Source organism: Staurois parvus, unplaced genomic scaffold (genome assembly GCF_062004578.1).
Source record: "Staurois parvus isolate SC_StPar_1 unplaced genomic scaffold, SC_StPar_1.0 ptg003199l, whole genome shotgun sequence".
Lineage (NCBI taxonomy): Eukaryota > Metazoa > Chordata > Amphibia > Anura > Ranidae > Staurois > Staurois parvus.
In genome coordinates, this window is record NW_028320995.1 from 6983 (window position 1) to 73076 (window position 66094).

Sequence of the window (66094 nt, forward strand, 5' to 3'; positions counted from 1 at the left end):
ATAGATAGATAGATAGATAGATAGATAGATAGATAGATAGATAATAGATAGATATATAGATAGATAGATAGATAGATAATAGATAGATAGATAGATAGATAGATAGATAGATAGATAGATAGATAGATAATAGATAGATAGATAGATAGATAGATAGATAGATAGATAATAGATAGATAGATAGATAGATAGATAGATAGATAGATAGATAGATAGATAATAGATAGATAGATAGATAGATAGATAGATAGATAGATAATAGATAGATAGATAGATAGATAGATAGATAGATAGATAATAGATAGATAATAGATAGATAGATAGATAGATAGATAGATAGATAATAGATAGATAGATAGATAGATAGATAGATAGATAGATAGATAGATAATAGATAGATAGATAGATAGATAGATAGATAGATAGATAGATAGATAATAGATAGATAGATAGATAGATAGATAAGATAGATAATAGATAGATAGATAGATAGATAGATAGATAGATAGATAATAGATAGATAGATAATAGATAGATAGATAGATAGATAGATAGATAGATAGATAATAGATAGATAGATAGATAGATAGATAGATAGATAGATAGATAGATAAATAGATAGATAGATAGATAGATAGATAGATAGATAGATAATAGATAGATAGATAGATAGATAGAGAATTAGGAGGAGGAGAAGAGGAGGAGAAAAGAGAAGGAATGGAGAGGAGAGGAGGCGGAGGAAAAGGGGAGGAGGAGAGGGGAAAAGTGAAGTGGGGGAAGAAAGGATAGGAGAGAATTAGGAGAAGGAGAAAAGAGAAGGAATGGAGAGGAGGAGGAGGAGAGGAGAGGAGGAGGAAAAGGAAGAGAGGGAGGAGAAGGAGTGTACAGAAGGAAGGAGAGCAGGGGAGGAGGAGACGGAGAGGAGAGGGAAGAGGAGGAGAAGAAGTGGACAGGAGAGGAGGAGAGGAGAGGATTAGGAGGAAAAGGAGAGAAGAGGATGAGGAGGAGAAGGAGAGGAGGAGGAGAAGGAGTGGAGAGGAGGAAAAGAAGGTGAGGAGAGGAAGAGAGGTAGGAGGTGGAGGAGAAGGAGTGGACAGAAGAGGGGAAGGAGAGGAAGAGAGGGAGGAGGAGGAGAAGGAGGAGAAAGAGAGGGGAAAAGTGAAGTGGGGGAAGAGATGAGAGGAGAGAATTAGGAGTAGGAGAGGAGAAGGAGAAAAGAGAAGGAATGGAGAGGAGGAGAGGAGAAGAGAGGAGAGGAGAGGAGGAGAGGGAGGAGAAAGAGTGGACAGAAGGAGGAGGAGAAGGAGAGGAGAGGAGGAGGAGACTGAGAGGAGATGGAGGAGAAGGAGAAGTAGTGGACAGGAGAGGAGGAGGAGAAGGAGAGGAGAGGATGAGGAGGAGAAGGAGAGGAGGAGGAGAAGGAGTGGAGAGGAGAGGAGGAGAAGAAGGAGAGTGGAGGAAGAGAGGTCGGAGGATGAGAAGGAGTGGAGAGGAGAGGATATGAGGAGAAGGAGAGGAGAGGAGGAGGAGGAGAAGGAGAGGAGGAGGAAGAGAGGGAGGAGGAGAAGAAGTGGATAGGAGAGGAGGAGGAAAAGGAGAGGAGGAGGAGAGGGAATAAGTGAAGTGGGGGAAGAGAGGAGAGGAGAGAATTAGGAGGGGGAGAGGAGAAGGAGAAAGAGAAGGAATGGAAAGGAGCAGGAGGAGAGGAAAAGAGAGGAGAAGGAGAAGGAGAGGAAAGGAAAGGAAGAGATGAAGGAGGAGGAGGAGGAGAAGGAGAGTAGAAGGAGGAGGAGGAAAAGGAGTAGACAGGAGAGGAGGAGGAGAAGGAGAGGAGAGGATGAGGAGGAGAAGGAAAGGAGAGGATGAGGAGGAGAAGGAGAGGGAGGAGGAGGAGAAGGAGTGGACAGGAGAGGAGGAGGAGAAGGAGAGGAGAGGAGGAGAAAGAGTAGAAGGAGAGGAGAGGAGAGGGAGGAGGAGAAGGAGTGGCAGGAGAGGAGGAGAGAAGAGGAGAGGAAAGAACTAAACACTACATACATACTTGCTGACAGTCTGTTTAAACTGACTAATGCAGACACTCCTGTCTCTGTTAGGAGAGGGCCATAATCTTTCTTTTCTCTAAGCCATGCAGTGGCCTGTATAATCTGATCTCTCCCGCTACTTATGTCCAAATTTAGCACAACAGCTGTGTAACCACTTGCCTACCGGGCACTTTCACCCCCTTCCTGCCCAGGCCAATTTTCAGCTTTGAGCGCTGTCATACTTTGAATGACAATAGCGCAGTATAATAGCTGCTTCCCTGTCCGGATGACCCTTCCCCCCTCCCTGCTGTCTCTCGTCCTGCCACGGCTCTTTGAAACCAAGCCACACAGGATGAGAGGCGCGGCCCCTCTCACCTCTGCCACTATCTTGTCCCTATCTGGCGAGGCCGGAGGAGACAGGATAGCGAGGTTCACACCTCTCTGCGGAGAGGTGCGAACCTGCTGTGGAGATGAGAGGGATCACGGTGTCAGGCTGACACCGCATGATCCCTGTCATCCCCAGCACAGGCATGGGAAGTTCCCGCGCTTGCGGATGTCCCTGGACAAAGGTCGCGCTCACGAGAAGCGCAGCCCGTGTCCAGGGGGTGTGCCTTGTTGCCAGGCGACAAGGCTAGCCAGCTCCGGCCCGCCCCGGTTGCCAGGACGGCCGGCAAGCGTCCTGCATCAGCTTAAGAAGCTGGTGCCGGGCGCTCTGGTCATTCTCTCTTCCGCTGTGCAGCCATCAAGGGAGCCCATCAAGGGAGCCCAGCTGCGGTGGGACCCTCGTGGCTAACTCTGCATCAGACTCCCAAGGATATGGGGGGCCCCCGCACACCAGCTGCCTGAGACCCCAGCTAAGGGGAGATATCCTGCCAGCCGCCTGAGACCCCAGCTAGGTGGGAGATTGCCTGCCAGCCGTCTGAGATCCCAGCTAGGGGGGAGATTGCCTGCCAGCTGCCTGAGACCCCAAGCCTAGGGGGAGATTGCCTGCCAGCTGCCTGAGACCCCAAGCCCAGGGGGAGATTGCCTGCCAGCTGCCTGAGACCTCCAAGCTAAAGGAAGAGACCACTCGCCTACTCCGGACCCCCACAGGTACCTGTGTCCTACAATCTAATCCCTGTCTGATCCGTGAGCGTATGCTTTCCCCTGTTTTACCTGAACTGTTCCTGTGATGACCCCCTGCCCCCCTTGTTGGATTACAATCTGCTACAGAGACTTTTCCTTTGCCCTTGGTGCTGGACTACCAGTATTTTTGCCCCCTCCTTGCTGCACCCCTATTGACAAGGTCACCCTCCATGCAATCCCCCCATTGAGTGACCGTCATGTTTTGTCTCAATAAAGCTTTGTGCGTTTGCCATCTGCTCTTTGTGTTTAACACAAAGAGAGATTTATTTTGGTGGTAGTAAATCACCACTGGGTTTTTTTATTTTTGCACTATAAACAAAAAAAAGGCTAAATATTTTGAAAAAAAAAGTTTTTCTTTGTTTCTATTATAAAATTTTGCAAACAGGTAATTTTTCTCCTTCACTGATGTGCCTTGTTGAGGCTGCACTGATAGGAACTGATAGTTAGCACTGATGGGCACTGACAAGCAGAACTGATAGCCTGCACTGATGAGGCAGCACTTATGAGGCACTGGTGGGCACTGACTAGCAGCACTGACAGGCATAGATTGGCAGCACTGCTGGGCACTGATGTGTAGCACTATTGGGCACTGATGTGAAGCACTATTGGGCACTGATGGGCACTGTTGTGCACTGATGGGCAGCACTATTAGCCACTGATGGGCACTTCTGGAGCTGCACTTGTAATCAGTGCCCTGATTATCAGTGTAGATGTCTCCTTTCACAGTTGCCGGTTATCGGCAGTACTTTCCTCACACAGTGATAATGTGAGGAAAGTACTGCCAATAATCGACAGGTGTATGTACATGGTAATCAGCTGTGATCGGCTACAGCTGATCACGTGGTAAAAGGCCACTGTAATCGGCCCCTTACCATGTCAAGTGATCAGCTATGTCTAAAGGACACATCGATCACAGAGAACACCGAGTGCGCATCACTGGGAACACGTGGGGGGTGCGTTTTGGGAGGACGTCATGTGGCCCCCTCCCAGAACTGGACAATCGCACTGTAGCCGTCATTCGACTATAGCACGGTCCAGAAGTATTTAAAGGAAACCAGTTTTGGGAAAAACTCCAAAGATCTCTATCCTTTAGAAAGCCTTCAGAGCGCTAGTACTCTTGGAAGTTCACGTGTATACAGTATGTCTTGTCCTTCTGCCACTCTTCTCCTCACACTCCCCAGCAATTCTCAACCATCAAAACCACAGCTAGCACTTGCTGTGCACATATAGTAGGGTAGTAGCTGCTACAGCCACAAAATGGACTGTCTGACAAACTGTTTATAAACTTTCTTCACACAGGAGATACAAAGAAACATTTATAAACATTGTTCAGACATGAGATAGAGAGCTACAAAGTAACATTTATAAACATTGTTCAGACAGGAGATAGAGAGATACAAAGCAACATTGTTTACAAACATCGATCAGACAGGAGATAGAGAGATACAAAGTAATTTTGTTGCACTTGTAAAAAAAAAAGCAAAATATACCTGGTAACCTACCCTGTAAAAATAATTACATAGAATTCATGGAATTCATGGAAAAGGTCGCTTATGAGTGACAGTCCATGCAATCGCCAAGGGTCGGATACGACTGAATGGATATATATATATATATATATATATATATATATACAGTTATATATATATATATATATACAGTATACAGTTGTAAGAAAAAGTATGTGAACCCCTTGGGATTACGTGGAGTTTTGCATGAATTGGGCATAAAATGTGCTCTGAACCTCATCTAAGTCACAACAATAGAAGAACACAGTCTGCTGAACATAATACTACACAAACATTAGATGTTGCCATGGTTTAATTGCACATAACATGTAAACATTCACAGTGCAGGGAGGAAAAAGTATGTGAACCTTTGGACTTAATAACTGGTTGACCCTCCTTTGGCAGCAATAACCTCAACCAAACGTTTCCTGTAGTTGCAGATCAGACCTGCACAACGATCTGGAGTCATTTTGGACCACTCCTCTTCACAAAACTGTTTCAGTGTAGCAATATTCTTGGGATGTCTGGTGTGAATCGCTCTCTTAAGGTCATGCCACAGCATTTCTAACGGGTTGAGGTCAGGACTCTGACTGGGCCACTCCAGAAGGCGTATTCTGTGCTGTTGCAGCCATTGTTTTGTTGAATTACTTGTATGCTTTGGGTCATTGTCCTGTTGCATCACCCATCCTCTTTCTTGCAACTGTATATATATAAAATTGTGTTATCTTAATTAATGACAAGGCTATTGCCGACTCAATAAACCCATAGAAGAAGTGTGAGTGTACACATTGCTCTGGTCCATAGGCAGTGTACAGTTGTGAGAGCTGAACTGGTTAAAGAATTTGACTCTTTTGCACTGAATGTTAGAAAAAAAAAAAGTAAAACTTTTGCTTATCTGTATTTCAGACTACCTTCAGATTACCTTTTGAATCCATTTGACATTCATCATGTGCACTCAGTAAAACCTCCTCCAATATCCCTTTAAATGAAAATGCTCAGTGATAGAAGTGCCTGCAGACACAGCGTACAGCTCGTCATCTGCTGACAAAGAGACTAATAGGACAAGTCCAGGCACAGGGGACGCCGCTGCTATACATAGCCCCCGATTCAGCGACAGAAACACAACGATAAAGCAATATTCAAAATAAAATAGTTGATTTCCAAATGGGATAGGAGGGGCCTGATCAGTACAACTGATAGAAAAATTCTACTGGATCGTTTCATATCTGAAAACATTCATCTCCCCACAAAGACCAGACGGATGGCCCTTCTTCGCTGGATGGACATGGCCGTCAGGACTGAGCTCAGCCAGTAAGGGAAAAAAGGTGAATCAAAACTTTCTTTATCTTCCTATAACATAACTTTATTGTGTTACATTATAATTTACTAATCTGAAACTTAAAGGAGCACTACACCCAAACTAAAAGAGGTACCAAAGCTGCTGCATGTGAAATAACAACTTATAACATTCACAGCTGGTAAGGAACGAGCTCTCATTAGTTAGTACTGTTGTTAGCTACCATGTTAGACTACAGGAGGCCAAAAAAGAGGATGGCTGATGGATTCCATCCTTAGGATTATCAGAGAGGACTTCAGATGCTTTCTAACAAATACTGTCCAGAGAACTGGAAGAGTGTGCAAGCAAGTCAACATATTGGAGGGTTAATGTAAAGGACAGACTTAGTGTGAGAGGGTGATGCTTGGGGATGGAGAAGAGACATAGGAAAGGTGAACTTAAGGATGGAGTAGAGATATAGGGAAGGTGAACTTAGGGATGGAGTAGAGACATAGGGAAGGTGAACTTAAGGATGGAGTAGAGACACAGAGAAGGTGAACTTAGGGATGGAGTAGAGACACAGGGAAGGTGAACTTAAGGATGGAGTAGAGACACAGAGAAGGTGAACTTAGGGATGGAGTAGAGACACAGGGAAGGTGAACTTAGGGATGGAGTAGAGATATAGGGAAGGTGAACCTAGGGATGGAGTAGAGACACAGAGAAGGTGAACTTAGGGATGGAGTAGAGATATAGGGAAGGTGAACTTAGGGATGGAGTAGAGACACAGGGAAGGTGAACTTAAGGATGGAGTAGAGACACAGAGAAGGTGAACTTAGGGATGGAGTAGAGACACAGGGAAGGTGAACTTAGGGATGGAGTAGAGATATAGGGAAGGTGAACTTAGGGATGGAGTAGAGACACAGAGAAGGTGAACTTAGGGATGGAGTAGAGATATAGGGAAGGTGAACTTAGGGATGGAGTAGAGACACAGAGAAGGTGAACTTAGGGATGGAGTAGAGACACAGGGAAGGTGAACTTAGGGATGGAGTAGAGACACAGGGAAGGTTAACTTAGGGATGGAGTAGAGACACAGGGAAGGTGAACTTAAGGATGGAGTAGAGACACAGGGAAGGTGAACTTAGGGATGGAGTAGAGACACAGGGAAGGTGAACTTAAGTGAACCTAGGGATAGAGTTAGAGATGTAGAGAAGGTGAACTTGGGGATGGAGTAGAGACATAGGGCAGGTGAACTTAGGGACAGAGTTAGAGATGTAGAAAAGGTGAACTTGGGGATGGAGTAGAGGCATTGGGAAGGCAAACTTAGGGATGGAGTTAGAGATAAATAGAAGATTAACGTCTTCCTCCATAAGGACTAGAATCTAGATAACATCACACTATCATTTTATTGAGGACATATACTACATTTTCATTCTAACATTTAGCTGAAGCGATTTTGGATACAATTTCATATCCTTGTTGTTCATATTTTGATCATAATATTCCTAATAGATGTGATCCTTATTCTATTGGCTGGCTAATGCGTATCACTTGTGGTTTCCTGCAACCTCAATGAGCGATTAGCAACATAGTTTTGTGAATGAAATGCATTGCAGATATAATGTACAAACAGAGAGACTTAGGACCTTTTTTTGTTTCAGTGATCATTTTAAAGTGGAACTCTAGGTATAATTACAGTCATGGCCGAAATTGTTGGCACCCTTGATATTTCTCCAGGAAATCATGTATTTCTCACGAAACGTATTGCATTAACACATGTTTTGCTATACACATGTTTATTCCCTTTGTGTGTATTGGGACAAAACAAAAAAAGGGAGGAAAGAAAGCAAATTCGACATAATGTCACACAAACCTCCAAAAATGGGCTGGACAAAAGTATTGGCACCCTTTCACAACTGCGGATAAATAAGAATGTTACAAGCATGTGATGCTCCTGTAAACTCACCTGGGGCAAGTAACAGGTGTGGGCAATATAGAAATCACACCTGAAAGCAGATAAAAAGGAGAGACGTTCACTTAACCTTTGCATTGTGTGTCTGTCTGTGCCACACTAAGCATGGACAACAGAAAGAGGAGACGAGAACTGTCTGAGGACCTGAGAACCAAAATTGTGGCAAAATATCAACAATCTCAAGGTTACAAGTCCATCTCCAGAGAACTAGATTTGCCTTTGTCCACAGTGCGCAACATTATCAAGAAGTTTGCAACCCATGGCACTGTAGCTAATCTCCCTGGTCGTGGACGGATGAGGAAAATTGATGAAAGATTGCAACGCAGAATAGTCCGGATGGTGGATAAGCAGCCCCAAACATGTTCCAAAGACATTCAAGCTGTCCTGCAGGCTCAGGGAGCATCAGTGTCAGCGCGAACTATCCGTCGACATTTAAATGAAATGAAACGCTATGGCAGGAGACCCAGGAGGACCCCACTGCTGACACAGAGACATAAAAAAGCAAGACTACAGTTTGCCAAAATGTACTTGAGTAAGCCAAAAGCCTTCTGGGAAAACGTCTTGTGGACAGATGAGACCAAGATAGAGCTTTTCGGTAAAGCACATCATTCTACTGTTTACCGAAAACGGAATGAGGCCTACAAAGAACAAAACACAGTACCTACGGTAAAATATGGTGGAGGTTCAATGATGTTTTGGGGTTGTTTTGCTGCCTCTGGCACTGGGTGCCTTGACTGTGTGCAAGGCATCATGAAATCTGAGGATTACCAAAGGATTTTGGGTCGCACTGTAGGGCCCAGTGTCAGAAAGCTGGGTTTGCGTCCAAGATCCTGGGTCTTCCAGCAGGACAATGACCCCAAACATACGTCAAAAAGCACTCAGAAATGGATGGCAAAGAAGCGCTGGAGAGTTCTGAAGTGGCCAGCAATGAGCCCAGATCTAAATCCCATTGAACACCTGTGGAGAGATCTTAAAATTGCTGTTGGGAAAAGGTGTCCTTCCAATAAGAGAGACCTGGAGCTGTTTGCAAAGGAAGAGTGGTCCAAAATTCCGGGTGAGAGGTGTCAGAAGCTTATTGATGGTTATAGGAAGCGACTGATTTCAGTTATGTTTTCCAAAGGGTGTGCAACCAAATATTAAGTTAAGGGTGCCAATACTTTTGTCCAGCCCATTTTTGGGGTTTTGTGTGACATTATGTCATATTTGCTTTTCTGCCTCTGTTTTATATTTGTTCCAATACATACAAAGGGAATAAACATGTGTATAGCAAAACATGTGTTAATGCAATACCTTTTTTGTGTGAAATACTTGATTTTCAGGAAAAATATCAAGGGTGCCAACAATTTCGGCCATGACTGTATATATATATGCTGTATATATAAGCAGTTACATTATTGGGCCAAGCTGGCCAGGAAAAGTGCCCGTTTAATAGTTGAGCTACACCAAATTAGGGGCCAGGGGTGTTTTTATTCACATAGTTCAAACCTTCTTTTACAAAATAAAAACATGAGCTTGTAATTGCTCAAATATGTTAGCTGGGGTTGGGATTTAATTTGTTTGTCTTTTGCTTAAAGTGTATCCATATCCATTCTATTCTAGTTTTAGATGTGTGGAGGGATTAGAACCTTTGTAGGGTTTTACTGCTATCCAGGGCTCTGTTAGAGAGATTTCCCCTCACTTCCTGTTCCGATGCTACACTTTATCCAGACAGAAAGTGAGGGAAACTCTCCAGCAGCAACAAAGGCAGAATTTAAAATAGTTTTTTTTTTAATTCAGTAGGTGAATGCAAGAACCCCTGTCGGCTTTTTATTGTTGATGGTTTCCCTGTTGCAATTTTTCTGTCACTTCCTGTCTGGTAAAAAAATAAGGTGTCACAAAGACAGGAAGTGGGGGTAAATGTCTATAATGGAGCTTCAGAGAGCAGTAAGGCTCCGTTCACACTAGTAAGATTTCAAATGTGACTTGAGTCTCACAGACTCGCATGACAATGGAAATCACATTAGTTTCAATGGCGCCCGTTCGCATCAATGAAACTCAGTATGATGCTTTATTGGAAAAGGTTCCGTTGGTGCAATTCCAGCATGATTTTGGACCCATAAAATAAACCTTAGAGAATTTGCATCCAAGTTGCACTACAATTGCACTGAAATGGCTACAGATATTATTTAAAGGCAATTTTAATCTATTCGTCCATCTAAGACTACCCTGTCCATAGAGTCCACAATTTCCCTACACAGGAAATAGAAAGTGGAAAAATAACAGATCAACCGAGAGGCTTAATAACCCATATGGAAGAAAAATATATTTGAAATGTAAAAATATTCTTCCCAAATATATTGACATATATTTGAAATGCTACAATTTTCACCATATTCAATATATTTATATTCAATATATTTATATACATATATATATATATATATATATATATATATACTGCATGTTGAAATGCATTTTTTACATATTACAATATGTGAAAAATATTTTTAAAAATATATTTTTAAATATATTCTTCAGATTTTTTTTTACATGTGAAAATGTAATTTTAACATATATTTTTACATATATTTGTAAATGCATTCAAAAAATGTAGATTTGTATTTTTAAAGACATACAGTACATTTGAAATGTATTTTAAGAAATACTTTTCAAATATTTTGTAATAAAAATGCATTTCAACATGCAGTATATATAAATATATATATATATATATATATATATATATGTATTTATTGAAAAATATTTTGAAATATATTGAATACGGCCAAAATTGTAGCATATCAAATATATGTCAATATATTTGGAAATAATATTTTTAAAATATATTTCAAATATATTTCTCTTCCATGTGGGAAGTAATACAACTATGTTATAGGGGGACTAAGGAAATTTGAATTTAATAAAAAAATGGATATCATTTTTTATTTTGCCCAGAGTTCCACTTTACGTAAACCAGTCATGAGGAGAATACAGAGGCTGTGCTCAGTATTTTGAGTCAATGAGCTGAAACAAGAATGCAAAACAGGAAAGGAAAGGGAACTCAGAAATGCTTCCATACTGCCTCTTTGCCGGTGACTCAAAGTATGGAAGCCAACATAGCATTCAGCATTCACAGAAGGAGAGGTCAGCAATTACAGTCCACCATATTCCTCTGAATATGGCTTTAAAAGCCATAAAAACTCATCCTCCTGCCGGCAGGTGTGTGTTCAGCAGCAGGAAAAATGACAATTAATCTTCCTGGCAGGGACTGAGCTGTCTGTGCAGATCTCCCGGCTTACACCAGAGATAGACAATGCAGAATAACCAGTAACAGGAGACTCCAGGCAGTTTCAAGCCATGAAATACTTCTCTAGGTAAAGAATATATTCGTGGTATACTGACGTCACATGTGCTTTGGGTGTAGAATGCTAATTTAAAGGTTGGTCCACCCAAACGTGATATTTTATGTGAAGGTAGATTTTGTTTAAGTCACCTGGGGCAACTCTTTTTTGAAAATAAACATTTACCCAGGAGTTTGTCTTTAAGGCATATGTAGGTGTATGTGCAAAATCAATTTATCCTCAACTGCTTCATTGGGTCGTGGCTGACTTATGGAAACAGCATTCTATGTGGTTTAGGTTTCATTTTAGTGGGTTTAGTGGGTTTTATTCCTGGATGGGGGGGATTCTCGGTAAAAAAACAGTTGGCCACTAAAGGGGAAATCTTTATTCAATTTAATGTGTAATATGGTACTAATAAAATGCACTGTAGCACTGTAAATTGCATATTAAAGTAGAACTATACGCAATTTTTTTTCCATTTTGGATAGAGTAAGAGAGGGTTATAACACCGGTGAGATTTTTTTTTGCCATCTGTGCTCCATTGGGGAGATTTACCTTCACATCATCTTCCATAGCCAAAGCAGGAAATGAGAGGAAATTCCTGCAAATGAAGGGAATCCCTTGGGGTCCCCTAAGTTACTAGAACTAGTGTCCCCATTAGAAGATTTCTGCTCTATTACTTTTCTGGTGACAACTCAAAATTTGTGATTTTCTTTTACTCACTTTTGATGGTAAACAGGACAATGGCACCAACAGCAAAAAACCTAATAGATGATCTAATCAATCTCCACTCTATCCAAAACTAGAAAAAAAAGTTTTGCCTTTAGTTATACTTTAACCCCTTGGCGCCGGTTTTCAGAAGCCGGGAGGCAGGGCGGGGTTTTAGGGTCATGTGACCGCCGTGATTCGCCGTCACGGTGGTCACATGATCAGAAAAGGAAACAATCGAAAGAGGAGATCAGGACCTTTCAGTGAGTACCAGACATGAGTGTTGGGAGCACGCAGGGCGCACGCTCTCAGCACATATGTTTTTCTTAATTGCACACAAATGTGCAGCCGCTTGGCGTCAAGGCCCAGACGCCGGGAGGCCACACATTTGCGTGCAGCAGGCACCAAGAGGTTAAATAACAAAAAAATCTTCAAAGAAAGTATTAAAATAATTGTTTCAAATATGTGCTAATAACACAGGCTCCATTTACATTATAGGGGGGGGGGGGTAGTTGACTCATTCTGTTATGAAGACAAGAAGGAATATTCTGGAAATGACCATTAACATGCAGATTTATATCTAGTACTAATAATTTAGAACACGTCCATTGGAGTCCAATGGATATTAATACAAATTCTTGTTTTCCAGGTTGAGTGACAATCCAGATAAACATTATGGATCCAGACCAAGAAGACTTTCATCAAAACTATCTTCTTCAGGAAGACATCCATAGCAAGGGGGAAATCAGTCAGGAAGAGAACATGAAGGAAGGCTTAAAGAATAGTAAACAGAAGAAAGAAGACGCCAATATGAAAGCCTTTAGTCAAGATGAGAATACCCAGCAAGATGAAGAGAACACCACTGAGATAAATGGCATTGATCAAGAGGATAAGAATGCCAAGCAAGAAAACCCTCATCATGAAAACATCAACCTAGAGGAGGAAAACTTTAGTCTAATGGAGCACACTGATAAAGAGGAAGAGGACATCAAACAAGAAGAGCAGCTCAAAAATAATGAGAACATCATGAATCAGGAAAGAGAAGTCAGCAATAAAGAGGAGTTGATTATCAATCAAGAAGAGTTGCTCAACAATAAAGAGGAGGAGATCATCAATCAAGAAACAAAGGCCAACAATAAAGAGGAAAAAATCATCAGCCAAGGGGAGGAGGTTAATAATAAAGAGAAGGGGATCATTAATCAAGAAGAGGAGGTCAACAACGAAGAGGGAAAGGTCATCAATCAAGAAGAGGAGGTCAACAATAAAGAGGAGGAGTCTGTCAACCAAGAAATATATGTCAACAATAAGGAGGAGGAAATAATCAATCAAGAAGAGGAGGGTAGCTATAAGAAGGAGGAGCTCGTTAATCAAGAGGAGGAGGTCAATAATAAAGAGGAAAAGATTGTCAATCAAGAAATAGAGCTCAACAATAAAGAGGAGGAAATCATCAACCAAGAAATAATTAATGTGAACAATAAAGAAGAGGAGATCATCAATCAAGAAAAGAAGATTAACAATAAAGAGGAGGAGCTTATTAATCAAGAAGAGGAGGTCAACAGTAAAGAGGAAGAAACAATCAATCAGGAAAAGAGGACTGACAATAAAGAGGAAGATATTATAAATCAGGAAAAGGAGGTCAACAATAAAGAGGAGATGAACATCTATCAAGAAAGTTTGGTTAACGATAAAGAGAAGGAGATTTTGAAAGAAGAGCTCAATAATAAAGAGAAAGAAAACGCTGAAGAAGAGGAGCTCAACAATAAAAATCAGAAGATAGTTCATAAGGATGAGGGAAATGTCAATCTAGAGGAAAATATATTCAGTTATGAGAAAGGAAAAAGTCAGCAGGACCTCAACCAAGAGAGGAAGACCAATGATGAAGCAAAGATTATTCACGAAGAAGATATAACCACTCATGAAGAACAGGACATCACCCAACAAAATATCAGTCTAGAAGCAGAAAGCATAAGTCAAGAGGAGGAGAACACTGCCAAGAACAACAATGCAGAACATGACATTAACTTAGGAAAAGAAGATCAAGAGAAGGAAAACCTCAATCAAGAGAACATCAATCAAGAGGGGGAAATCATCCATAACAAGGAGGAGGGCATTAATGAACAGAATGCAGAACCATCAATATTAAATCAAGAAAATATTTATCCAGAGCAGGAGAAGATCAGCCATGAACAGCTGATAACCAATCATGAAGTGGATAAAGAATTTGATCAACAGAACATCAATCAAGAGGAGGAGAACCTAATTCAAGAAGAGAAGAACACCAGTCATGAGGAAGAGGTAGCCAATCACAAGGAAGAAAGCATTGGTGAACAAAACATTAGTCAAGAAGATGACTCCACAGTTCAGGAGGAGGTGAACATTAAACAAGAGGAAAGCTTTAGTGAAGCGAAGGAGAACATTACTAACATAAACAAAAACTTCAACCAAGAGGACAATACAAGTCAAAAAAAGGAGACCGTTATTCAGGAAGAGAACTTTAAAGATGAAATTGATAATATAATTCAAGAAGAGAACATAAAGAACAAGACACAGAACCTCATTCAAGAGAATGGGAGCTTCAATAAGGACCACACCAGTCAAAAAGATGAAAGTACAAGTATGCAAAATGGGAATGCCAATAAGGAGGATGCTGAGCCAGAGGCAGTCACCCCTCATGAAAAAGAGTACACCATTCAAGAGAAGGAGAACACCAATGAAGATGAGAGAATCAATCAAGAAAAGGAGAACAGCAGCCCAGAAAAAGAGGACATCATTGAAGAAGAAAATACCAGAGAAGAGGAGAACATTAGTAAAGAAACCCTCAATCAAGAGGAGAATATCATCCAAGATAAAGTGGAGAAAATCACTGAAGGTGAAATGGATAAACTAGAAGATGAAATAACAAAAAACATGCAAAGCACAGATATTCCAGCATTGGAATCTGCTTCTGAAGGCTTCCAGGACCAACATCAGGAGACAAAGTTGGACATTTCACAATCATCAGACCTAGAAGAATATTTCTGGGGTCGTAAGTATAATATAATATTCTCTTTCTGAGCTGTCTTAATGATTTTTTCTATGCTGTATATTTTCTGATGATAGAATATAATACATTTCCTGTATCCTCTCTTCTGATGATGTCAGATAGGACGGTAGCAAGTGGCATTGGTGACTTTTAATACACAAATGCATTTCCTACAGATAATGGGACCAGTTACAGGAGCTCTTTCTGAAATGGAGACAGCGTTAGTAGGAACAAGGGGTGGGGTGAGACCGTCTCCATATTAGTGGATCTTGTGTAACTGAAAGTACTGTATATCTAAAGCCTGTCTGTTTTCCCTTGCTTTTTGTGTCCCCACTAGAGAGATTCACCCTCTATGTGCTCTGGTGACTCTTGTCATTGGGACACAAAGTAATCAGAGATCCAAGGTTTTATAGTTGTCACTAGAACAAGAAAGGGTTAGAAATCTTCCAATGGGCAGGGCTGATGCTACCATTAGTCAAACTAGGCAGCTGCCTAGGGCACCACGGCTGCTGGTTTCCCTACTCTCCACCATGGCTGGATCTAGGGGAGTGTTGGGGTAGGCTATGCCCCCCAAGACCAGTCTTTCCATGGATGCTGTTCCTGGTCCCTGGGTCCCTTCCCCCATCCCTGCACTTATGGCTGGGACAAGGGGAGAACAGCCTGGAGCAGTGAATCCTGTAAAGGAGAAATGACAGAAAGAGGTGGGAGGTGCAGGCTGTGCTCTCCTCTCCTGTTTGTGGAGTAGATGACACAGAACTGTACACAATGAAGGGGAGGCATAACAATCATTTGTGCTGGGATGAGAGATTTGTGCAGGAGGGGGGATGAGGACTCTTTGCTGGGAAGGGTAATGGGGATGATGATGGGGGGATTTGGGGATTTGTGCTAGGAAAATGAATCTGGAGACATGTGCTAGGAGTAGGAGAGAGGTTTGGGGGGGAGGGGGGGTTGCGAGGGATTTGTGCTAAAAGGAGGGAGGGGGAATATGGGGATTTGTGCTAATAGGAGGGGGGATTTGGGTAAGGTGGAAGGATTATATGATGGAAAGGGTAATTTGGAAAGGTTTTAGCTAGAGGAGGGGTTTGGGGGAATTTGACCTAGATGGGGTGATTGAAGGGGGGATTTGTGTAAGGAGAGGGGAATGGGGGGAGGGGATTGAGGGAATTTGTGTTAGGAGAGAGGACTGGGGGGGAAGTTGTGTTAGGAGGAAGGATTTTGGGGGGATTTCTGCTTTGAAGAAGGGATTGGGGGAACCTGCTCTAGGAGGAGGGATTGTGGGGGGGTTGTGTTAGGAGAGGGGATTGGGGGGTTGTGCTAGAAAGGAGGATTTTTTATGTCTTTCGAGTGTGGGAGGAAACCAGAGTACCCAGAGGAAACCCACGCAGGCACAGGGAGAACACACAAACTCCAGAAAGGTAGTGCCGTGGTTCAGATTCAAACCAACGACCCTAGTACTGCCAAGCAGAAGTGTTGACCATTTAGCCACTGTTTATGAGCTTTTGTTCATTATGGGCTTTTGAGAAGATAGATGACGGAGGTTGTAATGTGTGGTATTGATTCTTTTTGATGTTTTACCTTTGATAAATGTCATTTGTAGTTACTTATATTGTTACGTGGTTTATTGATGAACTCATCAGCACTGCACAATATTTTTGAATATATGATAACACATTGCTGCTCACCATGAAAGATAATAATTCAAACAAGGTTGTGTAGAGACTTAGGCCATTCACTGTGTGAATTTCGACCGGTTCCAGAGAAAACAAATGAAAATTGCTTCCCTCCTGCACCACATCCTTGGGTTTTTTTCTTTGAGATTGCAACCTGAGCAAAAAAAATTATCAGTGTCTGGCCGGCCTTAGGAAGTGAGCTGGTGGAAATGTCTTTACATTTCTTTAAATAGACAGCATAGCGATTTACTTTCTGGAAATTAAAGCATTTCTCAAGGCTCTGCTTTTTTAATGTAAAATATCAAATGTTATATTTACCTGCTCTGTGCTAGGTGTGATTTTGCACAGAGTGGCCTCAAACCTCTTCTTCTGGGGACCCCCGCCAGCTCTCTAGGCTCCTCATCTTCTGTATTTGTCCCATAGCAAGTGCTTACTATGTAGGTTGATGTGCAGGATCGATCCCAAGCCAGGTTGTGTGCATCTATTGACACACAAAGAGCAGCTCAGCTCCGCCCCCCCCCCACCCCATTCCGTCCTCACAGGATTTAATTGACAGTAGTAGGAGCGATGCTGCTGTTGGGCACAGTGCTGGATCGAAGGAGGAGGAAGGGGGGGGGGCTGATTCTGGAAGGTTTTTTACCTTAATGCTTAGAATGCATTATGGTATAAAACCCTTAGCCTTTAGCAGGGGCGGACTGACCATTTGGAAACTTGGGCACTGCCCGAGGGCCTGGGGTCCGTAGGGGGCCCCATGAGATGCCCCTGGTACCTTTTTCATAGGCTTTTTTGAGTTTGGGCAAGGACACAGGGGCCCCATGATCCCCTATTGCCCGGGTGCCCCATGAGTTGTCAGTCCGCCCCTGGCCTTTAGAACCACTTTAAGTAAATTTGGATATAATGTGGAATACTGATTTATATAATACATATTTTTCTCTTTTATAGCTAAAATTAAAAGTTATGACGACAAACTAAGGGAATTAAACCTGGTGAGGTTCCGAACATCAAAGCTCAGTCTTATGGAAGTTCTGGAGATTAGCCAAGAGGATCTACGGAACACTGTCCCTCAGAAGACAGAGGATGTACCCTGGCAATTCCTACAGAGCCTCATGGCCCTAAATAGTACTGCAAGAAACACACGGCTTAATCAGCCACTATGTACAAAATCAAACACAATGCAAGATGAAGATATGGATTTCATGGATGATATAGACATATCAACTTCTATTCATCCTCTGGATGTTATCTGCCTTCTTCTGAATTGTTCAGATAGTTTTCTGCAACAAGAGATTGTGACTAAAATGTCCATGTGCCAGTTCGCACTCCCTCTTCTGATCCCTGCTGGGGAAGGATTTCATATAACTTTAATGTTGTGGGCAATGAGAGATATAGTGAAGAGATGGAGACCCCAATCATTAGCAAACGTTAAAGGATGCAAGGAAGACAACTTGGTCAATATACCCATGCCTGTTTTCTCCTTTGCTAGACTGGGAAGGTGTAATCTTTCAAAATCCAGAATTCTAAATCATATCCTAAGTCCAGTCCAACAACACCATGATTTTTTTGTCCATCAGAACATGGAAGGGGCAAATATTGTAAGGGAAGTCTCTGATGGTTTGGTGGAAATCTCGTGGTTCTTTCCCGGAGGAAGCGAACTCTTGGACCTGTTTCCAGATCCAGTCGCGGTGACAAATCTCCGGGGTGATCTGGAATCTAACTGGACTCAATTCAATTTTCTAACAAAAGTATCCTCAGCTGTGTTCATATTTATTGAGACTATGGATGATCAAAACTATAGCATTTTATCCAACATTGAAGAATCAGACACAAACTACTTCATAATTCTTGCTCCTTCTTCTAGATGTATAAGCGTGGAGACCCAGAACCACATAAAGATGTTATACCCCATCTTGAAAATCAACAGAAAAAATGTTCTGGTGAAGAACAACTCGGTTAATGATGCAGAACTGGTAAAGAAACTGCAGCTAATTATCTTAGATTCAATTAAGTCTTCCCCTTATTACATCACCCTGGAGGAGATGTCTCACATAGCCGCAGATCTAGGCATATGCATTGATGAAGGTTCAGAAGAACATCAAAATACAAGGACACTTGCACTGGAAATTACTAAGAGTGTGAAAGATGTTGTGCAGTACAAGAATGAAACAATGGTACTACAAGGAGAACATTGGAAACAGCTGGCCAAAATTGAAAAGGAAATGTGTCGAATGAAAGGACTTGGCAGTGACAATGCAGAGGATTACAGAGCAAAGCTAGTAAAGAAGTGTGCTGGCTTTAGGAGGCAACAAAGTGAGTGCAGTATGCCTGATGGAATACTCACATTTATAGCTGCACTCAACAACCTATCACGTATTGAGAAACGTTATTTTTTGAAGTGGATGAAGCTCTACCTTGATTCAGTCACTAGAAATCATCTTTCAGCCCTCCAAGCTGAGTACAAGGAGCAATACTATAAAGTGAACCCCAATGTGGACAGGCTGAAAGAACTTGATCAAATCATTATGAACAGCTCACTAGGAGTGGAACATTTCATTCGAGAAGTTGGCCAGTTTTATGAAGCTGAACACTTCCTAGCAAATGATTGTACAAGTGATCAAAAGCTACATAATCTTCCAAGTATTGCTGCTGATCTGTTGTTGGATGGGTTCCCATTGGAGCTAATTGATGGAGATGGGTCAAACATCCCCATGCAGTGGATAACTGATGTCCTAGCTGAGTTGGACACCAAGACAGGGGGGCAATGCAGAATGAAAGTGATAACTGTACTGGGAGTGCAAAGTACGGGGAAATCCACCCTTCTCAACACCATGTTTGGTCTGCAGTTCCCGGTGGCCAGTGGACGATGCACACGAGGGGCCTTCATGACTCTTCTAAAAGTGAAAAACAATTTACTAGATGGGCTCGGGTGTGAGTTCATTCTGGTAATTGACACCGAGGGGCTGAAAGCTCCTGAGTTGGCTTCTGTTGAAGAAAGTTACGAGCATGACAACGAGTTAGCAACCTTTGTAGTTGGGTTGAGTGACATTACTATAATTAACCTGGCCATGGAAAATACAGGAGAAATTAAAGATATTTTGCAGATAGTGGTCCATGCATTTCTGAGGATGAAAGAATTAGGTAAGAAGCCCAACTGCCAGTTTGTTCACCAAAACGTTAGCGATGTGTCTGCCCATGAGAAGAACATGAGAGACAGGCAGAAACTTCTGGAACAGTTAGATGAAATGACCAAAGTAGCTTCTAGAATGGAAGAAAAAAGTAGCATGACCAAGTTTTCAGATGTTATGGACTATGATCTTGAGAAGCACAGCTGGTATATTCCAGGATTTTGGCACGGAGTTCCACCAATGGCTTCGGTAAATACAGGGTACAGCGAAAACATTATTGAACTAAAGAGGCAGCTGTTTGAAACTATGAAAAAACAGCTCGAGTCCAGAAATCCTCAGAGCATATCTGATTTTATCAAATGGATAAAAAGTTTGTGGAACGCGGTGAAGTATGAAAATTTTATTTTTAGCTTCAGAAACAGCCTGGTGGCCGATGCCTACAATCAACTATCAATAAAATATTCAGAACTGGAGTGGAATTTCCGTAAGAGAATGCACACATGGATTAATGAGGCAGAAAATGAGATCCTCAATCAGCCAGCTTCAGAACTTGAAAGTGAAATTTGGGCTGGCATAAAAGAGGACATGCATCAAGTATTACAAGAAGAAGAGAAAGTCATGCTGGAAGCTCTAGAAGAATATTTTGAGAGTGGGAACAAATATGTGCACCTTGTAGAGAGATACAGGGAAGACTTCTTTAGGAGTGCAGCAACACTTAAGAATGAAGTTGAAGACAATTTACCCATCAAATGTGAAGAAGCTATCCGCATACAGAAAGGGAAGCATGAGATACAGTTTGTTCAGAACAGCTATTTGAGGACCATTGAAGAGAAAGCCACAAGCCTCTTGGACAACTGCAAGAACGTAAAGCATCAGCTTAGCGATGAGGAACTAAAATCTGAGTTTGAGGTTATGTGGAATAAAACAATATCTGGATTACAGTTTGGCAGCTTAAAAAATCACAACGTCAGCCAAGAAATGATTGACCAACTCAGGAAAGACATGAGGCACAAAGCAGGTTACATCAATGAGAAGTTGAATGAAGTCAAAAGTCTAGACGGTTACGGGCAAAATGGACTGGACTTGGATAAGAAATATACTCAAAGCAGATGGTATGAGAACATGCCAGAAGTGAATAATGAGGACTACTGGAATAAGGTGAGCAGCCTTGTAACTTCTTTGAAAGAGCAGTGCAATTGCTACGTAACAGAGCAAGTCAACACAATGAAAGATTACGACCAAACATACTGCCAAGAACTTCTAAATTTTGTTAACGAAAGACTCAATGAGGAGGATGTCAGGAGTCTTCATCTCACGCCATTGTTCGAGCTGGATCTGAAGCTTCTACTACTGGGTCAAGCTGCCCCAGTCTTCCAGAAGAAGCACAATATTTTTTTTCAGGAAAATAATATGAAGTCCTACCTTGATAAAATAAAACCTCAGTACTTCTCCACATTTAAGAACGTCTACCAAGAAAAGGATGAGTCTAAAGCCAGAGCCCAGAAATTTTATGAGGCGTGCCTAAAGCCAGCTCTTTCGGACTATGTGTACAAACATTTGGGTGGTGAAATTGTGAACGACATACTGACCAGCAAAGATTCAATCAGGTACAGCAGTAGAACCTTCTTCCAATACACTTTGCTCAAAGAGCTTTTGGAAGACCACGATTTCACTCGTTACATAAAATACAACAACCAATACGAGACCTTTGTAAAAAACTGGATTGTCAAATTTATCACCAATAAATACAAGGATTCCACCTCCCTGGAAACATTAAAGTCAAATATTCTTGCAAGAATCTTGAGAAAGGTAAGACAAGCCCTCAAAGATCCAAGAGTACGAGAAACCTCTAATGTTTCCCAGTGTTTAAAAACATTTTGCACAATATTAAAGAAAGATTTGGTCATTGTGCAGAACGAGATGAAAGTGATTACATTTCAAAACAACGCAAGTCCTGTCCAGTTTTCAGCTGACATTGAAGAGTTCCTGGAAGGTGTTGAGAAAGAAATGATCACCGAAATCAAACATTTTACTATTGAATACGTGATGAACAAGAAAACCTTTAAACCACAAGATGTATTGTTTAGGAAGATCTTTGGGTGCGGTAATCAGTGTCCATTCTGTAAAGCCCCCTGTGAGGCCGGAGCCGCTAATCACAAGGAGCACTTTGCATCAGTCCATCGGCCTCAAGGTTTAGGAACGTACCGCTATACAGAATCCAAAACGCTCTCACATTCAATATGTACCACCGACGTGGTTGGAAATACAACGTTTCTAAATTCAGACACTGACTGGAAGCCATGCCTTTACAAAGAATACCGCAAAATTTATCCCGACTGGACAATACAGCCCGATGCCACCATTGGATCCTCCAATTACTGGAAATATGTCTTCAAGGAGTTTAATAAACAGTTTTCAGATTACTACAATGCTAAACCAGCTGGCCTACCAGAGGACTGGTATGTTATCACCAAAGAACAGGCTCTTCAAAATCTAAAGGAATCTTTCAACATGAACTAAATGGCAAGGTATTATCTGATTGTACATTCCAATCAAACAGGACGAATAACAAGGGAATTAGTAAAAAGATAGAGCCTACCAGGACATTTCTTTTTCATCCTGGCAATTCTTGAGTGCACAGGTCAATCTGGACTGTAAGATTTTGTGGTTGCTGGTGGCCTGGTACTCTGGGAACACCTAATGTAAAATATATGCTTGTGCAGGCGAAAAATTCCAAGCTCTTCCATCAGTCTCACTACAAGCTAATTACCAGTCAATCAAAGAGAAATAATTCATACCCTACCAATACCCAACCACACTCTACAGTAGAAGAATGACGTATTTAGGAGAAAGTGGCAAGAGGCTGCAGTCCCTGACTCTGGAAGCCGTGAAAGCCTTGCTTAGACCAGCTGGATAAAACTACATACAATTCAAATTTATTGAGCACATGGGCAGAAAATGTGAAGTGTGTGGAAAAATGCCTACAACCACCATGAACACCATGAAAAATGCCTACAACCACCATGAACACCATGAAAAATGCCTACAACCACCATGAGCACCATGAAAAATTCCTACAACCACCATGAACACCATGAAAAATGCCTACAACCACCATGAGCACCATGAAAAATGCCTACAACTACCATGAACACTGTGAACAATTCCAAGATGTTTTAAATTCTTTGTATGTGACATACTAAAAGTAGTGGTTGCACACTGCTCAAACCCATCGCTCATTGTGCGACCACAAATAAATTCCCTGTTTTTTGTAGGCTTAAACATACAAAAGTGAGTGGGAAAATCCAAAACTTTGAGGAGCAAAGGAGTTCAGAGACAAGGCAGGAGGATCTTGCTGTTGGGTTTTCTGAGACATAATGGAAGCCTAAATTTAAAAAAAAATCACTTTTGGGTGGACTGATCCACCGGATTATTTCATTTATCAAACTCTATTAAATATCATGCTGTGTAACACTGTGAGTGAGGTCGGACAATGGCAGCTTCCGGCAGATAGGGATTTAGCTATTGAGGGCCCACTTGAAGGACATTTAGTTCTTTTCTCATTATGAGCTACAGCAATGCCTACAATCAACGATGCAGCTGAGAGACCGAAGAAGAGAGCAACTGGAGGATAGAAAGGTGGACAAAACTGCATCATACATAACGGCTGTTATTACTGTAACCAATGAAAGCAGGACAATGTCTAGAATGATGTTTTCTGAAGACTTTGTAGAGTCATATCCCCTTTAATGACAATCCATTCCAAAAAGGCGTATTTAAGTTGTTGGATACATTCACCTTCTTCCAGTCTAAGCTGCACGGGGCCCGTAAGATGCCGATACCAAGTCAAATTCTGGTACTTGAAGTGTTTGAAAAAGAAAAAAATGAATGATGTATTTATGAATACAGAGCTGCATTAATTTGTCTTTTCTACCTAGCTGGAGTTCAGATTTATGGTGGATTCAACCCATTCAGGTACTTAAAGTGCTTGAATTAAAATAAATACATTTTAATGATGTTTATAGGAATACAAGTCGTGTATTTTATGTCTGGAGTCCAGCTTTAAGGTGAATTCAACACATTTGGCACCCATATTCTTGAACCTTATACTTTTTTTTAAATCCAAGTAGCTTTTATTGAAGTATTTTTGCAAGTCAAACAGCTTAGCATCAAATAGAAGAGCCTTATACTTAATTAAAGGGAGAATTCACCAAATGTGGAAGGAAGACTGAGGGTTGGTCCTGCCACTTTAACCACTTCCCATCTGGCCAATGTACATAAATGTCTAGAAGGGAGAAGTGCAGGAGTCGGTGGCCATTTATAAACGTCCTCCTCCGTCCCAGCTTGTGTGTGCTCCCTCGGACACAGCAGAACACCGATCACTGTACTGGACCTCTGTGTGAGGTCCCGATCATGTGATTACTGATTGGCCAATCAGTGATCACATGCAGAGTAGTAAGCAAGATGTCACTTCTGACATCATTGCTTACTACGTGTGAAATCTGTGAATGATCACAGAGGTCACATGGTACAGAGCCATTCACAACAGCCTTGTATTATGTGACAAGCTGTGACCAATCACAGCTCACACAGTATTTCTCAATGGCTGCAAGAATGCAGCCAGAGAGGAGAAAGTATTGCTTTTATAGCCTTTATGGGTGTAAATGCAATCAGTGTAAAAAAAAAAAAAAATCTTCATCACCCCCCACAAGTAGTACAGTGTCACTATGGTGACACTGTACTGCTACGGTGACAGTATATTAAAAAAATAATAATAATATAAAAAAATAAAATAAAAATGTAAAAAACATTTTGAAAAATTATAATTTGGGTTATATTTTTTTTTACTAAAAAGATAGATTGATAAATTTTGTCCAAGATGTATGAAGAAAGATTATTTATTTGCAAAATTTTATAAAAAAACACTTTTTTTCAAAATTTTTGGACTTTTTCATTTATATAGCAAAAAAAAATCCCAGTGGTGAATAAATACCACCAAAATAAAGTTTTATCTGTCGCAAAAAAATGCTAAAAAATCCATATGGGTACAGTGTTGCATGACCGCGTAATTGTCATTCAAAGTGTGACAGCGCTGCAAGCTGAAAATTGGCCTGGGCAGGAAGGGGATGAAAGTGTCCGGACATGAAGGGGGGGAAAGTGTCCGGACTGGAAGGGGGGGAAAGTGTCCGGACATGAAGGGGGGGAAAGTGTCCGGACTGGAAGGGGGTAAAAGTGTCCGGACTGGAAGGGGGGAAAGTGTCCGGACTGGAGGTGGTTAAAGTGATATTAAAGGTTCCATTTTTTTTTCTCATTAAAATAACAAACATGTCATACTTGCTCTGTGTAATGGTTTGCACAGAGCAGTCTTGATTCTCTTTTCGGGTCCCCTGCAGGTGCGCCTAGCCCCCCCCCTCCCCGGCAAGTGTCCCCATAGAAAGCCACTTCTTATGGGGGCATTGGTACAGGCTCGTTCCTGAGCCGGGTTGTTTGCATCTATTCAAAAAGAACACAGCCTGGCTCAGCCCCCTGCTCACAGGTGTTGACAACCAATGGCTCCTGCTGGTCTCAGCCGAGCAGATGAGAGCTGGGAAGGGGGAGAAGAGCTGCTTTAGAAGTGTCCAGCGCTAGACCGAGATTGGGCTCAGGTAAGTAGGTAGGGGGGCTGCGAGGTTGGTAGGAAACTCTCCATTTGTATTTAACCTACAGGTAAGCATATAATAAAGTGTACATGTAGGTTAAATGAATATCTTCCAAACTCGCCCCATTTAGGAGATATTCTAGTAAGCAGAAGCTTGACGGCTTGTGAAGTGACATCACCAGCACATGCGTGTTAAAGGAAAGGCATACCCATGCCGTTCCTTCAGGGCTCTGTGCTGCAGTCTGCAAGACCGGAAAGAAGACGGGTAGAGATGGAAGCCTCTGCAGTAGTGACAGCGCACCACTGGGGGGCTTCGTTTTAAGGTATTTCATGGTGTGCCAGTTTGCTGTGCATACTGGATGGGCGCCAAGAAAGAAAAATTACCGTAAGTAGTCGATACCATTTTGCCGGTGCCAACACGGCCCATAATACCACACGTATGCTACCATGGGCTGGCATCATGAAAGAAAAATTACTTATTAATATATTACTTATTATTTGATACAATTTTTAATACAATTTTCAATTTTAAGAGCATCCATGGTTTGCGGGAGGTGACCAGCTTCAAGGCTGCAGATTCCAAAAAAAAAGGTCTAGGGGGTATAATGTGTATATTGTATCTCTTCTCACTATACACACATATATACACACACACAGTTATGGCCAAAAATCTTGCCCCCCCCCCCTGCATTTCTGTCAGATAACGCACCGCTTCACCCAGAAAATTGCTGCGATGATAAATGTTTCAGCATTCTTGTGTCTATTGCTTTTGTTTGTATTGGTATGACACGAAAAAGTGGATAAACAAAAAAGCCAAATCTGACACATTCCACGCAAAACCCCAAAAATGGACTGGACAAAATTATTGACACCCTCTTTAATATTTGGTAGCACGCTTCTTGAAAAAAATAACTGAAATCAATGGTTTACTGTAACCATTAATTTCTTCCACCTCTCTACTGGAATTTTGGATCGCTCTTCTTTCTCCAACGGCTCCAGGTCTCTCAGATTGGAAGGGTTCCTTTTCCCAAGTGCTGTTCTGAGATCTCTCCACAGGAGCTCTATGGGATGGAGATCTGGACTCATTGCTGGCCAGTTCAGTCCTCTCCAGCGCTTTCTCTGAAACCATTTCTGGGGGCTTTTTGATGTGTGTTTTGGGTCATTGTCCTGCTGGAAGACCCATGACCTCTGATGGAGACCCAACTATCTGACACCGGGCCCTACATTGCACCCCAGAATTCTTTGGTAGTCTTCAGATTTCATAATGCCATGCACACGGCCAAGACATCTAGTGCTTGAAGCAGCAAAGCAACCCCAAACCATCAGTGACCCCCCAAGGCCTTATTGCTTTTTCTGAAAACAGTAAAATGATGAGCTTTACCAGAAAGTTGGAATTTTGTTTTGTCTGTACACAGCACATTCTCCCAAAAGGATTTCGGCTTCCTTGGGTAAGATTTGTCAAACTCCAATCTGACTTTTTGATGTTTCTGTGTCAGCAGTGGGGTCCTCCTGGGTCTCCTCCCATATTTTTGTGTCAGCAGTGGGGTCCTCCTGGGTCTCCTCCCATATTTCTGTGTCAGCAGTGAGGTCCTCCTGGGTCTCCTCCCATATTTCTGTGTCAACAGTGGGGTCCTCCTGGGTCTGCTACCATATTTCTGTGTCAGCGGTGGGGTCCTCCTGGGTCTTTCACCATATTTCTGTGTCAGCAGTGGGGTCCTCCTGGGTCTCCTCCCATATTTCTGTGTCAGCAGTGAGGTCCTCCTGGGTCTCCTCCCATATTTCTGTGTCAGCAGTGGGGTCCTCCTGGGTCTGCTACCATATTTCTGTGTCAGCGGTGGGGTCCTCCTGGGTCTTTCACCATATTTCTGTGTCAGCAGTGAGGTCCTCCTGGGTCTCCTCCCATATTTCTGTGTCAGCAGTGGGGTCCTCCTGGGTCTCCCACCATATTTCTGTGTCAGCAGTGGGGCCCTCCTGGGTCTCCCACCATATTTTTGTGTCAGCAGTGGGGTCCTCCTGGGTCTCCTCCCATATTTCTGTGTCAGCAGTGAGGTCCTCCTGGGTCTCCTACCATATTTCTGTCAGCAGTCGGGTCCTCCTGGGTCTCCTACCATAGTGTCCCTTTTCATTCAGATGGTGACGTATAGTGCGAGCCGACACAGTTGCACCCTATGCCTGAAGGTCAGCATGAATTTGTATGGAAGTTGATGGAGGTTCTTTATCTACCATTCAGACAATCCCTCATTGCAATCTTTGATCGATTTATCTCTTTCATCCACGTCCAGGGAGATTAGCTACAGTGCCATGGGCTGGAAACTTCCTGACAATGTTGTGCACAGTGGACACAAGAAGTTTAAGATCTGTTAATTGATACAGGTAGGTTTAATTACAAATTACAGGACCAACACAAACTTGGAATGCAATTATTTCTTACAATTTTGGGAAGGTACAAATAATTTTGTCCACTCCATTTTTGGAGTTTTGCATGGAATGTGTCAGATTTGGCTTTTGGTTTCTCCACCTTTTTTGGGTCATACCAATACAAAGAACAGAAATAAACATGAGAATGCCGAAACATTTGTAATTGCAACAATTTTCATTCAAATGCAGGGTGCCAATATTTTTGGCCATGACTGTATATACGTGTGTGTATATATATATATATATATAATATATATATATATCTCCTATACCTGTTACCAAGTGGTAGTTTGCATAAAGAACAAGAAATTCCGTAGGTAGGAAAAGGCCCAAAAACTAGGTAAGGACTTCCAGAGTTAGCTCTGTAAGGGCGTGTTCAAACCAACAGACATGTTTCACGGTGCCATAACATGTACAACACTGGTGTGCATTGGCCAAGCAACCTTTGGTGCATCACAGTGCTTTTTTCCCCAACTTTATTTAAACGACACGTTACATTTGTTATAAAGCACTCTGTTACGATGGCAATGCACACCGATGTAGCACAATGGTCTGAACAGTCCCTATGCATGGCAAGGCTTTTTGCCTTTGCTTTTGGAACTGTGTTTGGCAACCCTGCCAATCAGTGCAAAATTTTGGGTGCGGTGACCCCTGTAATAAAAATCATTGTGTCAGACTTTTGTATTCTGATGTAGACAATGGAAGGAAGACATAATGTAAAACAACCAATTTATTGGAAGACAACGCAAGGCTCGGAATGGTCGAGGTACAGGATATCCATTTACTCTGAAGGCACCTAGCGGCAAAAATGATCCACAGACAAGTTTGCTCATTGGCTTCAATATTCCCAAAATTTCACCGTCATCCCTAGAAAGGTCCTTGTATCTGGCGGAACTTTTCAGATGGATCCGCTCTAGTCGTCCTGAACCATGATTAAACGGCTAAGAAACCTTTTAAAAAAAAAATTTGATTTCTATAAAAATTGTAATACTGTCAATTAAAAATTCCTGAGTGTGTCAATGCAGACATAATGCAGAAAGCCATCACGAAGGCCACGCCCCGTTAGTGCGTCTTGCGCTTGTTCTTTTTCTTCTTCTGAGGCTTGGCGGTGAGGTAGCGCAGTCGCACCGCGTTCAGCAGCAGCAGGGAGAAGTTTAGGACATATGTGGTGATGCAGATGACGCAGAAGTCCTCCAGGATGTAGAAGAGGATGTAGGCCAGGTAGAGGGAGCCTGCGATGGACACGAGTGATGTCACTAGGAGGGTGGCAGCCGCGGCCACTGAAGACACAAATCCTGAAGAGGGGAAAAAAAGTATTAGCAGCAAGCAACAGTAAAGGATCCTCTCTTGTATTGAACTCTCTGATTTCACTGCACACTGTGAGTTTCTCACAATGTGTATTAGAAGCTTAAGCAAGTCAAGTAGAGCCCACCTCATTTCCTGGCCGTAGGATTTCCAGCATCATTTATACATTCCTCCCCAGCTTGACTGTCCCTGGCCCGCCATGTTCATTCCTTGGATTTCAGATCTATCAATCATGGAGGCTCAGTATCAGCTGTGGGCGGTCTGCATGCAAATACAGCCTGCCTAGGAACACCCACTGCTCTACACTGACACCCACCCATCAAAGTTTTTTGATATTTTAACTCCTCCAGAGATATAATATTAATCCCCTGATGAAGCCACGTGACCAGTGGCGTAACGCGTAGGGGAGGGGCTTTGACGTCACGGCGCTCGATGGTACCATACGAACACCAGTGGGCAATTTTAGGATTTTCACCTGTGAAAAAGTTCTGGAGGACACATTTTGTGCACAAAGCGGTCTTAACAGAGTAAATGTGAGTGCATTACTTTTATTAATAAAAAACTGTTTTTAAAGGGTAATACAATATGATTTGATTTATTCCTCTATAATAACCACCCTGGAAGGGGAGCCCATCGGTTGAGTGGAGGAGGACCCCAAGCAGCAGGATACCATCCCATCCATACTTTGGCCCATTTAAATATATATATCTGGGCAAGAACAGGATGGGCTCTTGTAGACACTGACTGGGCAAGAACAGGATGGGCTCTTGTAGACACTGACTGGGCAAGAACAGGATGGGCTCTTGTAGACGCTGACTGGGCAAGAACAGGATGGGCTCTTGTAGACGCTGACTGGGCAAGAACAGGATGGGCTCTTGTAGACACTGACTGGGCAAGAACAAGATGGGCTCTTGTAGACGCTGACTGGCCAAGAACAGGATGGGCTCTTGTAGACACTGACTGGCCAAGAACAGGATGGGCTCTTGTAGACGCTGACTGGCCAAGAACAGGATGGGCTCTTGTAGACGCTGACTGGCCAAGAACTGGATGGGCTCTTGTACACGCTGACTGGCCAAGAACAGGATGGGCTCTTGTAGACGCTGACTGGCCAAGAACTGGATGGGCTCTTGTACACGCTGACTGGCCAAGAACAGGATGGGCTCTTGTAGACGCTGACTGGCCAAGAACAGGATGGGCTCTTGTAGACGCTGACTGGCCAAGAACAGGATGGGCTCTTGTAGACGCTGACTGGCCAAGAACAGGATGGGCTCTTGTAGATGCTGACTGGCCAAGAACAGGATGGGCTCTTGTAGACACTGACTGGCCAAGAACAGGATGGGCTCTTGTAGACACTGACTGGCCAAGAACAGGATGGGCTCTTGTAGATGCTGACTGGCCAAGAACAGGATGGGCTCTTGTAGATGCTGACTGGCCAAGAACAGAATGGGCCCTTGTAGACACTGACTGGGCAAGAACAAGATGGGCTCTGGTAGACATTGACTGGCCAAGAACAGGATGGGCTCTTGTAGACAATGACTGGCCAAGAACAGGATGGGCTCTTGTAGATGCTGACTGGCCAAGAACTGGATGGGCTCTTGCAGACGCTGACTGGCCAAGAACAGGATGGGCTCTTGTAGACGCTGACTGGCCAAAAACTGGATGGGCTCTTGTAGACGCTGACTGGCCAAGAACAGGATGGGCTCTTGTAGACACTGACTGGCCAAGAACAGGATGGGTTATTGTAGATGTTGATTGTCCAAGAACAGGATGGTTACCAAACATCTACACATTTCCTGGAGAATGGATTAGGTCCCTGTGCTACCTGTGTGGACATAAATGGTGGGGTAATGTCCTGACACTCATTAGAACTGAAGGAGTATTTTGGACAAACTACGAAACATCCTCAATATTACAAAACAAGTCCAGTTGAACGTGACCTACTCCCACTAGACAATGGACAGGATTGATTACCAACTGTCCCCAATTGTTTGCCAATTATTTGTTTCCTTTCAATGCAGCTCTAGGTACAAACAGAACAGATTGTGTATTTGTGGTTTAATGACGAAGGTTGTAGGATCTCGGTCTGGAGTCTCAATAAAGCTTTCCCATCTAGAATGTGGTGGTATAGGAGGATTATCTGATATATGAAACACAACTATTGATCCCGAGTTATACATGACAACGCCCTCCTGACTGTACTTATTAGAACACATTTTAGAGTGCAGTTTCCTTCTTGATGTCATGATCTACAGCTCAGGAGCAGGTAAGAAGCCTGGATGAAGGTTGGGTCAGGGAATGCCTGTAGCAACAAACGTGGAATAATGATTGGGCGCGCTGTGTTCTCATCGGATTCCCCAACACTCACCAAGCGCTATCTGCAGGATGTAGAATAAGATTCCAAACACGCTATTGGGCTGATTGAGGAGACTCTGTGCTCCCAAAATACCTTCAACCAATCCGAAGCCACGACCCCACCTGGAAGAGATGGTGAAAAGATTTTATATAAAGCCGACAATCATAGCACAAAATCATAAATTATTACACATCCTACAAATCCTCTACGGAGCGCACACCCGGCCCAGGGGTGGTCTCTACGGAAGGGCGCGTGCCTCAGGGGTGGTCTCTACGGAAGGGCGCGTGCCTCAGGGGTGGTCTCTACGGAAGGGCGCGCGCCTCAGGGGTGGTCTCTACGGAAGGGCGCGCGCCTCAGGGGTGGTCTCTACGGAAGGGCGCGCGCCTCAGGGGTGGTCTCTACGGAAGGGCGCGCGCCTCAGGGGTGGTCTCTACGGAAGGGCGCGCGCCTCAGGGGTGGTCTCTACGGAAGGGCGCGCGCCTCAGGGGTGGTCTCTACGGAAGGGCGCGTGCCTCAGGGGTGGTCTCTACGGAAGGGCGTGCCCATCCCATGGGTGAGCCCTGGTATGATCTCTATGGGTCGCGAAACCACCCCAGGGGTGGTCTCTATGGAGCTCATGGATCTCCATATAGTACAGATCACACACACACTGACCTGGAGGTGATCCCTATACATAGAGTACACTGATCTCCATACACTGACCTGGAGGTGATCCCCAAACAATTATCCCTATACACCGACCTGGAGGTGATCCCTATACACTGACCTGGAGGTGATCCCTATACCCTGATCCCTATACACCAACCTGGAGGTGATCCCTATACACCGACCTGGAGGTGATCCCTATACACCGATCTGGAGGTGATCCCTATACACCGATCTGGAGGTGATCCCTATACACCGATCCCTATACCCTGACCTGGAGGTGATCCCCAAACAATTATCCTTATACACCGACCTGGAGGTGATCCCTATACCCTGACCTGGAGGTGATCCCCAAACAATTATCCCTATACACCGACCTGGAGGTGATCCCTATACACTGACCTGGAGGTGATCCCTATACACCGACCTGGAGGTGATCCCTATACACCGATCTGGAGGTGATCCCTATACCCCGACCTGGAGGTGATCCCTATACCCCGACCTGGAGGTGATCCCTATACACCGATCCCTATACATTGACCTGGAGGTGATCCCTATACACCAACCTGGAGGTGATCCCTATACCCTGATCCCTATACACCGACCTGGAGGTGATCCCTATACACCGATCCCTATACCCCGATCCCTATACATCGACCTGGAGGTGATCCCTATACACTGACCTGGAGGTGATCCCTATACCCCGATCCCTATACACCGACCTGGAGGTGATCCCTATACACCGATCCCTATACACCGACCTGGAGGTGATCCCTATACACCGACCTGGAGGTGATCCCTATACACCGACCTGGAGGTGATCCCAATACACCGACCTGGAGGTGATCCCTATACACTGATTCCTATACACCAACCTGGAGGTGATCCCCATACCCCGATCCCTATACACCAACCTGGAGGTGATCCCTATACCCCGATCCCTATACACAGACCTGGAGGTGATCCCTATACACAGACCTGGAGGTGATCCCTATACACTGATTCCTATACACCGACCTGGAGGTGATCCCTATACACAGACCTGGAGGTGAAGACCTTGGAGCAGCTGATGTCGGGGTTGATGTCACACAGGGCGGTGTACTCCGGGTCTCTCTCCCGGGAAGTCTCCACATGGTAGGCGTACACCGACAGCCCGATCCCGGTCACACACAGCGCTGCCCTCACCGCCCGCTCCCAGCCCGGCTCCATCCTCCTCCGATCACCGCTGACGTGTCCCGCCTGTCCGGCCCCGCCCACCTACTACATAACTGGAGGAGGAGGAGGAAGAGGCGGGGACAAGGGAGGAGCGCAGAGACCGTGTGTGCAAGTTTCACCTACAGGGGGCGGGGCCGATCCGACACTACATTGTATCCATGACAGGGGGCGGGGCAGAGACTGCAGCCAATCCATTGTCTCCGTCCCTGGATGCGGCGAGCACTGCAGACGATACAGAGAATCACATTCATACAATGTATCCGTACAGAGGGAGGAGAACAATGAGGGAGGAGAACAATGAGGGAGGAGAACAATGGGGGAGGAGAACAATGGGGGAGGAGTACAATGAGGGAGGAGAACAATGTATGTCTCGCAGACAGGGGCAGACTGACAACTCATGGAGCCCCCGGGCAATAGGGGATCATGGGGCCCCTGTGTCCTTGCCCAAACTCAAAAAAGCCTATGAAAAAGGTACCGGGGACATCTCATGGGGCCCCCTACTGACCCCGGGCCCTCGAGCAATGCCTGAGTTTCCAAATGGTCAGTCCGCCCCGGTCCAGACTAATCAGGAACGTGTCAGTAAGATCGGTCAGTGAAGCCGTACACATTGTCCTGACCATTCCCAGATCTCTTCATATTATCTTTCAGGGATTCTTCCATCAAACTGCCACCCTAGAGCTGCCCATACACTGTACAATCTCCCATAGCTCTGCTCTATAGTACGAGGACCCGCCTGGTGTGATTCATAGTTAATGGTGGATCTATAGGAGATTGTACAATCAGATTGTATAGATCAGGGGGAGGCAACCTTAACCTCTTTGCGCCGGTGCCTCCAGGCCCTTTAAGCGTTTCAGAAGCCAGGAGGCTGGCGGGGTTTTAGGGTCATGTGACCGCCGGCACGGTGGTCACATGATCGGAAAAGGTCCCGATCGAAAGCGGAGATCGGGACCTTTCTGTAAGTCGCGGCCATACGTGCTGGGAGCGCTCAGGACACGGGCTCTCAGCACATATGTATTTTCTAATTGCACGCAAATATGCGGCCGCTCGGCGTCAAGGGGTTAAAGAGGTGGAGATCTGCCTGAGCACCACGGGAGAAATCCGAGATCTCCGGGCGCAGAGTCGCCTCCTTACACCGGATTTAAACCTCTAATTACCTCTAACTACCGTGTCACCAGGGCCGTGGATAAGGGGGTACCACCAGTCCTGCTGTATGGGGCCCAGGCAGCTGGGTGAGGTGGATGTGGGCAGGGAGGGCATTCGGCGCGGCAGAGGGGTGATTACTGGAACCGATCCCCTGTACGGCTCTCTCTGCAGCAGCTGAACGTTGCCTTCTTCTCCTCTCCCTCCCACTGGCTTTCAGCTGCTGCAGAGAGAGCCGTACAGGGGATCGGTTCCAGTAGTTCCCCCCCCACCACACCCATCACCCTCCCTGTGCACCATACATTTCCCCCTGCTGTCCAGGCCCCCCCTGTGTGCCCCCCATCGTGCTGCCAGCTTCCCTCTTCTTCCTACCGGCAGCTGCCAGCACACAATAGGGTTCTTCAGGATGGAGAGTGGGGGAAGGATCCGGTAAATATGTCACATTTACCAGACTCCTCTTTTCTGGAATGAACACAATGAGTGATCAGTACCAATCACTGTGTTCATAACTGACATAGTAAACTGTTTTTTTGGGGGGCTGTCAGGTTGGCTGTATGGGGCCCCCATGGTTTCTAGCAACAGCTCTGCGTGTCACAATCACCTGCAGTGCATGTCAGTCATGAGTTTAAAGCGATTCTAAAGGGTCTTTTTTTGTCATAAAATAACAGACATGTCTATACATACCTGCTCTCTGTAGTGGTTTTACACAGAGCATCCCGGATTTTCCTCAGGTGCCCCCACAGCAAGCAGCCTGCTATGGGGGCACCAGCTGCTCCTTTTGTCCATTCACACGTGGAGCCATGACTCGGCCCCACCCCCTCTTTCCTCATTGGCTGACTGCTGCACACAGGTTTTTGTACCTACATGCATAGAATACATGTAAAAACCTTCATCCTTTACAAGCACTTTAAATCAGGTGATTTGGAGGACACATATCACCTCCTCTCCGCCTGTCATACACAGCTTGACAGGTGGAGTCGCATTGAAGTCGCATGATTTCAAGGTCAGATGTCATTCAGACTTGAGGTGCGACTTGCAAGACACAGATGTCTATCCAAATTGCACCTGAAGTAGTGCATGGACTCATTTAGAAATCATTTCCGTCCTCTCACATCTGAGCAGCCCTTGTGGTTATTCACACATGCGGGCGTATACACAGTGGTATATGACAGCCCACTCCCTCCCTTCTCCTTCATGCTCACTAACCAGCTAAACACAATGGGGGGTGTGTGTGTGTGGGATATTACATCTTGATTGACAGAGGCTTTACCTCCCTGTTCTTCTAACACGCAGGCTGGAGGGGTGTGACGCCATATTATTGCCAAAAAATAATAAAGATTTGATTGTATATTTTTATGATGATTTTAAACATTTTACTGATATATTTTTTTTACTCTGTGTTCCAAAGGCTGTTTTTTTATTTTTAATATGTGACCAGCAGCTGAGGACTAGAAGCTCCTCCTGCCAGTTTCTCTGCAGACAGAGCTGGGTCATGTGACAGCTGTCTATTGATTAGGAAAAAAATACTACAATGCTATCATATATGTCCAGAAATAGAGGGCAGAATGTGAACTAATCTGTGTTTTGTATCACTTTAAGTAGTCAGTTATAAAGAGGAAGAAAATGTCAGGACAAACACTGGGAGTACAGCATTCCACATTGAGAGGTCCCCAGTTCCTCCAGTCCCCAATCCAAGCCCCCCTGCATGACCTCAACCTTATTTGTAGTGTTTTTGAAAAGAAAAAAATTAAATATTTGAAAAGAATGTGGAGGGAAATCTCAGTACATAAGTGTTCAGCTGCAGAATGAGAGGTCCCTGGCTCATACCTGGGCTCCTCCTTGGGAGGCCCCAACCTGTAGGGTGTCTGCAGCAAAACTGGTAGCTTTTGAACAGCATACTCAAAATGAATGTACCAAAATATAGGGGTATAAAAGCCAAAGAATAAAACAGAACATCTGGAAAAAGAATGGGAATAGAACTCAATGGAAGAACGTTACTGCGGGTGATCGCTATAGACCCAGGTGCTCCCTGGAAGGCATCAGCCTTGTTTGCTTCTACCAGGAATGGTTATAACCTATGACCAGGGCAGCCATCAGAAAGTGCAGCCATGTTACAAAGAATTTGGGTGATCAGACCGTTACATTAGTTTTAGAGGACCATGATCCTTCAACATGCTGGACTAGCATCCATTCAATGGTACATACACAGCTTTAGGCCTGCCCCAACCCCCCCCCCCCCCCTGGGCCTGACCACCAACATTCCCCAAGGCCTGCCCACAGGCTGTTCCACTGAATCAGCGCACTGTCCTCCTCCTCCTCCTCCAGTGCCATCTCTCCATCACATGTCCTACTCTTAGTTTCATCTCCCCATCCAATGTCCTCTTCCTCCTCCAGTCACATCTCCCCGCCCAGTCTCATCTCCTCCATCTTATGTCCTCCTTCTCCAGTCCCATCTCTCCATCACGTCCTCCTCTTAGTTTCATCTCCCCATCCCATGTCCTCTTCCTCCTCCATTGTATGCCCTCTTCCTTCGTCCCATGTCCCCCACTCCAGTTTCATCTCCTCCATCCCATGTCCTCCCCCTCTCCCAGTCCCATGTCCTCCTCCCTCAGACCCATCTCCTGGAGGGGGCAGCAGGACAGGAGAGGGGCAGTGGGACAAAAGGGGGTGGGGGGGAGTACAACAGGTGGGAGCAGTGGGACAGGAGGGGGGCAATGTCACTCAGATTACACACACCTTGGGAAGCACCAGTCCTCCCAGATGTCACCTGTCCGGCACCTCCAGATGGTGTCAGTGAAGAGGACCTAGTGCCAAGAGGGGTAACTAAGCCTGCGTCCCATCTCCACCAGGCAGCAGCTGCAACAAACAGTGGGGGGTTCCTCCACCATGATCTCTTCTTCTTCCTCCCCATAGGACCCTCCACCAGTGACCCCTGGCCTGACCGATCTTGGCGCACACTGCCGTTGCAGACCAAGCCTGACAGCAGGCCCACAGGCCTGTTCCCTACACACACTTGGGATCCTCCCACCACTCCACCCTCGGCATCCTGGCAGGCCCACTCTGACAACAGCTGCCCCTCATTAATGGCGGCCCTGGTTGGGGCCTGGGCCCCCTATATGTGCATGGGCTGTCCCCCTCCTGATGGTGGCCCTGACCATGACAAAACCTATGACATTCAAACCTCAGTCTGCAAATGTATTTGAAGTATGAATGTTATCACAGAAAAAGGAAAAAATGTATGGAATAGCCCAGTGGTGGACCATTTGCAGATCAAGAGGTGCCTACTGGAAGACATTGGTCATGTTTGTGTCTGGAACAAAAGGTCACAACCTCCAATTTTGGAGAAGCAAACGTTTTTGAAAGTAGAGTGTTATTAAAGAAAAAGAAAGAATAAAAGTAAAAAATGAAAAGTGTGGGTGGGGATGTATCTCAGTGTCAGAGCAACTGACTAAAGATCGAAGGTCCACCAAGAGGTCCACATTCCTAATTCTGGTGCAAGACATTGTAGGGGCCATGGTTGTGTTGGAAGCGAGGCTTCAAATGTTTGGCAAAAAAAAATAAATCTGAACTTAACATATAAGCTGGTTGAATTGTTCATTGTATTTAAAATATACATTTCTTTGATTTAATGTACATTTCACTGATAATTCCTGTAAGAAACAAACAAAAAAAAAGAAAAAATAATTTCACAAAAAACTCCACAAGATAAATAAATATAAATTTTATTAACAATAACTGGAGACATTGCAGTGTCAGAAACAGGAGCACCACTGTATTTCGAGTCCTGGTTTACACTTGCGGCTAGTAAAAATAGGCAGCTGAGCCACAATTTTACTGCACTGCATGTGTCTGTAGTATACAGTTCTCTGTCATGTGGCCTTGCAGATCCAGATAAGGAGTTCCTTCCACCTTAGGTACTTCCATAGGCGTCCCAGCTGTTGACACTATGGGGTCTATTTATTAAGGGCTCATTCACACTATGTGTGGTGACAGACGAGTTACGGTCACCACACACAGTGTAAGTTTTGTACACATAAAATAAAGGTCTCTACAAAACAAACAAAAAAAAAAAAAAAAGAAAAAAAAAAAAAAAAGGAGCCATGTGATGTGCTGAATCGTGCACCACACTGCCCCCTACTGCAGCTGACAACGGAGAGCTGACAAAGTGAATTCACCCTAAAAACAAAACAAAAAAAAAACCCGAACACCTGAGTGTTTGCGCAGTCATTGCAAATAATCCATGTAATGTATCTGCGTATTTTCTATGATGAACAGCTCCATCTAGTGTTCATTATGCAGTACTTCAGGTTGTGGTAGTTCAAGAAAATACAGCATCATGGCCACTAGTTGGAGCTGATGCTCACAGGAAATGCACATATTGGACACATTGAAGAGATTATTCACCACAGATGTGCGAATGCTTTTCATAAAAAGACCCCCAAGGTTTCCAGCTGGGTGGAGCAGTTCCTCCAACTTGAATGCATATACAGCATTATAGGCACATGGAGAAGTTAGGAAAAGCTTTTGTCCAAGTTCGCTGGTGTGCCAGGAGGTTCAGCGCACCTTGGTCATAGGATATCGAAGGGGACCTGTCACTCATACATGATAAAAGTAGTATGAAGCAGTGGTCAACTTTGTAATTCTCTTCCTCTTCAGGGCCTTCAGCTGCATCTGATAAGTTTGTGGTGACTCTGACCGTGCCTTCCTGACACCTTCCATGTCCAGTGTGTGTGAATGACAGGTACTCATGCGTGTTCCAAGAGCAGATAAACCCACAAAGGTGCGGGGTCACTGGTGTGAGCGGTAATGCCGTGATCGGTGCGCGCACACACACACAGAGAGCGGTGCGCGGTGCTGCAGCTCCTGGATCTGGTGCGGCAGAAGAAGAGCGGATGTCCTGCCGACACAAATCACACACAAGGGTGCACTCCTGCTCCTCGTCATATTTCATCCTCTATTGCCATTCCATGCAAAAATAAAAGTCTGTACACAAGCATAGACCTCTAATAACAATCCAGATCTGGAGACGACCGGGCCCTCACCTATCAAGAGTGTCTGAAATAAGAACTGTCAGTGTTGCTCAAAGTAACCAATCAAACCACAATTCCCAGAAAATCTCCTCTTATAATTATATATGTCCATGCAATAAAATTTTTCACTTCAGCCCAGGGGCGGACTGACCATTTGGAAACTCAGGCACTGCCCAAGGGCCCGGGGTTAGTGGGGGACCCCATGAGATGCCTCTGGTACCTTTTTCATAGGCTTTTTTGAGTTTGGGCAAGAACACAGGGGCCCCATAATCCCCGATTGCCCGGGGGCCCCATGAGTTGTCAGTCCGCCCAGCTATTACCAAATATGTCCTGATACTCACCTGAAGGGCACCAGCTGAAATCAGGCTGGTAGTGGGAGGAGCTGCTCTTTAAGGGCTCACGTACACTCATGTTTAGGAGCTTTTCTGCATTTTTTTCAGCAGCCCCTGAACTCTCCCTAATGTTCTCCTCTGTGTCCGTGTACACATCATCCTTTACAGGCAGTGGAGTTTACACTCGTTTTTTTTAATGCAGAAGCCTTGCGTTCAGCAGTATATTATCAGCGTTTCATACGCCAAATGCTTGTAAACGCGGCTAACTGTGTTCATTGGCGTTTGTGTTTTAAATTTTTTTTAATTCTTCCATTTCCAGAAGCTGTCCAGAGCCTTTTTTCATCATGAAAAATGCATGCAAAGCATTTTCCCGGTACTCAAATGGACCCGGTCAGAGGCGGACTGACAACTCATGGGGCCCCCGGGCAACAGGGGATCATGGGGCCCCTGTGTCCACGCCCACACTCATACCACACCCAAAAAAAGCCTATGAAAGGTACCAGGGGCATCTCATGGGGCCCCCTACTGACCCCGGGCCCTCGGGCACTGCCCGAGTTTCCAAATGGTCAGTCCGCCCCTGGACCCGGTACACCATACATTGAGGTTTCCCACGAAAGAAAATACGTCAGACACTGCTGCAATAATTCCTGCACAGAAATGAGCCGGAACATCCAAACACCACAAAAAAAAAAAAAAAAAAAAAAAAAAAGGTCATCTCAACATATACTGCTCTCTCTGCTTCTGCTCTCTCTATTTCTCTCAAAATGTCTGAAATAGTTAATTTTTTACTGTTTTTCAGTGCATTCTGGGCATTTTGGAAGGTCTTCTGAGGTTATCTTAAAAAAACGCTTCTAAACGCATAAACGTGCATAAAATTGGTATGCAAACGCGGCTAAACAGAGGTTTTTTAACCTACGTTTTCCAGCAGTCAGTTTCCATCGTTCAGATGTGTCCCGTGTCCATGGATCCTTAGCGAATGGGTGGGATGTAAGCAGGGGCGGACTGACCATTTGGAAACTCGGGCACTGCCCGAGGGCCCGGGGTCAGTAGGGGGCCCCATGAGATGCCCCTGGTACCTTTTTCATAGGCTTTTTTGAGTTTGGGCAAGGACACAGGGGCTCCATGATCCCCTAGTGCCCGGGGGCCCCATGAGTTGTCAGTCCGCCCCTGGATGTAAGAAGTACCTAGGTGACCTTACAGGAGGGAAGGGCTATGGGTGGTGTCACCAGTGTGATGATGACCAATAAGGGGACACAGAGCTGACTGGAGGTGCTCCAGAGAAATGAAGTTGAGGGAGTTCTGAAGGGCTTCCATGACCTGTTCCTTCTAGTCTTTAGCAATCACGGATTTTACAGCGTCGTAAACTGCGTCTTTTTTTTTTTAAACCTGCACATTGACATAATGTGCTAGTATGTATCGCATGTAGCAGCGCATGTAGCAGCACATGTAGCATCGCACGTAGCATCACATACTAGCACATTATTAGTACTTACCTGTCACTGCTGACAAGGCTTCCATCTTCACCTGCTCTTCCTTCCGGGCTCATGTGCTCCGGCTTTATGACTGGCCGAGCCGTGATGACATCATCCCGCACATGGAGCGGGTGTTTCGGCAGCGGACGAACCTGTGAAGGGGCGGCATAGGCATCCCGTCCCTTCAGAGCGCATACGCCGGTGATGTCAGCGGCTGCATGTAGTGTGAATATCTCCTAAACCTTTTAATTAGGAGATATTCACTGTACAAGTTAAAGAAAGACTTTACTATCCCTTTAATAACTGCAAAGTGCCCTTTAAATCGATTGTAAACCTCAGACATGAAATATGAACAAAGCACAACCCTCTATAGTGTGTACTTGTCTCAATCCAGAGCACTAAATGTAATTTCTGTCTGCTGCTTCACTCCTCTGCTAACAACATGAATCACTTCTAACAAGTTTTCCCGACACCAAGAGAAAAATGGTGACAGGGGAAGGAGCTCCATCAGATTGACAGCTTCAGCTCTGTTCCTGTGAGTTGTGAGAAGGGGGTGTCTCTTCCCTCCAATCAGCTCTCCTCAATGTGTAATTTCAGCTCTCTCCCCCCTTTTTTCTGAACTCTCAGACAAGATTTATAAATTCTACACAGATGTAGAGAAGAGAATGCTACAGATAAACAGGTACAACTTATGTGGGAGGATTTGTTTCATCTCTGTGTATCACCTGAGGCAAGTCGCTTCACTGGGTATAAAACCTGGGTAAGGGTTTACAACCACCTTAGGTCCCCCTATGCTCAATATTCATAGCTCTGATTGGTTGCTAGAGGCAGAGCAGACAGGTCTCATTACAGACACACAGGAGAAGCCAAGGCCCTGTCCCTCCACAGAGACCTTCGTCCCCATCCTGCGTGTCCTCAGCCGTCTTGGAGGTCGGGGATGTCGGAGAGGATCATGGGAGATCCCAGCTGCAGGTCCTCCTGGAGTGCGGTCAGGTCTGCGGGATTCATGCGATGAACTTCCAGCCAATCGGCTAAGAGAGATGCAGAAAGAGGGGCGGAGTCTACCAGGCTGAAAGAGACAGAGATGCTGCGTCAAGGAACAGATCTGCAAGTCTGGATGAATAAATCCCGGACATGTCATAATGAAAATTCTGATGACGGATGTGTGTATGGAATGGATGGATTGTAGGTCTGCACATATATGATGACACGCTAAACCCAGGAACACGGTCTGTGACATATCAACACACCAATACGAGGAGCTACACTAAACTACAATTGCAGTCAAAACTTTTTATGTTGGTTTGGATGGGCAGAAGAGGGTAAGAAAGTCGCTTTAATTGGCATCTGGAATGATCACACCCCCCTCAACTCGGGACCCCTCCAATGTTCTCAGTCTATTACACATCGTTCAACAGTCCTGATAAAGGGGGATTCATTGGCCCATTTAACTGTACAAAGCTTTGAAGAAGGACCCTTTTTATAGTGCCTAACTCTGCTGAAGGGGGACCCACTGAACAGTACCACACCCTGCTGAAGGGGGACCCACTGAACAGTACCATACCCTGCTGAAGGGGGACCCACTGAAGAGTACAGGAGGACCCTTCAAGCTATAAAAAGCCCTAAAGAAGTGGGATCCTTTGACTCTTACCAAACTCTAATGAAGAGGAACCCATTGGACAGTACCAGGACCTTATGAAGGGGGACCCAGTGATCACTACCAACTGTTGAAGAAAGGGGAAATTTTGAACCCTATCAAGTCCTATCGAAGTGGGACCTTTTGAAATGTACCAAGCCCTGATGAAGGGGGACTCTCTGAACCACACTAAGCCCTGAAGAAGGACCCTCAGAACCATACCAAACCCTGATGAAGGGGAACCCTTCAAGCCATAACAAGCCCTGAACAAGGGGGAACCTTTGAATCATACCAAGTCCTGATGAAGGAGGACCCTTTGAAATGTACTAAGCCCTGATGAAGGAGAATCCTTTGAACCATACCAAGCCCTATAGAAAGAAGACCCTTTGAACTGTACTAAGCCCTGATATAGGAGGACCCTTTGAAGCGTACTAAGCCCTAACAAAGAGGACCCTTTGAACCAAACCAATCCCTTTAGAAGGAGGACCTTTTGATCCCTACTAAGCCCTCATGAAGAAGGACCCTTTGAACCATACCAAGCCCTGAAGAAGGACCCTTGGAACCATACCAAGCCCTGAAGAAGGACCCTTGGAACCATACCAAGCCCTGAAGAAGGACCCTTGGAACCATATCAAGCCCTGATGAAGGAAGCCTTTGAACTGTAACAAACCCTGATGAAGGGGGACCCTTCAAGACGTAACAAGCCCTGAACAAGGGGGGACTTTTGAATCATACCAAGCCCTGATGAAGGGAGAACCCATTGAACAGTACCAAGACCTTATGAACGGGGACCCAATGAACAGTACCAAGCCTTGATGAAGGGGGATCTTTTGAACCGTTCTAAGCCCTTAAGAAGGAGGATGCTTTAAACCATACCAAGCCCTTAAGAAGTTAGAATCCTTTGAAGCATACCATGTCCCAATGAAAAAGGATCCTTTAGACCGTACCAGGCCTTGATGAAGGGGGACCCATTGAACAGTACCAAGCCCTGATGAAGGTGAATCTGTTGAACAATACCGAGCCTTGAATAACCCTCTTACCTTTCGCGGCTCTCTGACGCCATATCGAAGGACTGGTTGAGGAACTCCTCGAGATCAAAACCCAACCCATACCCAGCACCACTTCCTTTTGGTGTGACAGAGAAGACTGGGGGCAGGACATCCTCTACCTAGGAGTGTGCAGGGAAAAGCCATAGAAAAGAATGAGTTATAATTAACAGAAAAATGGGATAAGACAAGTTCTTCATTACAGACTGGAAAACCATTGACTCAATATACAACGCCATAGGGTAAAATTGGGTAAAAGTCAACAGATTTCTGCCTAAACACCATTTTTGAAGGATGGCCTGTACCCTACCTACGGAATCTCAAAGGTCTCACATTTTGAAGCAATTAAAGGCCAATCCACTTTTGGGATCATGTTCGTGTTACACCCTTATTTAGGGGGTGTCAGAAAACACTGTCACATTCCCCAACCCCTTCCCCCACCTTCAAACTTCCCCAGGATCCGGGACTGGGAAGACTGCAAGTCCCATCCACCACCGTAGATGGACTTGTGTGGAAACAAATGCGGTGATATCACTGAACTTCCTACAGTCCCATAACAGAAGGTCTGTTCCTTCGTATGGACCTGAGGCTGAGGATAAACAATGCCGAGTCTGTGCACTGCACCCACGACATACTGATTGCAATTGCAATGTCCTGAATGCAAAATTCTACAAATGCACATTTATCGTTTTTTTCATTCAGGGTGCATTTATCACATTTTTTGGAAACAGCGGACTATGGCAAAATGTTCCCGGGGTCACAGAAAGCTGAAAGTCGCCTTGTGGGGAGTGCGTAAAACATTCCCCACTGCCACCGCTCTATGACATACAGTGGTGGCAGATAAAGGGTTCATTTAAAGCTGAACTTTAACCCCTCGACCTCCAGATTTACCCCCCTTCCTGACCAGGCCATTTTTTGCGATACAGAGCTGCGTAAGTGACAATTGCACGGTCATGCAACACTGTACAGAAATTAAATTTGTGTCCTCTTTTCCCACTTTTTGGTGGTATTGGTCACCTCTGCATTTTCTTTTTTTTTTGCGCTATAATCAAATACTGACAATTTTGAAAAAAAATATATATATATTTTTGACTTTTTGCTATAAAACATATCCAATAAAAATTAAAAAAAAATTAAATTTTGTCATAACTTTAGGCCAAAATGTATTCTGCTCCGTGTCTGTGCTAAAAAAAAAAATCCCAATACGTGTAAATTAATTGGTTTATGTGAAAGTCATAGCATCTACAAATATACTGTAATTTTTTTTTTTTTTATTAATACTAGTAATGGCGGCGATCAGTGACCAGCGGGACTGCGGCAAGCATTCTGACACTGGGTGGGAACTAACTGCCACTGACATCTCCAGTGACACTAATACAGTAATCAATGCCAATAAAAAGCACTGACACTGTACTAATGACACTGGGCAGGAAGGGGTTAACATCTGGGGCGATCAAAGGGTCAACTGTGTGCTCAGTGTGTTTTACTATGTGTGCTGTTTTACAACGGAGACATGCTGCTTTGTGATTTCTCTGCTGGGCAGAGAAATACAAAACAGCATGTCCTTGCTGGCAGGAGAGTCTCTCCCCTGTCAGGTTTACTCGGTGATCACCGGGTGTCGGCGGGGAATCTCCAGCGGGACCCGGTGATTGACATCCCTAGCCGCCAATGGCGGCATGGAAATGAAAATCACATATATATACATGATTTTGCACAGCCCTGCCGCCCTGTAGCAGTAGTTCTACTATAGGGCGGTGGCCAAGCGGTTAGTGCACCTTTGCAGTGCCCTCCTGGCACTGTACTGCAACAACGGAGGAGCAGCATTGTCAACCTAGGCTGCTCTCTTGAATGCAGAACACAATGATCAGTGCTGATGGCTATAGCCTGTGGTGCTGATCGGACAGCATTGATCCAACAGGTTGGTTGTACAGAAGTCGATCTACTGATGTCCCCATACATGGATCGAAGTTCAGCTGGTCCCTGCTGCACCGGACGAATTTCGATCCATGTATGGCCAGCTTTACAAAGACACTGGATTTCTACAGGATCAACCAGTATTTTCTCTACCTGCAGAAAATGTACTTACCCTATAAAAGGAAAACAAATGCGACCACCACATTCAAAGCCTGGTAGATCGCAATATATTACCTCTTTATTCTTGGGTTTAGGTATAGTGAGCTACAAACTACAGTGATTGACGTTCCTACCTGAGACTTTGAGAACTGTTGGGTCACCAGGTTGATATCTGGAGAGATGGAGGTTGAGGGGTCAGCTGTGTTGAAGGTGGTGGGTCGGAGAGGTGTCAGATCTTGAGGCTTGGGCTCTTCTTGAACACGGCAATCCACCCCACCAGCGAACGTTATTCCAGGGACTTGTGTCGGTTGCTCAATGTCGGTGGGGTTGCGTAGAAAGAGCGCAGGATCCACAGTGACAGAGTTCCGCTTCCCATCTCCGATGTCGGTCGCTGGCCAGCTTTCCTGATGCCCCCCTCTGCTCCACGTTGGGTTAATCCTGGCATGTGCAGGGAAAGACCCAGGAAGAGCTTGCCCACTGGGAATAAACTTGACATCTTGGGGAAGCTGGCTGGCGATTGGAGGAGCCACCGGCTTCACTTGGGGAGCCAGCACCACAGGGGCAATCTGGAAGGCTGCCGGGGTGGGTGGCACATAATGGAGCAGGTTGGGCACAGGGCAGGGGTTCAGGCACCTTGGAATGAACTGGATATTTGGCGGGACAGCGGGTGCCGAGATGGTACCATTCTGCTGGCATCGGACCTCAGGAACTGGATTAATATTGGCCATGCCAAACGCCGTCTGTTGGGGAAGGGGCAGAGTCATGGTACTCATGTCTGGACATGGAGCTGGTTTTGGCACGGTTGGGTTTATAGGAGGCGGGGCCGGCTGGGGAAGCGGCTGTGGCTGCAGCTGTGTCTGGTCAATCATCCGTGTCCACCGTTCCAGAAGATTCTTGTCGTTTTCACTCAAAATCAACCCACTGAATCCCTCCGATTTTTCGCGGCGTTCCTTCTCTTTCTGCTTCTTCTCCTTCTCCCGGGCACGCTCCTGCCGCCGCCTCCTCTTTTCCTCCCTTTCACGCTGTCGCTCCTGTGCCGTGATTGGTTTCTTTATTTCAGGGGTCTCAGGAATGGAACTGGGGGCATCTACAAGACAGAAGACAGGAGCACAAGAATTAAGGACAACAGATGCTTTTATTATCTGGGTAAAGACAAGGAGTTGGGGCGTGTGCCCCCCTTATCACTGGGGTGCTTCCAGCAAGCAAGGCGTCACCCAAGTTTTATCTCTTTCCTGTCTCTGTGAAAAGCTGCAGCATGCAATGGCTCACCTTCAAGGCCCCTTCACCACAGCAGGGTCCAAATCACACCTACAGTGGGGATCGAAAGTTTGGGCACCCCAGCTAAAAATTTGTATTAATGTGCATAAAGAAGCCAAGGAAAGATGGAAAAATCTCCAAAAGGCATCAAATTGCAGATTAGACATTCTTATAATATGTCAACAAAAGTTAGATTTTATATCCATCATTTACACTTTGAAAATAACAGAAAACAATAAAATGGCGTCTGCAAAAGTTTGGGCACCCTGCAGAATTTATAGCATGCACTGCCCCCTTTGCAAAGCTGCCAGTGTCATGGATTGTTCTCAATCATCGTCTGGGCAGACCAGGTGATGTCAATCTCAAAGGTTTTAAATGCCCCGACTCATCTGACCTTGCCCCAACAATCAGCACCATGGGTTCTTCTAAGCAGTTGTCTAGAAAACTGAAACTGAAAATAGTTGACGCTCACAAAGCTGGAGAAGGCTATAAGAAGATAGCAAAGCGTTTTCAGATGTCAATATCCTCTGTTCGGAATGTAATTAAGAAATGGCAGTCATCAGGAACAGTGGAAGTTAAAGCAAGATCTGGAAGACCAAGAAAAATATCAGACAGAACAGCTCGCAGGTTTGTGAGAAAAACAATTCAAAACCCACGTTTGACTGCACGATCCCTCCAGAAAGATCTGGCAGACACTGGAGTTGTGGTCACTATTCCACTATAAAGAGATACTTGTACAAATATGGTCTTCATGGAAGAGTCATCAGAAGAAAACCTCTTCTACGTCCTCACCACAAAAATCATCGTTTGAACTTTGCAAATGAACATATAGACAAGCCTGATGCATTTTGGAAACAAGTTCTGTGGACCGATGAGGTTAAAATTGAACTTTTTGGCCGGAATGAGCAAAGGTACGTTTGGAGAAGAAGGGGCACAGTATTTAATGAAAAGAACCTCTGTCCAACTGTGAAGCATGGGGTTGGATCAATCATGTTTTGGGGTTGTGTTGCAGCCAGTGGCACAGGGAACATCTCACGAGTAGAAGGAAAAATGGATTCAATAAAATTTCAGCAAATTTTGGATGGTAACTTGATGCCATCTATGAAAAAGCTGAAGTTAAAGAGAGGATGGCTTCTCCAAATGGATAATGATCCTAAACACACCTCGAAATCCAGGGGGGATTACATCAAGAGGCGTAAACTGAAGGTTTTGCCATGGCCTTCACAATCTCCTGACCTCAACATCATTGAAAATCTATGGATAGACCTTAAAAGAGCCGTGCGACAGACAGCCCAGAAATCTCAAAGAACTGGAAGACGTTTGTAAGGAAGAATGGCCAAAGATACCTCAAACAGGAATTGAAAGACTCTTGGCTGGCTACAAAAAGCGTTTACAAGCTGTGATACTTGCCAAAGGGGGCAGTACAAGATATTAACTCTGCAGGGGGCCCAAACTTTTGCAGAGGCCATTTTTTTGTTTTCGGTTATTTTGAAAGTGTAAATGATGGAAATAAAATCTAACTTTTGTTGACATATTATAAGAATGTCTAATCTGTAATTTGATGCCTTTTGGAGATTTTTCCATCTTTCCTTGGCTTCTTTATGCACATTAATACAAATTTTTAGCTGGGGTGCCCAAACTTTCGATCCCCACTGTAGGTGTTTTAATGCACAATAAAGCATGCCCAGGTTTGCCATTGTTTGTAAAGCGGGTCTACAGGCAAGCAACATAATCGGAAATATAGTCAGTTATGAGCAATCTGCATATAAACCATGCAGAATTCTATTCAAAACAATCTAGTTTTCAGCTTTTGTTTTGGTTCCTGCAAATTAGTGCCATGGAATTCAGCCACTTTGTGCAAAGTGAAGGCTCACTATGAGTTAAGTCCAAGGAGCTGCATGACATCTCCTGGACTTACTTCTCCTACTTACATTTGATCGGTTTGGTGCCCCGAAGAGAGAATCACACACAGCAGCTATGCCCGTCCCTCTCCTCTGCTGCCCATTCACAGAAGGCTTTGTATTTTGTCAATGTGTTCTCATAATACCTAGGCTTCTGTGATTGGGCAGGAAGAGGGGAGGGGTGGGCATAACAGCTGCAGCTATTCTCCTGTTCAAGAGGCAGAGCTCAGAAGGATCAGCATCAGGCTCCTGGAACTACAGTGTTAGCCGTCTTCTGGGAATTCTATAAATCTGTCAGATATAAATATAGATAAGTCCAGGAGGTGTCATGCACCTCGCTGGACTTAACCCATAATGTGCCTTCACTCTTTACAAAGGAGCTGAATTCCTGGAATTCAGCTTTAACCACTTCAGGTCCAGACACTTGCAACACTGTACCCATATGAATTTTTTAGCATTTTTTTGAGATAGATAAAGCTTTATTTTGGTGGTATTTATTCACCGCTGGGATTTTTATTTTTTTGCTATGTAAATGAAAAAGTCCAAAAATTTTGAAAAAAAGTGTTTCTGTTACAAAATTTTGCAAATAAATAATATTTCATCATAAATCTTTGCCAAAATTTATTCTGTTATCTTTTCAGTAAAAAAAAATAACCCAAACTAGTTTATAACCAAAAATTATAATTTTTAAACATTTTTATTTTATTTTTTTTTAATTATTATTTATGGGGGTTTTTTTTACATACTGTCACCCTAGCAGTACAGCGTCACCATGGTGACACTCTACTACTTGTGGGGGGTGATGAAGATTTTTTTTTTTTTTTTTACACTGATTATGGGTGTAAAAGCAATCATTTCTCCTCTCTGGCTGCATTCTTGCAGCCATTGACAACTACTGTCTGAGCTGTGATTGGTCACAGCTTGTCACATGGTACAAGGCTGTTGGGAATAGCCCTGTACCATGTGACCTCTGTGATCATTCACAGATTTCACACGTAGTAAGCAATGATGTCAGAAGTGACATCTTGCTTACTACTATTCATGTGATCACTGATTGGCCAATCAGTGATCACATGATCGGGATCTCACATAGAGGTCCCGTACGGCGATCCGTGTTCCACTGTGTCTGGAGGACACAGCGGGCACCGGGTCTCAGTGCTGCACGCTCCCAGGGAGCGCTCACAAGCAGGGTGCGGGGAGGCTGTACTGTGCATTGCCCCGGTTGGTAAGAGGGGAGACGCTAAACCTCACATCTTCCCCCAAGTAATCCCAGCTACAAATTCCCAGCACTCCTTTCACTCCAACACAGTCGCTCCCAATCTTTTTTCACTTGCGTACCCCCCTTGACTGCCCGTTTCAATAAATTGTACCCTTCAATGGGGGCAAAGCATATACCGCCAGAACACCGTGGATCTTCAAGATAATGTCCAAACGTTTATTAACCACTTCCAGCCCAGAGCCTATATATATATATATATACACACACACACATACATACATATACACACACAACCTCGGAAGAAAGCCGTTATAGCAGGAGCACTGCTGCAGCCATGATCCTGGTAACATCTTTTTCAACCAGCGACCAACTTTCCAGTAAAAGTAATCCAAGCAGCTATATAGCTGCCCAATCACTTTTACAGGTTTCATAAGGCCCTTCCGCCATTCCTAGGTTCTCCCGCACCACTGGGGAGCCCAGGACCTCTGTAAGCAGTCAGGTCAGCTGCACACAGAGGAAAGGGAAGAACACCTGTTCCTCCCTCTCCCGTGTCACAAAAGAAGTCTGATGCGTCAAGGATTTTGTCACTTCTGGTTTCAGTTCTGCATTTATCTGGCCGGTAAGGCCAGGGTAGCTGCTGGAGGAGAAGGGATTGAGGATAGACCCCCTGATCTCGTAATAAAGAGTACCTGTCACTGCCCTAGTTATCACAAGGGATGCTGTTCATCTCTTATGATATCAATAAAGTTTAATATAAAAAAAAAAAATTAAAAAGTGTAAAAAAAAAATTAAAGCACTCCTGTTCCTTGGTGCTTATGTGCAAATAATGTCCACTAACATTATACATTTTTGAAAAGCAGAGGTCCTGAAGAATAAAATGGTGGTTGTTGCAATTTTTGTTTTATGTTGCATGATATTTCAAACTGCAATTTTCAGAAAAAAAATGACAGAAATGCCTTTTCTGATACGTTTCATTCTTATTGTACCTGACGAGGGATCCTAGTGGGTCCAAAATTGTTGTACAGCTTCCTACATTCCCGAATGCTGGGCTGACCTTCAAGGTAATGTCAGAGTTTGCCCATTCCTTCCTCCCCCCTCCAAACTCGTACTTGTCCATGACAATCCTGGGCTGTCTCATTATCCTACAGGAATGCACGGGAGACGGCAGGCAGGCTCTGACCTTACCTGGATAATTGACTCTTTAGAATGGCTGGCATGCAACAGCAGATAAAGCTGCTTCAGGTGAATTGAAACACTTTCAAATGGAAACTTCTGTATTTGTACATTAAAGGTTTGCTTTAAAACAATATTAGGATTGGAGTATTGGCTTGGGCTTTGTTTACAAACACTGCATTGTGCTTTTGATCATACAGTACAGGCTTGTGTGGATAGGCTTTGTTTACAAACACTGCAATGTGCTTTTGATCACAGAGTACAGGCTTGTGTGGATGGGCTTTGTTTACAAACACTGCATTATGCTTTTGATCACAGAGTACAGGCTTGTGTGGATAGGCTTTGTTTACAAACACTGCATTGTGCATTTGGAAATAGAGTACAGGCTTGTGTGGATAGGCTTTGTTTACAAACACTGAATTATGCTTTTGATCACAGAGTACAGGCTTGTGTGGGTGGGCTTTGTTTACAAACACTGCATTGTGCTTTTGATCACAGAGTACAGGCTTGTGTGGGTGGGCTTTGTTTACAAACACTGCATTGTGCTTTTGATCACAGAGTACAAGCTTGTGTGGATAGGCTTTGTTTACAAACACTGCATTGTGCATTTGGAAATAGAGTACATGCTTGTGTGGATAGGCTTTGTTTACAAACACTGCAATGTGCTTTTGATCACAGAGTACAGGCTTGTGTGGATGGGCTTTGTTTACAAACACTTCATTGTGCTTTTGATCATACAGTACAGGCTTGTGTGGATAGGCTTTCTTTACAAACACTGCAATGTGCTTTTGATCATACAGTACAGGTTTGTGTGGATAGGCTTTGTTTACAAACACTGCATTATGCTTTTGATCACAGAGTACAGGCTTGTGTGAATGGGCTTTGTTTACAAACACTGCACTGTGCTTTTGATCATACAGTACAGGCTTGTGTGGATAGGCTTTGTTTACAAACACTGAAATGTGCTTTTGATCATACAGTACAGGCTTGTGAGGGTGGGCTTTGTTTACAAATACTGCATTGTGCATTTGAACATAGCGTACATGCTTGTGAAGATAGGCTTTGTTTACAAACACTGCATTGTGCATTTGAACATGGAGCAGAGGCTTGTGTCAACAGGCTCGGTTTACAAAAGCCTGTACTCTATGTGCAAAAGCACAATGCAGTTTATGTGGACAGGCTTTGTTTACAAACACTGCATTGTGCATTTGAACATAGAGTACATGTTTGTGTGGATAGGCTTTGTTTACAGACATTGCATTTTGCATTTGAATGTAGCACAAAGCGAGGCAGGCCAGACATGCCTCCGAGGGTTCATCCACACAGCGGATTAAAATGAACACATGAAATGCCTTAGCTCACCTTTGGATTTGTTGCGCAGGGCTGACTTCAGCAGAGCAGCTTTCAGTGCCGCCTTGGTGTCATCAGAAATAGCGCCCTCTCTCTTTGGCACTGGCTCAGGATCAGTCTTAATTGCGGGGGCCTCCTCTTTCACCTCCGTACTTTCTATGGATGGCACAATTTCCCCATCCTCCGAGGGAGAGGTCAGGTCAATGGTTTCTGGTTTCACAGGAACTCTTGGGGACTCCATGGGGAAATCGCCTCTTTCCCTGGCAGAATTGGCACTTGGCATATCCACGTCGAACCCTTGAGGGGGCGGCGGGAGCGGTGGTGACTGAAAGTCATCTGACCTAATGATGCTGTCAGTCAGGGAACCTTCATCTGCTGGTTTCAGGGCGGGTTTAAAGCTGATCTGCCGTCGGATGCCCTCTCTCCTCTGGTGGAAGCTGTCTATCTCCGCCACGATGGCCTCTTTGATCTGCTCTTTAGTCAGGATCTGCTTGTCGAAGTCGAAGTCAAATGCTGGCACACATTCTGGCTCATCGTCGGGGTCATGGTACTTGGATAAAAAAGGGTGCCGCAGGGCTTCACACACCGATATCCGCTCACGCGGGTCAAATCTCAACATTTTGGAGAGCAGATCCAAGGCTTTCCTATCTCCTTGAGGGTACAGGTTCGCCCAAGGTACCGGCTGGCGAGAGGGCAAGCTCTGGATGTACGCTCGGACCCTCTCTGCTCCAATGGCTCGGATCACGTGGCTGGATGGTGTTCCAAGCACCGTCATGATGAGCTGAAGCTGATGGATATAGTTCTTTCCAGGGAAGAGCTGTTTGCGGCCCAACATTTCGGCAAAGATGCAGCCAACAGACCACATGTCGATAGCCTGAGTGTACTCGTGGAGGGACAGCATGAGCTCCGGGGCACGGTACCAACGAGTGGCCACATACTCTGTCATGAAATATTTGTACTCATCCGGCTTGGTGCAAAGTCCTCTGGCCATGCCAAAGTCGCCAACCTTAAGCTCACAGTTCTCATTGATCAGAAGGTTACTTGGCTTTAGGTCACGGTGGAGAACATTCGCTGAATGAATGTATTTTAAACCCCTCAACAGCTGGTACAGGAAATAGCGGGCATGTTCTAATGTCAGGGGCTGAGAGGAGTGGATGATCTGGTGAAGATCGCTCTCCATGAGATCCAGCACCACATATCTGAAGATCACAAAGATAGAAAAACTCAGTGAGTGCTCACAATATATTCATAAAAGCAGCTAAGCACATTAAAGGAAACCATAAACCTTTCAAGAGACATGTATATAGAAAAAGTGCAGCGCTAAAAATATTCGGACAGATTAGACGACACCTAGACAATGCCCATCCACCCTAGGCTGGCTCAAGTTGCTTCCTGAAAAGGACCGCCTGGCAGACCTCCATTTTGCTGATACATTGCGCATTTTCTTTGCGCTTCTGGTGAGTGCGCATTTTATACATACCCTGCCCCTCACCGAGTTTTATTCGAACCACGACCGTGGGATTAATATATCACCTTGAGCTCTTACATTGTGGACTCATTACCCATTTATGAACATTGCTACCAAAAATCTGTCCGAATATTTTTAGCGCTGCACTTTTTCTATATACATATCTGAAGATCAGAAAACAAATAAATACAAGCTGTAAGAGCAGTGAAAATGTGCAACGGTCTTGTGTCAGAGCTGGCCGTAGCTGACCAGCAGTATTCTGTTTCAGAATAGGACAGAGTGGGTTTCTTGCTTTCAAATCGGAGCTGAAAAAGACCAACACGCTATGATATATTTAGTCCGAACACTGTGCATCCCTGGTGCCCCCACGGGCCGCATCTGGCCTACTGGATCTCTGTGGGTGGCCTGCTGCATTCAGGGCAGGGTCCACTACCTGTTGGCCACCAGCGTAGAGTCGCTGCCACTGACCACCAATGCAGGAAGGTGGTTAATGGGGAGGATAGAAGCACTGCCATCCACCCAGAAATGGAGATGTCTAGGCCCAAGGAATGAAGAGATTGCTATTCTCCCCTTATCCAATAATGGAAAGATTGATATTCCCCCCCCCTCCCATCACCACCCAGGAATGGAGAGATCACTATGTCCCCCGTATCCCCCTTCCCTCTCCACACACACACACCCAGGAATGGAGAGATTGTTATTCCTCCCTCACCCAATAATGGAAAGATCGCTATCTCCAAATTACCCCACCCAGGAATGGAAAGTTGGCTATCCTCCCTCACCAGGGAATGGAAGTACTGCTATCCGCTCTCACCCAGGATTGGAGAGATCGCTATTCCGACACAAACACAACCAGGAATGGAGAGATGGCTATCCTCCCCTCACGCGGCAATGGAGAGATGGCTATCCTCCCCTCACCCGACAATGGAGAGACGGCCATCCTCCCCTCAACCGGCAATGGAGAGACGGCCATCCTCCCCTCACCCGGCAATGGAGAGACGGCCATCCTCCCCTCACCCGGCAATGGAGAGACGGCCATCCTCCCCTCACCCGGCAATGGAGAGACGGCCATCCTCCCCTCACCCGGCAATGGAGAGACGGCCATCCTCCCCTCACCCGGCAATGGAGAGACGGCCATCCTCCCCTCACCCGGCAATGGAGAGACGGCCATCCTCCCCTCACCCGGCAATGGAGAGACGGCCATCCTCCCCTCACCCGGCAATGGAGAGACGGCCATCCTCCCCTCACCCGGCAATGGAGAGACGGCCATCCTCCCCTCACCCGGCAATGGAGAGACGGCCATCCTCCCCTCACCCGGCAATGGAGAGACGGCCATCCTCCCCTCACCCGGCAATGGAGAGACGGCCATCCTCCCCTCACCCAGCAATGGAGACGGCTATCCTCCCCTCACCCGGCAATGGATAGACGGCCATCCTCCCCTCACCCGGCAATGGAGAGACGGCCATCCTCCCCTCACCCGGCAATGGAGAGACGGCCATCCTCCCCTCACCCGGCAATGGAGAGACGGCCATCCTCCCCTCACCCGGCAATGGAGAGACGGCCATCCTCCCCTCACCCGGCAATGGAGAGACGGCCATCCTCCCCTCACCCGGCAATGGAGAGACGGCCATCCTCCCCTCACCCAGCAATGGAGACGGCTATCCTCCCCTCACCCGGCAATGGAGAGATCATCCCACACCCCCACCCAGTAATGGATAGATTCCCCTTCACCCGGGAATAAAGAGATTCCCCCCCCAGGAATGAAATGAATAATTCTTACACAGATTTGAATTCGGAGTAAGGCACAGCTGGTTTCAGGATGTCTTTGATGGCGATGACGTTGTCGTGTTTGAAGTGTTTCAGAATCTTCAGCTCTCGTAAGGTGCGCTTGGCGTGGGTCACCACATCGAAGGCGTTGGGGATCTTCTTAATGGCAACCTTCTGACCTGCAGAGCAGCGGAAACATTACAGCTCTGATAGCTGATTGGCTCATGGCTGACAAATCTTTCCTTTATCTATCAAATGACAACCTGATATAGCCAAACTAGACTAGTTATAAAGAGGTGACTGCTCTGGTTATATTTTACCCTTCCCCCCTCCCCTCCTCCTTCCCACCATCAACATGCTAATGACATTTACAAATAAAAACCTTTTTTCATGACTTATTATATTTTAGTCCCAATGATGTCACCGCTGGCTCTCTGTGCTTCTCTATGCAATGCGGGAAGATCATGGCTCATGGAAGGAACCGGAATGGTGCTGTACACAGGTTCCTGAACACATCACAGCACCCTGTCTCAGTACTCCTCTCAAGTACCCTCAACCCTGATGCCAGCAGTGGGCTGGCTCTTGGGAGGAGTTATGCAAATATCAAGACGCCTGTCACGTCTGCAGGAATGGGCCATCTAGGAAGGCATGTGGACCACCTTAGGTACTGCCCACATGTGATGCTAAGCCTGCATGATTGAAAGAACTGAAACCGGGGGGGCGGGGCAGAGAGGGGGGGAGAGAGGGAGGGGGGGAGAGGGGGGGAGAGGGGGAGAGAGAGGGGGAGAGAGAAGAGAGAGGGGAGAAAAAGAGGAGAGAGAGGGAGGGGGGGAGAGAGGGGGGAGGGGAAGAGAGGGAGGGAGGGAGAGAGAGAGGGGGGGAGAGGGAGGGGAAGAGAGAGGGGGGGAGAGGGAGGGGAAGAGAGAGGGGGGGAGAGGGAGGGGAAGAGAGAGGGGGGGAGAGGGAGGGGAAGAGAGAGGGGGGGAGAGGGAGGGGAAGAGGGGGGGGAAGAGAGGGAGGGGGTGGGGAAGAGAGGGAGGGAGGGGGAGAGAGAGGGAGGGAGGGGAGAGAGAGGGAGGGAGGGGGAGAGAGAGGGGGGCAGAGAGAGAGGGGGGGAGAGAGGGAGGGGCGGAGAGGGAGGGAGGGGGAGAGAGAAGAGAGGGGAGAAAGAGAGAGAGAAGAGGAGAGAAGAAAGGAGGGGGAGAAGGGGAGAAGGAGAGAGAGAGAGAGAGAGAGAGAAGGGGGGGAGAGGAAAAGTAAATAAATGACAAAACATCATTACCGGTGCACTTCCTGCGGGCAGACGACACCACGCCATAAGCTCCAGTGCCGATCGTCTCGATGATCTCGTATTCATCTCCCACATCGAAGGTAATGTCGAAGGAGCGCTCTTTCAGGATGGCGAGGTTCTTAGCCGCGGTGGACGTGCAGTGAGATTCTTCCAGTTTGGATGGCTCTCCACCCTGCGCAGGATTTTCAGGTTTCTTCTCCGCCATGGCTGCCTGCAAAAAGAAGAAGAGAGTGAAAAAAGCCGGGAATAGGAAGAACAGGGAACACCAACCGGCACAACCCCTGTGTATGTATTGCTGCTGCTGTTCATAGATAGACATATCCTCTAGTTTGCACATCTTCTTTTTTTTTTATAAGCACATTGTTTATACTTTTTACAGTCCTGGTGAAGAAGGAACATTATATCCCAGAAACGTGTTGGCTTGTTATCTGGTGAGATGAATACTTCTGGACTCCTAAGAGTGGCCCATGCAGTACATTGTCCGGGGCCCCTCCACCTACTATTGGGGGATAAAAATTGTACCTGTAAAGAAAAAAGTGAAGGTTTACACTGACCTCACCCCGTCTTTTGCCCACAGTGCCTGGCAAGGATGGTGTCACACTCTTTCTGGCTCCATCCAGGGGAACACAAAGCAGGTGAAATCTCATGAGAAGAAGATCTTGCAATGGACTAGAGCAGGGAACTGGAAAAGGACTGCATACGTTTTGAGATTGTTGGACTTGAGAGTCTTCATGAGTTTTTGCCTGCTCTGTGCTCCCCAGGAAACTTCCCAGAAGGAAGGTGACGTCACAACCAGTGATGGGGAAGATGAAGGTGAGGTAAGTAAAGAACTTATAAACAGTAGGGATCTGTAGAGGGAGAGGATCTGGGCAATATGAGTGGACTTTCCATTGTACTACTTGGTCCACACTGAAGTGGTGCTCTTGCCCTCCATACACCGACCTGTCTTCACCCCAACCACAGTCATGCTCTACTCTATGGCCTTCGCCCTGAGAGAAGAAACCCACCCTGGACCTGGCTCTTCTCACCCACCTTGGGCCCCGCTCCTCTCGTCCACCTTGGACCCAGCTCCTCTCACCCACCCTGGACCTGGCTCTTCTCACCCACCTTGGACCCAGCTCCTCTCGTCCACCCTGGACCCGGCTCCTCTCACCCACCCTGGACCCGGCTCCTCTCGCCCACCCTGGACCCTGCTCCTCTCGCCCACCCTGGACCCGGCTCCTCTCGCCCACCCTGGACCCGGCTCCTCTCGCCCACCCTGGACCCTGCTCCTCTCGCCCACCCTGGACCCGGCTCTTCTCACCCACCTTGGACCCGGCTCCTCTCGTCCACCCTGGACCCGGCTCCCTTCGCCCACCCTGGACCCGGCTCCCGGCATTCACTCACTCTTCTGTGCTGCACACCTGGAAGACCACAGCTCAAAACGGGGACAACTGAATCAGAACTGAGCGGACATTGATAAGGACTGACCTGATCTCATATCGGTGAATACTGGAAATCTGCATTATTTGTTTATACAAGACGTCCTTCCCATATACATGTCCTTATCTAATCACCAGGGACGGCGGTGTGTACCCAGGAAGGAGACCTACAGCGCCAAGTATTAGAAATATATACCCACCAGTGAGGGTGTACCTCCATTATATACCCCCAAGTGAGGGTGTACCCCCATTATATATCCCCCAGTGAAGGTGTACCTCCATTATATACCCCCCAATTGAGGGTGTACCCCCATTATATACCCCCCAGTGAAGGTGTACCCCCATTATATACCCACCAGTGAAGGTGTTCCCCCATTATATACCCCCCCGGTGAGGGTGTACCCCCATTATATACCCCCCCGGTGAGGGTGTACCCCATTATATACCCGCAAGTGAGGGTGTACCCCCATTATATACCCCCCAGTGAAGGTGTACCTCCATTATATACCCCCCAGTGAAGGTGTACCCCCATTATATACCCCCAGTGAGGGTGTACCCCCATTATATACCCCCAGTGAGGGTGTACCTCCATTATATACCCCCCAGTGAGGGTGTACCCCCATTATATACCCCCAGTGAGGGTGTACCTCCATTATATACCCCCCAGTGAGGGTGTACCTCCATTATATACCCCCCAGTGAGGGTGTACCCCCATTATATACCCCCCAGTGAGGGTGTACCCCCATTATATACCCCCAGTGAGGGTGTACCTCCATTATATACCCCCCAGTGAGGGTGTACCCCCATTATATACCCCCCAGTGGAAGGTGTACCCTATTTTCCATCCCCAGTGAAGGGATATCACAGATTATAGCCCTCCATACAGCCAGTGTAGCCGTATATTAGCCCTCACGCCCCCGGGCACACACCCACCCACCAGGAAGAGTCAGCCACAGCTGCCCCTTTAAGAGAACTCACCCAGCGGCCGAGCCGCCGCAGGACCCGGATGTACGGCGGAAAGCTGAGGGCGGAGCTAGAGTCACCGCTGTCCACAGAACATAGCGTCTCCACCAATCAGAGACAGGGTGAAGGAAGAGAGGAGAGCATGGGAGGCGTGTCTTGTTTCTTGGCAACGAGGAGGCGGAGCCGGCCATTCTCCCGGAGCTTCTCGGATACAGAGAGGGCGGGGCACTTACATACAGGGCGGGGCTGGCCTGTTGGCGGGTGTAGCAGTGGGGGGGGGGGAAGCTCACATGGCACTCTGCCGGTTCCACGGCCATGTGGTGTAATGACTCCTACAGCAAGGTGCCGCCCCTCGTGCCTGCTAACCAATCGCGAACCGCACAGGCAGTAAACTCCCGCCTCACACGCGTGCTGACCAATCATAGCCCGCGCAGACAGCAAGCTCCCGCCTCTCACGCCTACTGGTCAATCACAGCCCGCTCAGATTGCAAGCGTCCGCCTCCCATCCCTGCTGGCCAATCGCGGCCCGCGTAGACTGCAAGCTCCCGCCTTCCCCGTAGCTACCAACCAATCAGAGCCCGCAGCAAAGTCCTCTGTGCATGTCAATCACTGTACACTGGGATATATTGGAGGGATGTGTGTTGGGTGAGAAATGGGTAAAATCCGGGCGGAAGGTGGGCGCCAAAGAGGCGTAACCGGGCGCTATATAGAGACGCGGAAAGTTGCAGTGTGTATATGAGAGATAACTACACAAGTCCTATCCCCGAGCCACGCGTGCGCACAGAGTTCCGGTCATCCTATTGGCTCTGTCTGCCTAGTGGGCGGAGCGCTGCACAGGACACGCCCGCTCGGTGTGGAGAGGCGTGGCATTCCGGGGGAGGGGGCGGGGCTCTGGTGTGTAGAGATGTGCAGAGGTGGCCGGGATAGGAGGGGTTAACATTCCCAGACAGTGACGGGAGGGGGGGGGGGACAGTGCTGACACCAATGTACTGGTGTCGGTGGAGCAATAATAACCGGAAATATCTAAGGGGGGCAGTACAACCCTGCAGCTGAGCCCTGTTCTTACTGCCCTGAACAGCTAACCGATTTTACTGCAGGGGCTGGGGGTGTACACTGGGGGACGGCTCTGCAACACGTATCCCCTGTGCTAGCCACACCCTGCATTCTCACCATACAATCTGATTGGACAACCGCCTTCGAGGTGACCATACATCATACAATCTGATTGGACAACTTAAAACTGACCATACAATCTGATTGGACGACCCCCTTAGAGCAGTTCATACGATCTGATTGTAAAATCTACTTAGAGAGGGCCATACGATCTGTTTGGACGACCCCCTTAGAGCGGACCATACAATCAGATTGTACAACCTCCTTAGAGCTGACCATACAATCTGATTGCACAACCTCCTTAGAGCTGACCATACAATCTGATTGCACAACCTCCTTAGAGCGGACCATACAATCTGATTGCACAACCTCCTTAGAGCGGACCATACAATCTAATTGTACAACCTCCTTAGAGCTGACCATACAATCTGATTGCACAACCTCCTTAGAGCGGACCATACAATCAGATTGTACAACCTCCTTAGAGCTGACCATACAATCTGATTGCACAACCTCCTTAGAGCGGACCATACAATCAGATTGTACAACCTCCTTAGAGCTGACCATACAATCTGATTGCACAACCTCCTTAGAGCGGACCATACAATCAGATTGCACAACCTCCTTAGAGCTGACCATACAATCAGATTGTACAACCTCCTTAGAGCTGACCATACAATCAGATTGTACAACCTCCTTAGAGCTGACCATACAATCTGATTGCACAACCTCCTTAGAGCGGACCATACAATCTGATTGCACAACCTCCTTAGAGCTGACCATACAATCTGATTGTACAACCTTCTTAGAGCTGACCATACAATCTGATTGCACAACCTCCTTAGAGCTGACCATACAATCTGATTGTACAACCTCCTTAGAGCTGACCATACAATCAGATTGTACAACCTCCTTAGAGCTGACCATACAATCTGATTGCACAACCTCCTTAGAGCAGACCATACAGTCTAATTGTACAACCTCCTTAGAGCGGACCATACAATCTGATTGCACAACCTCCTTAGAGCGGACCATACAATCTGATTGCACAACCTCCTTAGAGCGGACCATACAATCTGATTGTACAACCTCCTTAGAGCTGACCATACAATCTGATTGTACAACCTCCTTAGAGCTGACGATACAATCTGATTGTACAACCTCCTTAGAGCTGACCATACAATCTAATTGTACAACCTCCTTAGAGCTGACCATACAATCTGATTGTACAACCTCCTTAGAGGGGACCATACAATCTAATTGTACAACCTCCTTAGAGCGGACCATACAATCTGATTATACAACCTCCTTAGAGCTGACCATACAATCTGATTATACAACCTCCTTAGAGCTGACCATACAATCTGATTGCACAACCTCCTTAGAGCAGACCATACAGTCTAATTGTACAACCTCCTTAGAGCGGACCATACAATCTGATTGCACAACCTCCTTAGAGCGGACCATACAATCTGATTGCACAACCTCCTTAGAGCGGACCATACAATCTGATTGTACAACCTCCTTAGAGCTGACCATACAATCTGATTGTACAACCTCCTTAGAGCTGACCATACAATCTGATTGTACAACCTCCTTAGAGGGGACCATACAATCTAATTGTACAACCTCCTTAGAGCGGACCATACAATCTAATTGTACAACCTCCTTAGAGCGGACCATACAATCTGATTATACAACCTCCTTAGAGCTGACCATACAATCTGATTGTATGACCTCCTTAGAGCGGACCATACAATCTGATTGTACAACCTCCTTAGAGGGGACCATACAATCTAATTGTACAACCTCCTTAGAGCGGACCATACAATCTGATTATACAACCTCCTTAGAGCTGACCATACAATCTGATTATACAACCTCCTTAGAGCTGACCATACAATCTGATTGTACAACCTCCTTAGAGCTGACCATACAGTCTGATTGTATGACCTCATTGGTCACAACAATGTAATCTGAGTCCATTGCATGTGGTATCGGGCCAGGCCTGATACTACAAAGATCTAAAGGAGATTGTACAATCAGATTGCAGCATGTATGTGAACCCCAAGGCTCCATGCACACTAGCATTATGCTAGTGATTCCGTTTTTAGGAGCATCCGCCTTTTATTAACGTTTTTACCGTACATGTGGAAAAAAAAAGAAAAAGCTGTCAGTGGCGTTCAGCGTTTTTTTCTTTTCTGCTGGAAAAACGCTCCAAAAAAACTTCACAAAACACTTTTTTTTCTGCTCCGAGACGCTGAAACTCAAAAAATGGTGCTAGCCTAAAGCCGTGTGTACGGAGTACAGACACCTGGGGGGGGGGGGGGTGCCGGAGCGAGATTGTACACTCCGATTGTAGAGTCTAAAGCCGCCCACACACATTACAATCTCATTGTATGAACTGTAAGGGTCGGTTCACACTATAGAAACGCAGTCCAGATGCATTTTCAACGTGTTCCGGTCCGTTTTTTGAAACGTTCCAGTTCATTTTTTCCCCTCGTCGTCTTCCATTTAAATATGGATGTGTATTTTTTGGTGCCTTCGGCTGCATTTTTTGGTGCCTTCGGCTGCATTTTTTGGTGCATTCTGGTGCATTTTTTGGTGCTTTCGGGTGCATTTTTTGGTGCATTTTTTAGTGAATTTTTTGGTGCATTCCAATGCATTTTTTGGTGCGTTTTACCACGTTCCAGTGCAGTTCTGTGCAGGAAAAATGCCGCCTGTTCTACTTTTTTTTCCTACATCCAGAACACACCGGAACTGCAAGCGCTGATGTGAACGATGTCACTGACAACCAGATCACTGATTTTCTGTGCGTTTTGGATGCAGAAAAAAAAGCAGCTGAAACACATGGAGTGTGAACTGGCACCAAGGGTCGGTTCACACAACAGAAACGCAGTCCGGATATGTTACGGATGCGTTTTTGCATGCACGTTTTTTTAAATCGAAAAGAAAAATAATAGAAACAAATATGAATAGAATATGCTGTATCCGTCTCTCGAAATTCAAATAGAATACAATAGAAAAGAACAGAAAATTAAATAGAGAATAGAATAGAAAAAAACTATAGAATAGAATAAATTAGAATATAACCGTCTTTCAAGTTTTGAATGCCAATTCGAATCCAACATAACAAAATTCGAAGCGAATCGAAAAGGAAAATAATAGAAACAAATATGAATAGAATACAATAGAAAACCAATAGAACAGAATAAAATAGAATGTAACTGTCTTCCGAAGTTTGAATTTCGAATAGAACAAATTGGAATTCAAATATAATAGATTAGAATAGAAAAGAATAGAACAAAATAAGAGAATAGAACAGAAAAAAAAAATAGCATAGAATAGAACAGATTAGAAAGAATATAACCGTCTTTCAAGTTTTGAATGCCAATTCGAATGCAACATTACTAAATTCGAAGCGAATATGAAGAAAAGTTGAAATTGAAAAGGAAAATAATAGAAATGAATGAAAGAACAGAATAGAAAAGAGCAGAATAGAAAAACAATAGAATAGAATAGAACTGTCTTCCAAAATTTGAATTTCAAATGGAATAAATTGGAATTAGAATAGAAAATAATGGAATTGAAAAGCATAGAATAGTATAGAACAGAAAAAAACAGCAGAATAAAATAGAATATAATGTAACTGGCTCCCAACATTCGAAAGAATACAATAGAAAAGAACAGAAAATAAGAGAACAGAATAGAAAAAAACAACAACGTAGAATAAAATAGAAAGAATATAACCATCTTTCAAATTTCGCATGCCAATTAGAATCCAAAATAACGAAATTCAAAGCGAATTTGAAATTGAATAGAAAAATAATAGAAACTAGCATGAAGGAATAGAGTAGAATAGAACAGAATAAACTAGGAAGAATATAACTATGTTCTGAAATTTTAATTTTGAATAGAATAATTCACATAGATTAGAATAGAATTGAAAAGACTAGACTTGAAAAGAATAGAACAGGAAAAAAAAAAACAATAGAATAAAATAGAATAGAACTGTCTTCCGAAATTTGAATTTCAAATAAATTGAAATTAGAATAGAATAAATAAGAATAGAATAGAACAGAAGAAAACAATAGACTATAACTGTCTTCTGAAATTCGAAAAGAATAGAACAGAAAATAAGAGAACAGAATAGAAAAAACAATTGCATAGAATAGAATAAAATAGAATATAACCGTCTTTCAAATGCCGATTTGCTTGCCAAATATTACAGATGATGCGGGGGGGGGGGGGGTGACAGTCACATAATACACATGATGGGGGGGGGGGGTTGCAGGCACATAATACGGATGATATGGGGGGGGGGATGAAAGTTACATATTACACATGATGGGGGGGGTTACAGGCACATAATACGGATGATATGGGGGGGTGAAAGTTACATATTACAGATGATGGGGGGGGGGTGACAGTCACATAATACAGATGATGGGGGGGGGGGTGGAAGTTACATATTACACATGATGGGGGGGGGGTTACAGGCACATAATACAGATGATGGGGGGGTTACAGTCACATAATACAGATGATGGGGGGGGGGGGGGTGCAGGCACATAATACGGATGATATGGGGGGGGGATGAAAGTTACATATTACACATGATGGGGGGGGTTACAGGCACATAATACGGATGATATGGGGGGGTGAAAGTTACATATTACAGATGATGGGGGGGGGGGTGACAGTCACATAATACAGATGATGGGGGGGGGTGGAAGTTACATATTACACATGATGGGGGGGGGGGTTACAGGCACATAATACGGATGATATGGGGGGGGGTGAAAGTACATATTACACATGATGGGGGGGTTACAGGCACATAATACAGATGATGGGGGGGGGTTACAGTCACATAATACAGATGATGGGGGGGGTTACAGTGACATTATACAGATGATATGGGGGGGGGGTGACAGTCACACAATACAGATGATATGGGGGGGGGGGGAAGTTACATATTACTGATGATATGGGGGGGGTGACAGACACATAATACAGATGATATGGGGGGGGGGGGTGAAAGTTACATAATACAGATGATATGGGGGGGGGGTGAAAGTTACATAATACAGATGATATGGGGGGGGGTGAAAGTTACATAATACAGAT

The 66094-nt window shown here is 45.3% G+C and overlaps 3 protein-coding genes across 3 annotated transcripts; 1 reads left to right on the top strand and 2 right to left on the bottom strand.

Annotated features, from left to right (window-relative positions):
- Positions 1–5770: 5770 nt before the first annotated feature.
- LOC149428490 (interferon-induced very large GTPase 1-like) lies at positions 5771–23758 on the top strand. The gene is made up of 3 exons (XM_089667339.1): positions 5771–5976; positions 12574–14949; positions 17559–23758. The coding sequence occupies exons 2-3, from the start codon at positions 12600–12602 to the stop codon at positions 22256–22258; spliced, it is 7050 nt and encodes a 2349-aa protein (XP_089523465.1). The 5' UTR covers positions 5771–5976; positions 12574–12599; the 3' UTR covers positions 22259–23758.
- Positions 23759–28506: 4748 nt separating this feature from the next.
- LOC149428491 (vitamin K epoxide reductase complex subunit 1-like protein 1) lies at positions 28507–33345 on the bottom strand. Its single transcript, XM_089667338.1, has 3 exons — positions 33140–33345; positions 31465–31574; positions 28507–29089 (listed from the first exon to the last, which is right to left on the bottom strand). The coding sequence occupies exons 1-3, from the start codon at positions 33304–33306 to the stop codon at positions 28857–28859; spliced, it is 510 nt and encodes a 169-aa protein (XP_089523464.1). The 5' UTR covers positions 33307–33345; the 3' UTR covers positions 28507–28856.
- Positions 33346–40345: 7000 nt separating this feature from the next.
- Positions 40346–60005, bottom strand: LOC149428492 (mitogen-activated protein kinase 7-like). The gene is made up of 7 exons (XM_089667337.1): positions 59867–60005; positions 57459–57678; positions 56190–56355; positions 52954–54140; positions 46176–47128; positions 43963–44090; positions 40346–42355 (listed from the first exon to the last, which is right to left on the bottom strand). The coding sequence occupies exons 2-7, from the start codon at positions 57670–57672 to the stop codon at positions 42202–42204; spliced, it is 2802 nt and encodes a 933-aa protein (XP_089523463.1). The 5' UTR covers positions 57673–57678; positions 59867–60005; the 3' UTR covers positions 40346–42201.
- Between the last annotated feature and the right edge of the window lie 6089 nt (positions 60006–66094).

Bases quoted from the DNA above. Each gene is read 5' to 3' on its own strand.
- LOC149428492 (XM_089667337.1), bottom strand. From the start codon at position 57,672: ATGGCGGAGAAGAAACCTGAAAATCCTGCGCAGGGTGGAGAGCCATCC. The intron at 54,141-56,189 runs GTAAGAATTATT...TGTGATCTTCAG, and splicing joins TACTCCGAATTCAAATCTGT to ATATGTGGTGCTGGATCTCA. The intron at 44,091-46,175 runs GTAGGAACGTCA...GCACACTCCTAG, and splicing joins AACAGTTCTCAAAGTCTCAG to GTAGAGGATGTCCTGCCCCC.
- LOC149428490 (XM_089667339.1), top strand. From the start codon at position 12,600: ATGGATCCAGACCAAGAAGACTTTCATCAAAACTATCTTCTTCAGGAA. The intron at 14,950-17,558 runs GTAAGTATAATA...TCTCTTTTATAG, and splicing joins AGAAGAATATTTCTGGGGTC to CTAAAATTAAAAGTTATGAC.
- LOC149428491 (XM_089667338.1), bottom strand. From the start codon at position 33,306: ATGGAGCCGGGCTGGGAGCGGGCGGTGAGGGCAGCGCTGTGTGTGACC. The intron at 31,575-33,139 runs GTCTGTGTATAG...CATCTCTTCCAG, and splicing joins TCCAAGGTCTTCACCTCCAG to GTGGGGTCGTGGCTTCGGAT. The intron at 29,090-31,464 runs GTGAGTGTTGGG...TCCCCTCTTCAG, and splicing joins CATCCTGCAGATAGCGCTTG to GATTTGTGTCTTCAGTGGCC.